At 62.0% G+C, this 67,496-nt stretch overlaps 1 protein-coding gene across 6 annotated transcripts; it reads left to right on the top strand.

The window, feature by feature from the left end:
- Positions 1 to 12,497: 12,497 nt before the first annotated feature.
- On the top strand, positions 12,498 to 56,879 carry KIF21B (kinesin family member 21B). Of its 6 annotated transcripts, XR_005017357.1 has the most exons (36): positions 12,498 to 12,578; positions 24,768 to 24,990; positions 25,259 to 25,441; positions 27,679 to 27,828; positions 27,919 to 28,053; positions 28,304 to 28,471; positions 28,760 to 28,875; positions 29,338 to 29,533; positions 30,609 to 30,807; positions 31,600 to 31,663; positions 31,743 to 31,943; positions 32,289 to 32,370; positions 32,695 to 32,794; positions 33,516 to 33,707; positions 35,388 to 35,587; positions 38,823 to 38,930; positions 39,381 to 39,449; positions 39,820 to 40,052; positions 40,206 to 40,353; positions 40,463 to 40,657; positions 40,744 to 40,845; positions 42,032 to 42,197; positions 42,378 to 42,429; positions 42,600 to 42,657; positions 43,379 to 43,584; positions 43,663 to 43,737; positions 45,317 to 45,430; positions 47,139 to 47,177; positions 48,858 to 48,994; positions 49,780 to 49,960; positions 50,080 to 50,244; positions 50,465 to 50,582; positions 51,203 to 51,373; positions 52,034 to 52,233; positions 53,275 to 53,762; positions 53,991 to 56,879. XR_005017357.1 is itself a non-coding variant. In XM_036832489.1 (35 exons), exons 1-35 carry the CDS (start codon positions 12,538 to 12,540, stop codon positions 53,330 to 53,332), a joined length of 4,836 nt encoding a protein of 1,611 aa, XP_036688384.1. In that variant the 5' UTR covers positions 12,498 to 12,537; the 3' UTR covers positions 53,333 to 56,879. The 6 variants fall into 6 exon arrangements, 5 of the variants coding, with proteins under 5 accessions (XP_036688384.1, XP_036688373.1, XP_036688367.1 ...); XM_036832489.1 differs by having other exon boundaries at positions 30,609 to 30,798; positions 53,275 to 56,879; XM_036832478.1 differs by having other exon boundaries at positions 53,275 to 56,879.
- The last annotated feature ends 10,617 nt before the right edge of the window (positions 56,880 to 67,496 follow it).

The following is a 67,496-nucleotide window of genomic DNA, read 5'->3' as shown; positions in this document are numbered from 1 at the left end:
CCGCCCCCCGCCCCAGCGGGAGCCACTCCTCCTGCAGCCAGCCTCTCGGCCAGCCCAGCCACCGTCCGCCCCTCCTCACGGCCCTCCTACACCTGCACGTCCGTCCTGGCCGTCCCCCTGCCGTCCAGCTACCTGTTGTCTACCTGCCGTCTCTCACCTGTCTACCTGTCTCTCACCTGTCACCTAGTTAGTTCATTCCTGAGGACCACGCCTCTCACCTGGGCCGGCTCCTCCTCCCCTGCGCCCGCCTGGTGCCCCGGTGGGCTGCCTTCTGCCCCGCCCCTGCTCTGAGACCCTGGGAGTCCCAGCTCACCTGGTTTCTAGCCCGCGTGAGGTGCCGTCACCTCTCCCTCCTTCCTGCAAGGCCTGCGGCCTCGGCTCCCCGGAGTTTCCTCCCCTTTCCCGTGCTCCGTCCTGCAGCCTCCCTGTGACCTGTCCCCAGGCCAGCCCCCTCTCCGGGGAAGGCGTCCTCAGGGTTCTGTGTCCTGCATCCTTGCTTCCCGCGGGCTCAGCCCCCCGGACGCTCCCATCACTCTCCTAACACGGTGCTGATAATCCGCACCGCGCAGCTGGCCTATTTCTTCTAAACGCCAATCCTGTGCTGCTTCTCCTTGTCAGCTCTGCGAATGTCCCACTTATGCCAAAAGCACATCGCGTCCAAAGTCGACCTCCTCACCCGTCCCCTCAGCCTGCTGACCTCAGGGCCCTACTCCCTGTTCAACCCGTGAGTCTGAGCGTTGTCTGAACTCCTACCTTCCCCCACTGTGCCCTGGGGACTCCTCCTCCAAGTATTTCTCAAACCTGTCCCCTCCCCATGGTGACTTTCCTGACACTCAGTCCTCGTTTCATGCCTTGTCTATTGTGCCTCAGAACAGCCTCCCAGCACCAACCCCCCTTCCTCCCAGCCTGACCCTGATCCTTCTAAACAGAGAAACCTGCTGTCTTATCCCCCCACTTAAAACCCTTAAAGGCCCGCAAAGCCTCAGAATATGGTGCAGAACCCTTGCCTGGGCTGACAGGCAGCTCCGACCCAGCCCTGGCCCTCATGCCAGGCTGCTCGCCCTCCCAGCCCCCTGCAGCCCAGCCGGGGACAGCTGCCCGCCCCTCTGAGCGCCACATGCTGTTCTGGGGAGAAACTTCCCGAACCCTCAACCCCACGGACCCCTTGGCCATCATCTTCCACATCTCAGCTTCTCTAATACTTCCTGCAGAAAGCATCCCCCAGATGCCCCCAAACGCTCTAGGTGGCACAGTGACGGGGCACGTGTGTTTCCCCATCGCGGCCGGGGTCACCCCTGCTCTGTGACATTTATTTTACACCAGACTGAGGCTGAGTTCCACGAAAGCAGGAGCAGGTCCACCAGGCTGGCCCTTAACCCCAGAGCTGAGCACTTTTCAACACAGGCGAGCGGCTCAATCACTGTCAGATAAATGCAGGGAAATGCTGAGAAGCGTGGCCCTGCCCTGGCTGACAGCCCGCCCGCCCAGGGTCACCTGCTCAGGGCTGCAGCCTCGCGCCCTCACTGCCCAGTCCCCGGGGAGGCGGCGGCAGGAATCCTCCAGAGGTGCAGAGGTGCAAACTGACTCCTCAGTTTCAGCCCCACCCATCCAGCTGCTCAAACTGTCCCCTCCACTGCCTCCTCTTGGTGGGGAGCTGAAATAATCCACCTCGCAGCATGGCTGAAAAACTAAAAAACCTGGGGCACACGTGAAAGGGCTTCGTACGCTGCAAAGGTCTATAGAAGGATGTTTCCATTTACAAGTGGGACCGGAGCATCTTATATCAATACCTAACATGTACAGAGTACCAACAATACAGCAGGCCCTGCTCCAAGCCTTCTGCATAGATTATTTAATCCTCTTGATACGAAGGAAGTATCATCCTCCTTCTGCAAGTATGACACGGAGAGGACAGGTAACGTGCCCAAGGCCCCTCAGCGGGTAGGAGGGCCAAGGCGGGATTCAGCTCAGGCGATGTGGCTCCAGCCCCACAGCCCTAGTGGCTGCGCCATTTGGCACGTCTGTGCCGGGCCTCCCAGCCCACGTGACAGGTGTACACATGCACACAGGCGCTGAGGAACCTTCCAGCTCTCACCCTTTCCGAAAGTTCAGGCAGTTTCCTCTGCAACGTGCAGGACATTCTAATTTGTCAGAACGTACAAAATCTTGCCTCTCCCCAGCTCCCCTTCAAATAATCGCTGGGTTTCTCCATAGAGGGCCGCCAGGCCACTCAGATAAAGTACAAAAGGAACACGGTGTGCAAGGCTGAGGGCCTGGGGCCATGGGGGGAGCAGGCAGGCCCCTCCTGTCAGCCGGGCCATCCAACAGAGCCGGTGTCCAGAGGGGCTGGTGGGCCACCTTCTGTCGCCTGCGGGCACTGGCCAGGGCGCTGTCTGCTGCACGCCTAGCTTCTCCTGGCCGGTTCCCTGCAGACTTGGGATCCCGCTGCTGGGGGGGTGGGGGGGCGGGGGGAATCTGCCAGAGGGGGCGGGGCGCAGCTTGGGGGAGGGGTGGGCACTGAGCCTCATGCCAGGTGCGGGGATCAGGGGAGCCATCCCTGCCTTCTGGAAGGTGCGGAGCTCAGTTGGAGCATATCTCTGGACCAAGGAGGCTGGGCTCGGTTCCAGGCCCTCCTAGGAGCGGGGAGGCACCTCAGCTGTGGTCCCAGTGCGTTTCCAGGCCCGGCTCTGGATGGGGCCGAGAGGTCCCTGAAGCAGGGGTATGGCTGCCCTCTGCAAGGTGAAGGAGCACAGCCTTGGAGCTGGACCCGTGCGGCCCCGAGTCCCTCCACCTGCCTCCATGCTCCGATGTTAGGCGCTCACACACCCTTTCAAGCTTCTGCTCCTCCTTCTGTACAATGGGGATAAACTCCTGCTTGCAGGCTGCTGGAAGGTGTGAAAGTGACCTTGGAAGGGGTGCAGCTGCTGTTTTGGTTCTGTCAGACGCTGACTGCAGGAAAAGCCAGAGGTTACGATGGCAGGAGGCTGAGTGTCTCACAGGAAGCCGGGCAGCTCGGCTCTCAGCCCAGCATCTCAGCGTCGGGCCTGGTCCTCCCACAGGCCCTGCAATTCTCAGCCGTAGCCCTTGGGTGTGGAGGCCGGCTCCACAGGTCACTAGAAAAGGCACTGACAACCCAGCGCTAACCTTGACCCATTTTCTGGCATCTGATCCCAGTAACGCGTCACTCCTGCCTTGGGCCTGACAGCTTATGGTGGCAAGTGACACTCCCCGCTTCACCAAGGTTCCTGCTGCCGTTTTACTGATGAGGCGACTGAGGGGCAGGGCCTCCCAGCTGGAAGGGGCAGGGCTGGATTTGTCCCCAAGCTTTCTAATCCCATTGCTTCTTTTTCCTGTGCCATACTGCCGTCTCCTAAATGGAACGTAAATCCAGTTTAGCAAGCCAGGGAACAGAAGCATTTTAAAAGAAGCCTGCCATAAATACACAGGGCAAAATAATAATTCTGGTGTCGAACACGAATTCAAAACGCTAGGATGTCAGAGCAGCACGTGGAGGGTCAGATGCGGGGATTTGGAGGATTCAGAGGAGGGAGAGCTGAGGGCTGTTTGTTTAAATAAAATGATCAGCAGAGGAGATTCCACCGTGTTATGAAAGGAAACCAAGACCCAGAGGAGGAAAGCGCGTGGAGCCCAGCGTCCGAGTCCGTGCGAGGAGCCCGGTTCCAGAAGGAGGCCAGTGAGACCTGCAGACCCAGCCCAGCCCACTTCTAGTCGTGGGGCCTTTAAAATATCTCCACCAGCAGTGTCCTCATGCAGAGAATGATAATAGCTGACATCATCAAGCCCGGTTCATGCCATGCCTGTCGGATGCAATATTACATTTAGCCTTTGCAACACCGTCCAGGAAGTGGGTATTGCTGTTGAGCCCATTCCGGGAAAAGCCAAGTGAATTACCCACTGAGAAGCAGAAGCCAGGTGTCCAACAGGGGCCTGGACGGTACTCTTGAGCTGCTGGCACCCCATATTATCAGGAGGATCGCAGGACAATCCCTGACCCAAACCCACCTCGTCCTCTACTGATCTGGCCCAAGCCCCTTCCCACATCCTGCCAAGCGCCCGTCCAAGCCCACGCAGCCCAACGCGCCCAGCACCTCTCTGCACCCGGTAGCCCTCCGTCCTCCGTCTCAGCCGGGCCCCTCTGATGGACCCAGGAAACTCTGCCAACTAGAGAAGGCCACTCGCCACCCGGTTCCACAAGAATGAAGTCACTGACACTGCATCGCCGACCTTCGACACCCCCTGACAGGAGGTCAGAGCGATGAGGAATGAGGCTCTCTGTGCTTTGTGAGAAACCGGCAGAACAGGCTTTCAGAGAGTTATATAGTTTCAGATTTGATGAGCCCAATTTCTTGCATCTTCTCATACCTAGAAAAGCACTAAAATCATCATTGGAAACATCCGCTCCTGGTGATGAGTAGCACCTTACCGAGAGGTGTGCTTGAGTGCACGTACCCCTTCTCCAAATCGCGTATATGCTGACTCCCCCCTTACCTCTTTGGAATAGCTCCTCAGAGCTACCGAGAGCCTGTCTCCCGGGCTGTAGTCCTCAGTGAGTCCCCAAACAAAACTGAACTCACAGCTCTCACGTCCTGTGCTTTTTTATTCAGTTGATAACTCCTAGCACTCACTTTTACTGTAGCACTTATTACATTGTGTCATAACTAGGAGGCTACAGCTTGTTTATTCCAAGTATACAGTGTTTCCCAAAGGTAGTAGATTTCTTTATCAACTTTGTATCCCCAGCAGGGAAAAAAGGAAGGAAGGAAGAAAGGAAGAGAGGGGGGGTGGTGGGAAGGGCAAACGCCAGAGACACACTAAGTAAACTGCTAAACAACGGGCATTAGATGGAATCGCTTGAAATTGCCAACATTCTGCCCCTTTTGTCTACAAATCGGCAGTCTGACAATATTTAACCTACTACAATGAGGGTGGGTTTCCCCACTGCCCAGCACCACAAGCCCGCCCCTGCCCCTCTGGGGAGCAGAGCCCCGCCTTTCGTTTGGGGGCTGTTTATATGTGTCCTGATGTCCTCATCACACACATCGGTTGGGAGAGAGTCTCACAAGGTGGGCGCCAGGTCAGGACTGTTCTCGGGCAGCGTGCAGGCCCAAACTGAGGGGGGCGCTCCTGGCACCTGTCGCCACTGAGGGGCCCCCTCTGAGAGGGGACCAGGAGGAGTGTCTGCAGGAGGGCCCAGCGGCTTCTGCACCAGGCACTGTGAGTTCAACTGTCTCTCCGGGAGCCCACCCCCTCCTCTGCCAGACCTAGGCGCGCTCATCAGTCTGGCCTGGGGCTGGGAGGGGGTGGGAGGCAGACCTGGGCGCCCCTCCCCTCCGCATTTGTGCTAGTTCAGGTCCTGACTTAGAACTCCCTCCGCCCAAGGCGGGCCTTCTCCTGGGATCCTCCAACCCAGTTTGGAAGTCAAAGACAGCCTCCCTCCTCCCTAATTCCCTCAAGGCAAAGAGTCCCCACTGTCAACTGGTACCGGAGTCAGGAATGGGGGGGTGGCCCCCCCCCCTCCGGCAGGGACTCAAGAGATAATTTCACCTCAGGCCGATGCAGGCTGTCACGGTCAAAGGGCCTTTGAAATTCCCCTAAAATTGTCCCGTGAGATTGAGCACACACGCCACCTGGGGTGCTGGCACTCAAGACTGTCCACAACATCCTCAATCTGGCTGCATGTTTGCCGAGCTGGCACTTCAGAGGTTAATCCTGCGTGATCTCCCTCCACCACCTCCCTCTCCTCCTATTTTTAACGTGTTAAATGCTCCTTTGCTGGCCACTGGCTCTGCAGCTTTTGGGTGAAGCAAATATCTATTAAAACCCAAGGAAAGGATGCTCCTTCCGGGACAGAAATCAGTAGCTCCCGGGCAGGGTGGGGTTATCTGTTAATTTCACGAGAGGGAGTGGAAGGGGGATGGCTCCTCTGGGGCCCTGGCTAGGGCCGTCTCCCCCTCCTCACCAGGTGGGGTGGGGGGGCTCCACCCCCTCGCCTCCTGTCTCCTGGTCCCCAGGCCTGTGGCGCCACCTCGTCTCTGGCTCCCCCAGCGCGGCTCCTGGCTGGTGTCCACCCTCCTGTGCATCCGCCTTCCCTCTCTGTGCTCCTAATTCCCCATCACTATCCTCCTTCTGGCGGAGGGGGACCCTCAGTGAGCCCACAGGCCACATGGGGCCAGGCAGAGGGCTCAGCTAACCTTCAGGTGGCCAGGACTCCAGGGGACTGTCCTAGTGACCCGGGTAAGTCACCCGCCGCTCTGCACCTCTGTGTGAGCAATGAAGTTAGAGCAAATGACCTCTTTTAAAATCAGTTTGTTGAGTGATAATTAACTTACAATAAACTGAACATAATCAAAGTACACAGCTGGATTGTTTCTGAAAAATGTCTACCCCCATGGAGCTGCCAACACCACCAGGATAAAAGCTATGTCCACCACCCCCATGATTTCTCGGCGCCTGTTGGTGACCCCTCCTCTGCCCCTCCCGACTCTGTTCGAGACCCTCCCCCAACCAGGCACCCGCTGGGCCGCCCGATGGCTCGGGTTGCATTTTCTAGATTTTCACCTCAGTGGACATACAAGGCACGGGTTCTTCTGGGGCTGGTGTCTGCCGCTCAGCAGTTATTCTGCGGTTCATCCGCGCCCTATCGTGTACCGATGGTCCTGTCCCTTTCGTTGCTGAGTAGCGCCCATTGTACGATACTCCACATTTACCCTTTCATCCCAGTCTGGGGCGGCAAAAAGCTGCTAGAACATCCACATCCGAGTCTTTGCAGCAGGCGGCTTCCTAGGACCCTCTCCTCACTGTCCCAGCTCAGCAGCTGCCGAGGCCCCACCATCCTTTTCCTCCACAGGGATCTGACTCAGGAGGAAGCAGGAAACCAGCTTGCTTGGGTTTGAACCCCGCTCTGCCACTTGTGGTGCGACCTTGGGCAACTCTCGGTGTCCTTCGTTTTACGGGGATGATAGCTGCTCCCAGGTCCTCGGGGGCGCCGTGAGCCGTACAGGACAGCCCAGATCTGAAGCACTCTGCACGGCACCAGGCACCACGTTCAGAAATGGCAGCTGTTGGCACGTTGCCTCTGAGAAGTTGGATCTGTCTGGGGTCTCTGGGCAGTTACCCAACCCTCTGCGGCAGCCCTATTTCAGTGAGGGCCGAGGGAAAGAGTGACTTGAGCAGGGCCAGGGTTTGAGCTGGGGGTTAGCGCAGGTGTGTCCCGACACCCACCTCCACGACCGTTCCTCGGCAGGCAATGGGCAGTGGCACTGAAAGGCCCTGGGATTTTTCTAATTGCTTTTCTTAGTCGTCCCTGAGGACCGCTGAGGGAGGCTCAGCACAGCCGGCCAGAGGTGGATGGGAAACCACGCTCCTTTGGTGAGTGCACAGGAGCCAGCAATCTGCAGACATCATGCGGGGTGGAGACAGGTGGAGCAGAGAGGCTGCTACCCCCTTCTACCTGCCCACAAGGCTCCGTGCAGCACGGAGACCAGAAGCCCAAAGCGGCGTCTGTGAGTCCGAGGTGGGCAGCTAGAGTCCTGGGAGGCTCTGGGCCCTCAGGCATCTTTCCAGACCAGAATTCTGGCTCTGCGCCTTACTAAGGACATCAGTTCGGGTAGGGTGGGCTTTGCCAAGGTAACACACAGGCTCGTAATTTCAGTGGCTCAACATAAAGTTCATTCCTCGCGTACACTCTAAACAACATCAACTTGTGTGCGGTGCCAGGGGCGCAGAAAGCTTCCACCTACAAGTGATACATGTGAGTTCAGCTCACATTTCATTGGTCAAAGGAAGTCACAGGGCCACGGCTAACACCAGAGTGAGGACATGCCGGCCTGCCCTGTGCCAGAGGCAGAGGGCCGGAAATATATGGTGGAGGCGCTAATGACCACGACACTAGCCAAGTGACCTCTGAGCCCATTTCCTCTTCTGCAAAATGAGGACAATGACAGTTTTTGCCTCACAGACTGTTGTGAGGATTATAAAAAACACATGTAACACCCTCGGCACAGGGTAGCCCTGGGGCGAGTAAAATGAAATTCAGATGCTCCTCCAGGTGGCCCCCAGGGAGGCTGAGCCCAGGGGCGTCCATGCTCTGCAGGGGTCTCCCACCTCTGCAGACACGTACCTGGCTCCTGGGGCCCCTCCACCGAGCAGCCTGCAGAGGCTGGAAACTCTCCCCCTCCCAGATCAACAAGGACCCCCTTGGGTGGGCAGACCTCACCGCCACACCCCCTGCTCCCAGCCTCACCCACACTCATCTCTGACTTCCCGTCAGTCTTTATGACAAATTCGCCCTCTGTCCAGTCAGAGGACAGGGGCGCATAAAAGAAGGGATGGAGATTCTACGGGAAATGAAGGAAATTCATTTCTATCCTGTGCAGGGCCTTGTGCTGGGTGCTCCCCCCAGGTTACCCCTTTTTGACCTCATAATAGACCACGATGAGGCGGGTGTGACCGTCCTCGTTTTGAGGTTAGGGAACTCGCCCAGGTCACACAGCTTCAAGTGGCAGAGCTGGACCTGAACCCAGATCTCTGTGACTCCGGCTTCCGGGCTGTCTTCTGTTATTTTGTGCAGACTTTACTTTTACACAAATCATGAGCTCACACACAGCCCAGGCTCAGGCGTTCGGCCTTCGTGTCCTATCACGCTGTGGTGGAAACTGCCCCCTCTGGGGCTTTTAGTGCCAGCTCAGAGGCTTCCTGTGTGACTCTGGACAAGTTTCTTCACCTCTCTGGGCCTCAGTTTCCTCACCTCTCTGGGCCTCAGCTTCCTCACCTGAAGATGACGCTGTTGAACTAGATGACCTTAGGGACTCTAGGATTCTGGGACATTGAGGCTGCCCACACCTGCTCCCGCCTTTGGCTCTAACACGGTATTAGAAAGCACTGCAGAGAAGAATGGATGAAGATCCCGTATTTGAGGTTACAGGTGTATTAAACCCTCATCAACATCTGAAACCAAAAATAGTGTGCTGTTGTTGTTTTTTAAAAAGACTGTCGGGTATTTGTAATCCACAGCAGTTCTCTCTTTCTTGCTATTTATAACAAATTCTGGTTTCCTCTATGGCTAAGTCTGTCTCCTTCCATAACAGAGGAAGTCAGGCTGCGCCCTCGCTGAGCAGAGGTCCCCACGTCTGCACCTCAGTAGGCCCTCTCTGGGGTTCGGAGCTCCTGCTGGCGAGCAGGACTGGTCTCTGTCTCCGGCTGGGCCACCTGCCAGCAGGGTGGGCTATGGCCTGATCTCCCAGCAACCCTGCTGGGCAAGGCTGGGGGCTGCAGCTGGAGGCCGGGAGCTCCGTATCCCGCAACCCCAGAACTCCAGGTCAACGCTCAGATACTTCCTCCAAATGCCAGTGCCTGGTGCTAACGCTAAAGAAGAACCACAGAACGGGACTCAAGTTCAGGGCGTAAGGGTATCTCTTAGGCGTTCTGATTTGTTACTGTAGGGTTGCAGTTGAGAACCAGGCCGACCTGAGAGATCTGGGCCAGACGGCTGCCCCCAGGTGCTGCCGGAGTATTGTCACCGCAGTAGCATGGGAGCCTCCTGCCGCGGAGCTCCCCCCACAACTCCCCAGGGTCCCATCTGCCCTGACGCCCACCGCTCCCGTCGGGAGAGATGATGGAGGCCCAAGACGCCGGGGGGACGGCCTCGGCTCGGGACAAGAGCTGAGGCTCAATCTGCAGTCCAGTAGGGGGAAGGATGGGGCCAAACACAGGGTAGCGTGTGTGTGTGTGTGTGTGTGTGTGTGTGTGTGTGTGTGTGTTGCAGAGAAGCCTCAGGGTTTGGGAAGGAGGGAAGGAAAGAGGGGCAGCGGGAGGAGCGGGTAGGGTGAGAACACACCTGAGGAGGAAGCAGGGCTGTGCTGAGGCTGGACACCCACTAAGAGGGCGGGCGCCATCCTAGGCTTTCCCGGACCCTCTAACTAAATCTGCCCAGGCTGTGGTTTAGGCCTCTTTACTACCCCTAGGATCCCCATCTGACCTCCTCGCCTCGGGACAGCAGCTCCAGGAGTCTGGACATCTAGCTGCCCTGTTGGCTCCCTGGTGGCCCAGAAGGGAGCCGCCCTGAGGCCCTGACCTCTAGGAGGCCTGACTTTCCATCCCTTGTGCCTCCCTGCTCCTCCTGGCTCGACACCCTGTGACCTGGAGGGATGGGGGGTAGGGGGGGGAGACAGCGGCTCTGGCGCCATTTCCCAGCAGTGAAGCTGTGAGTCAGAAGGTCACCTACTCTCGGAAGTCAGAGGGGACCTCTGGAGGCAGGAAACCAGAGTCGGGCCCCGGAGAAGCCCAGAGTCTGGTGGGCAGGAGAGCAGCTTTGCAAAATGCAACGTTGTCATCCGAGAGCACAAGCCTGGAACACAAGCTGGGGAGCTGTGCTCCCTGGGCAGCTGCTCGGAGGTGATCTGGGAGCCTGGAACCGGATGCATGAGGTCAGATCCTGGGTCTGTTGCTTATATGCTGGGTGAGACTCAGTGTCCCTGTCGGCAAAACTGAAAAAGAAAAAAGCCTAGCTCACAAGGTGATGAGCACGAAATGAGAACACGCATGTAAAGCACCTCGTTTGTGTAGTTGGCCCCTAAATGTTAGTCTCCTCCCCACCTTATCTTGGTTGGAAGAGAATGTGCAGGATCTCACTCTTCAGCGTTCTGCTGGCCTCCTGCTCTGGCAGGAGTAACCTACTGGCCCCAGAAAGACCTTCCTCTAGGTTCAAATGCTAGTGAAAGGTGCAGGATCCCCCCGGACCTCCCCCATGCCCCTGCCCCTCCTCCACCCTGGGGCACTGCTGGGGGTGCTGCTCTTTTCCATCAGGACTCGGTAGCGAGTAGGGGGTGTTGATTTGCCCTTGAAATGTGCCCTAGAAATTATCTTTATTTTTTGGTTTGACCATAGTAGGTCAAACCAAACTGGGATCTGGGCTACGGGGACGGAGCAGTTATCTGTGGGTTGGGTGGGGGAGGGAAAGAAAGGGGGATGGCACCAAAGATGCATCCTCAGCCCCTAACCCATACCCTTTCCAAAATCTCTGGCATAGTTTCGTCATCTGTGGGTGATGCAAGAGGCTTGGAGTCAGACTCCCCTTCCTCCCCCGCCACCCCCCCGCCCCCCCAGAGCGCTCCTTCCACATCTGGAGCTGCAGCTGGGTCCTCCTCTTGGGCTCTTTCCAGGGAGGGAGCTGGTTGAAGTGGGGGCGGGGGGAGGGCAGCTGGTGAGAGGCCCCGTGAATGGCCCCAATGTTGGGAGCTGGAGGGCAGGGAGAAGGGGTCGGGCTCAGATGGAGGGCAGAGGGACTGGAAAGGCCACTGTGACTTCCCACGGCACTGGCCACCTCCATCACTGCCCCGTGTTTCAAGATCCCAGGGCTCCCCTTGTCCTTTATACCCAAACGAAGGCAGCTGCCCTCCACACCCCCTTCCCACTCACCTCCACACAACCTCTACCCAGGTGCCCGGAGCTGAGTGCCCCCTTTGTTCCCCGTCTCCCTGGGGCAGCTCAGGCCTCCCACATTGACCCTCTGCCCCCATGGCCACAACAAGCAGTGTGAGCTAGGCGGGGAGCGGGGTCATCTGTGGGTCACAAAGGTCACTGGAGCCTCCGTGGTCTCACAGAAGGGAGGGGCCGTCTGGCCGGGGATCAACCCAAAGATGAACTTTAAAACGCTGCAGGGTGTAGGTGGAGGGAATTTTAGTTAGACATTAGCAAGAATCCCCCTCAGTAAAGGTTGGCAAATTCACTGGAATAAATGCAGAAGGGAGGCCTTCCCGGCGCTTTCAGAATACAAACCGCCAGGCGCTGTGGGACCCTCTGCAGAGAAGCGCTGGGCCCAGAGACCCGGGTTCTTACCCTGGCTTAGCCACTAACTCCTGTGTAACCTCGGTAGTTCCCCTCTCTGCGTCCCGGCTTCCGCATTAATGGGCTGGGGTCCCACCGAGGCTGAGGGTCTGCGGCTCCGGGGTCCGAGGCTCCGGTGCGGTCAGCTCCTCGGCCCGCGTCCCTCCGTGACCCCCAGGCCACCCGCCCAGGCCCCCAGCAAACGCGTGGACATGAGGCGAGGGGTTCCTTTAAAGGCTTTCCGCCCCGCCCCTGCTGCCGGCTCGGGCCTTCGATTGGTACAGCAGGCTAAGGGGCGGATCTAGGGGCGGAGCCGGGACTGGTTCGGGGGCGGAGCCTCCGCGGGGCCGGCCCCCGCCCCCTTTGTTCGTGCGGCGGCGGTAGGCGCTGCGGGCTGGAGGTGGGCGCGCGGGAACCGCGCCGTGGGGAGCGGGTCGCGCCCGGGCTGTCAGCTGGCTCCGCGCCGCCGCCCGATGGTTCGAGGGGGCGCGCGGGCCCGGCCCCGGGGGTCCTCCGCCGGCCGCGGGTGAGCCCTCCGCCGGCCGCCCGCGAGCATGTCACCTCCAGCCGCCGCAGCCTCCGTCCGCAGCGCCCGCGCCCCCGCCTCTCGCAGCCGCAGCCGCAGCCGCCGCCCGGGGCATTGGCCCCCAGGCCCCCGCCCCTGATCGACGCGGGACCCGGTGTCGGAGCACCATGGCGGGCCAGGGGGACTGCTGCGTCAAGGTGGCCGTCAGGTAGGACGGGCGGCGGGGCGCGTGCGCGGAGGACTCGGCTTTGTCTCGCGTGGGCGCGGGGCGGGGGTCCGGGGGTCCCGGGGAGCCGCTCGACCCGCAGTCGGCGTCCGCGGAGGTCGGGCTGGCCAGGCTGGAGGGCGCCGCGTGCTGGCCCGGCCCCCGCAGGGATCGGCGGCCCCGCGGGCGGCTGGAGGTGGCTTTGTTTGGGTGGTAATTTCGGGCCCCTCTTGGGAGCCCTTAATGATCAGAAAATCGAATAAACAAGGAAATCCGGTATTTCACACCCAGCCCTGGCCCAGGCCGGAGCGTCTGTGTGTTTCCTCTTCGCCTCCCCACGGGCTGCTGTCTTATGCGGGCACATTGGATGGGGGGAAATTTCCCTGCATCCACCCTAGCCGGCTGGTCCTGCGCTCTTGGTCCAGCTGGGGAGGCAGCACGTCGCCCCCGGGCCGATTCCGCAGACAAAGATCGAGTGCTGCACGAATGGAAGGGCTGGGATGGGGCCTTGGCCCTCCTTGGGGAGTCCGCCGCTTTGGAGAGAACCCTGCCGGCCCTGTCCCAAGAGGGGCTGGGTCTGGGGAGGGAGGATGGGGTGTCTCCGAGGTTCTGCCTCTGAGAGGGCAGGATGCTGTGACGCTGATGTGGGCATCAGCCTCAGGCCTTCAGACAGAGCTGAGCGGGGCGGGGTCGCATGGACTTACCTGGGACTTGAAGGGACACAGAGGCAGAAGTGAGGTGGGCAGAGGACAGGGCACCTGGAGGTGCGGGGCTTTGTGTTGGGTGGGGGCACTTCATGCCACGTCACCCCTCCGGTTTTGATTTGGGCTTTTCTCTTTGAGGGGGTCTGATGGTGGGAGAGTGCCAGTCTGGGACTGGTCCCCAATGAAGGGATGGTGGAGGACATCATTCAGCCCTGTGTGATGGGGGTGGGAGTCTGAGTCCGGGTCTCCGGTGGGTCTGAGCAGGTCTCTGGTTTCCCTGGGTTGTAGATGACCCAGATTCCAGGATTCCAGGGCAGTCACTCAGAGATGACTATGGAAAACACCCCAGGGCAGGTGCCGTCCCCCCCCCCCCCAGCCACCTGGCCAGCCCTCTGCAGCCTGGAGGGGGTCAGGGGATGGCGAATCACAGCTCTGGGGTTGAGGGAGGGAGACCGAGGTGCCCTCCCCCCACGTCCCCGGCTGCACTCAGAGCATCACTGGGCACAGACCTGTTGGCCCCGGACGGCCTGAGACAAAGAGGAGCCCCAAAGGTGCCTGGTGGGCCGGCTGGGCGGGGCCAGGCTGCTGTGTGGCTGACCTTGCAGCAGGACCCTCTGGGGGGCGAGGGCGAGGGCGGGCACGGTGTGGGTGGGCGTGTGGGAGTGGGAAATGTAAATAAGACAGCTGAAGCAGAGTGGGAGAGTCTGGGCGCATCATAAAAGGAAACTGTGAACCAGGGCTGGGAAGGTGGGGACTTGGGGTGCCCCTCCCAGGGGGCTTTCCTTTAGACTCCATCTTACCCGAGAGAGCCAAACAAAGCCCCCCCCCCACCACCACAAGCAGGGCCCCAAAGCTAGACTGGGGCAGGGTAAGATGTGGGAAAGCCCACGGCCTTGGCATCTTGTGCAGGGTGAGGAAGAGCTGGTGTTCCCTTCCCACCACCGCCAGAAGTTCCCGGGACCCTTCCCGCCCAGAGGGCATTGTGCCTGCCCACTGCTCTGGCTTCTGCCCGTGACAGGCGTCATCTCTGCTTCCACGGAGATTGCCCCGGGGGGAGCCGGACGCCCCCACTCCTTGCCTCTGTTGCTGATCTGGATGGAGGGGTGGGGAGATTTGAGCATCAGAAGAGCCGGGCTTTCAGGGCCTCCTGGAAGGTGAAGGCCCCACCCACTCCTCCCCTCCCACCCCAGCCCAAGCGCCCAGCCAGGCACACGCCAGCCTCAACGCGCAGCTGGCCGTGGAGGGCAGACAGTGCCTGGACAGAGCCCAGTTTCTAATCAGAAAGCTGAGGACAGGACCTGGCTTGGGCTGGGGCTGGGACGGGGAGCAGATGGTGCCACTGGGGGGCTGTAGGGGAGAATTCTCCGGGCTTTGGGGTCCCCTTCAACCCCCCCATCCCCACCCTTGGCAATCGCTTGTCCCACTTAAAGGATTGGGTGGTGGGCTGGAGTAGCGTAGAGCATTGCTGGGAAGAGCCAAGGATTTGGAATTGCCAAGAGCCTAGCCCAGCAGCGTGCCGAGCTGTCTTTTTGGAAACCCTTTCTTATATCTAACTGAGAATAACTAAAGGCAAGCCCTGGGTCCCACTCTTGAGACAGGGAGGCCGGGAAAGAGACAGACTTGGTCTGGGGGCGGGTGTGTGTGTAGGTGTAAGGGTGGAGGTCCGGGAGCTGCTAGACTAGGTAAGAAGTGCCAGGCCCAGGGCTCTTGGCCCTGTAATCTCTGCAGATGAGGATCACAGCTGGCTTGTCTGCGGAGCCACGGGGAAGGCCAAGGGGGTGCAGAGCCAGAGGAGGCGACTTTCAGGACCTGGGGCTGTGGGATAAGGGGAGAAGGTGTACGTGTGAGCAGACCCCAAAGCCCCACCCCAGGCCACCCTGGAGTCTGGCCCATCTGCCCCTGAACTCTGCCCCGGGACTCCCAGGCCAGCCCCTCCAGCCTGCCCCGTGATACGTTTATCCATAAATCCCCTCGTACGATAAGGACCCTCTCAGCTCCTCAGCTCCGAGGCTGGCCTAGGGGCCCGCTTCTACCTGGGGCCAGGGTTTGGAGGGGATGCTGGGGAGAGCTGACCTGCCCCAGGCTGCAGAAATACAGGCCTGACTAGTGGGGGGGAGAAGGGGAAGGGGTGGCTGTTAAGAAATGCCAGTTGGCAAAGTTGAGATTGGGGAAGGAAGCCAAGTCACGTGGTGCATTTATTTAAGACCCTTTCAAGCCCCCAGCTCTGAGCCCCCAGCCCGAGGGGAGCCCTCAGTGTGGCCTAACCTCCTTCCCCCTTATCTTTGCCTGGTTTCCTTAAGCTTCCTTCCTTAGTCTGCTAGGGTGGGGATGGGGGCTCTGCCGGTTCCACATCCATCCCTGGACACTGCAGGGTCAGGCAGGGGCTGGAAAGGGGATGGGGAGCACCAGCCAGGGGCCCAGGGACAGTCAGATGGCACCCCTGCTCTCTCCTTCGGGTTGTCTAGCTGCAGTTATTCCCCTGGATCCAGGCTCCTCTGAAGTCTTAAGTCAGTGTCTGTCTAAATTTTGAATCAAGAGAATTGGTGGTTTGGGACAAAGACACTGAAAACAGAAAAAACTGAGTGAGTGTGGGGATGCCGTGCCTTCAGAGCCCCCCTTCCCCGCCCCCTGCCCCCACTCTGGCGGAGTCCAAGGCCAGTCAAGGCCAACCAGTGCCCTCTGTGGCCCCGGCTGTCCAGTTCACAGACCTGGGAAACTGAGGCCCAGGCAGGGCCTCCTGTGGCCAGTGGAGACCTGAGAGTCTTGGTGGCGGGCTTCTGCTGCAGAAATAGGGCTTATGTCATCACCAGGAAGTGCAGTGTAGTAACCGCAGGCCCCGGAAGTGTGCCCCCCGCCCCGCCCCAGCCAGCCTGCCTGATCGGCTCTCAGCTTTTGAAGACCTCATAGAGGGGGGTGGGGCGGGGGCTGAGGAAGTGGCTGAGGTGACATGTGCCTGGCACCCTTATTCCTACAGCTCTGGGGGCAGAGGGCAGGGCTGGGGCCCACGAAGTCGGTTACTGGCTGGGTCATGGGGCCCCATTTCTGTTTCTCCTTCTGGGCCTCAGTTTTACCCACTGTAGAACGGGATCAGCGCTTTGTTCTGGTTTGTCCATTTGTGAAGAGGAGCGGTTTGGATGCAGTAGAAGGTGGCCGGTCCTTAAAGGGTGACTCTTGAGAAGCTAAGTGTGAATAAAATGTTTTAAAAATAAGCCCTTAAAGTGTACCTAAGCGGTGTCTCTCTGGGTTAAGCCACAGTGACTGGTAGGTAAAAAGAGGAATTCACCTCGAGCCCTTGGATCGATTGATTGATGATTGATTGCAGGAAGCTCGCTGTGATGGAAGGACTGAGCAGGGGGGGGTGCTGGGCGCTGCCATTTCCTGCATGCTCACTGAGCGCCAGGTGTCACGCCTGCGTTGTCCCACGGGAGCCCGCGAGGTGACGGATGTCATGCCCATCGTAGAGATGGGCGCAGGCTCACAGCAGTAAATGGAGGCGTCTGAATTTGAGCCCAGGGCACCCTTGCTTCCAAGCACGTGCTTCTCACACTGCTCCACGTGGCCTCCTCGTCCGGCTGCTAATTAGCTCTTTCTGGGCACCTCTGTGCCTCCGTTTCCTCCAGCCCTTTCCGCACGTCATGGCCGTGACCGTGAACATGGGAAGGTACTCGGGGAGGCACACAGGGCTGTGCAGATGTGACGGGTGAGGCCGGCTGGGCCTTCTTTGTGGGCTGCCTGTCCCCACGTGCTCCTAGTTTGGGGGAGTTTCTCCCCCACCACCACTGGGTGGGAGCCGCCCTTCTCCCTTTCCTGAGATACACGCAGCTGCCCCTGGAATTTGTTTTCCTGCCTGAGTGCCACCTCGCCACCCTCTAGGGAAGTTCCAGGACAGCCAAGTCTCCTCTTGCTCCCTCTACACCCACCCCCACCCCAAGTGTCCTTGGGCTCCTGTCTCTCTCCTTTAACCTCTAGACAAGCAGCTCCTTAGGAGGAGGCGGGGGCCCTGAGAGGCTGCTGGGCTCTGGAGGGGAGGAGGCCTCCTGCTGGGGTGGGGCGTGGGCTGGGATGGTCGGCCTTGACCCCGGGGGCTAATTCTCTGTCCCAGGGGGACGGGGCGGTGGAGCTCAGTGGCAGGGGCCACGGAGCCCACAGCAGGTGGCAGCACTGTTGGCGGCAGTGTCCTGTCCTCTGGAGCACTCCCTCTCTCCCCTCGGCTGCTCTGGGAGTGGAAGGGATGGAGGGCCACGGTTCCCCATCCCCAGACCCCCAGATGCCTGAGCCCCTGTCCCTCTGCCATCCTCGGCGGAAGCCCGCCATCAGAGTGGTGGCAGAGGCCACCAGTCCTTTCTCTAGGCCAGACTGGTCCTTCCTGAGGCTGGAGTTAAGGCGCCCCGAGGAGAGCCTGGCAGGGCGGCTGGGGACCAGGGCCAGCGGGGTGGGGAGAGGCTCAGGCCAGGCGCCTGTTGCTGTGCATTCCTCAGCAGGGGAGTGTCCCCAGGGCCCAGTCCCCACTGAGCTGTCCCCCACCAGATGCAGATGCCGGCACAGCTCTGGGCTCTGCCGCGTCTCCTGGGAGGTCATGGGAAACCTCTGCCAGATGCCCCGGGATGCCGGAGCACAGCTGAGCGGGCTTCCCTGAGCTGGGAACGCCCTCTTGCCAGGCCCTGAGCTGCTGCTCAGAGGCTCACAGGCCTGCAGCCTCGCGTGGCCAACAGCAGGCAGGGGCCTCTGAAGCTCAGGATCGGGACTGGCCGCCCTCGGCCCCTCCTCGCTCCAGCTCCTGCCTTCCCAGCCCCTCTGCCCGCCTGCTTCCTCCCCCGTGCCTGCTTCGGCCATTCTGGGGGTGCCTGGGCTCAGCTGAGATCCCGATGCCCTGGGGGGTTGTGGATAAGACTCCCCGCGCCCTCCCCCATTGGATGGCCCGTCCGGGCATTCCTCAGAAGTCAGTGGCCAGAACCCTGGGATGAACAGAGAGAGAGAGAGAGAGAGAGAGAGAGGTTAAGGGCATCCTCAGGAGGGAGTAGGGTCGGTGTGCTGAACCCCAGGTCTCCTGTAGGTTCCCTCTGAGTGTCTGCACCGCTCCCTGTGCTCCCGGGAAGATGTGTGAGGGCAGAAGTAGGCAGAGGGGGCTGACAGACCCCTTTCACCAGGCTGAGCCCTGTAAACCCATGCCCTTTGACCCCGCCGTACAAAGCCTTCTTGTTTGGGGGTTCAGAGCCAGTCTTTTCCCTGCGGCAGCCTCAGGAAGGCTGGGCTGGGGAGGGTCTGGGAGGCCAGGAGAAGGGCCGGTGGGAGGACACCTGGGCCCTCTGGCTGTCACGGGGCTCCCCACACTGCACCCCTGCAGCTGAAAGGGCCGGCACCCCAGGCTGGACCTGCCACCCTGCTTCAGAGAGGACTGGCCCCCACGGGAAGACGCTTTCTCTGCGCTAAGTCGGCTAAAGCCCCCCGGGTGTCTGGGAGCCAGACTCCCCTGAGAGAGCAGGGATTTTGCTTCCAGCCGCCTTCCCGGAGCTGGCAGGCTGCCACGGTGGGAGGAGGAGGGGGAGGAGAGGACGCCTGGTAAAGTGGGTGCGGGCGTCCTCTTCTGCCGCGGAGGGAGGTGGGCGCCGTGCCCATGCAGGGAAGCAGCCTTCTGCGTCCTCGGCCCCCTGCTCCCCCTGCCCAGGCCTCGGCTTCCTTCACTACAAAATGGGGAAATGCTTCCCCAGCAGACAGCTCTCAGCCCTGCTGGCAGCTGTCAGCAGGATCATCTTTCTCCAGCCCACCTCTCTCCGCGCCAGGGCTGCTTAGAGGGTGAGGCCAGACTGGGCACAGTCAGGCTTGGTTTGAATTTCACCTCCACCATTAGGAGTGTGTGACTTCGGGCTTGTTCAGATTCTCCTTTCTGAGCCTCAGTAAAGAGGGGTCTTTACACGTGACATGTGTTCATGCATGTAAAGGAGCTCCACACGTAGGTTCTCAAAAGATATTAGGTACTGTCCTTATCCGATGAGGCTTGGGTGGTATCAGTGACCATGATTCCAGAGGAGGAAGATTACACAGCCTCCCAGGCTCGCCTTCCCAGGGCTCCACAGCCTTTGCAGGCAGGAAGTTCCTTCTGCCAGCTTACCTGAATCCCTCCCGCTGTAGCTGGTTTCCCCTTTGGTCTGGCTCTGTCACTGATGGGGACGAGCTGATCCCTGGCAGGTCACGGCATGGCTGAGTGATTTGGTGTGCCAGGCAGACAGGAGGCCCTGGGGCTCCTCTTGGTGTCCCCTGCCACACACACACACACTCACACACACACACACACACACACTTCCACGACGGAGGCCACGACAGCCCAGCCCCAGATGAAGCCAGGCTCACCGACTGTGGGCTGGCCTGAGGAGGGGAGGCCGTGAAATCTGGGCAACCTTGGGAGCAGCACACCCCGAGACGGGGCGCTGGGCGTCCTTACTTCTCTGGGCCTCCCTGGGCTGTCCCGCTTGCCCAGGGGCTCCTATTCAGGGTTCCAGAAAGGCGTTAGGGGGTCCTGAAGGAGAGAAGAGCAGATAGGCTTATATCCTTGGGGCTTTTTCCAAAGGGACTAGTTACATGGGCGACCGTGGCCATCTGAGGGGAGATTCTAGTTCGGGTCTGTGGTTCTTCTCAAAGACTTAAAGGTGAGGCCTGAGAGGGTGTCTCCCAGCCTGGAAGTCCCCAGAGTGACATTAGTCACAGGTGGGCAGCTGCATGCAGGCTGGTGGTTCTCCCTCCTTCTGCACTGAATCTTCAGGCCCACAGCCAGGAAAGGTGGTCTTCCTAGAAGACGTTGTTACTAATTAGCTATGTGATCTTGAGCTGCATTAATTTCTCTCTGAGCCCTCGTTTGTAAATTGGGGCGGGGGGGGGCGATACCCCCCTTAGAACGTGTGCAAAGTGTGGTAGGTACAGCGACCAGCAAAGAGGCATCTTGCTCCCTAAGTGCCGAGTTATTACCTACTGGGGAATTGAGTCAGCAGAGATGTAACGGGGTTCCAGGTACCAGCAAAAAAGGGTGTCAGGAATCAGACCATACACCACAGCTGTAAGAATTTTCTAGGATTCTGCAACAGTTCTTGGTTATTTTAATATCACAGCCTGTTACCTCTTGGAGAAAAGTAAGACTTCTTCGAGGGGAAAGAGCCTGGCGGCCTCATCCCTAGGAATTTTGGGCAAAGATTTGGGGGCAGGTCAATGAGGGATCAAAGGAGGGACCGGAGGCAGCTGATTGGGCAGGACGGATTTCACCTGAGAAGCTGAGCTACACCCACCGCCCCTCCCCCAGCCCAAGGTTACTGGGCGGAGCCCTGGGCGATGATTGGCCGGCTTTGTGTGATGTCACCGAGGACGGGGTGGGGTGTGGGGCTCCGGCCGGCTACCCTTTGAGGGAGGGACTTTTCCTCCTGGTCGGTATCAGCATCACCCGGGCTTGCCTGTCTCCTCTGTCGGCCCCTTCCGCCCTGTGCCGGCCTCCCGAAGAGCCCAGGGACCGCTGAGCTCGGCGGCTGCCGCAGGCCTGGGCTCGGGCTGGCGGCCTCTGTCCCCCGCCTGGAGCACCAGCCCGTGTGGGGGCGGCCCCGAGCGCCCGCAGTCCCTCTGCCCCAGCGTGCGTGGACAGATACTAAAATCACCAGCCACAGCACCCCAGCTCCCGCCCCTTTGCGCACCGAGGACCCTGAGCCAGATCCCGCCTCCGAAGAGCTAGCGCCGGCCCTTCCTCCGCGCTCCCGTCCCACCCCCTCCCCCTCCCACCGCCCTCTCTGCGGGTTGCCAAGTGGCGAATAGACCGGGCTCTGTTCTGGGAGATTCCGGGCCTTTCTTAGTGGGGCCGTCCGCCCGCCCTCCCCCTGCAGGACCTGGAGAAGGGATGGGGGAGGTTTGGGGGGGATGGGGCTTGGGGTGAGGTGCCCGTGGGTGACATTCAGGGGGGTCTCTGGACAGAAATGATACTGGACGTGGGGTCCACAAAACTTTGACAAAACAGGCAGCACGGTTTGCCAATTTGAGTTTCCAAATATTGCATTAAATCATGGTTAATCTTGATTACTGAGTTTTTTCATGCTCCCTTAAATTTTGCACTTGAGGCGAATACCTCAGTCACCTCACCCCGGCCCTGCATCTGGTCCACAGCACCCAGCGTCCATGGTTTACTGGCAAGACCCTGGAACCTGGTTCCCACCCCTGACCTCCCGCCCGTGCCCCAAGGGAGGAACAGGGCTGGGAGTGGTGCCATCCTGCCATCCTGCCAACCTGCATAGCCGGAAGCTGCCTCCTTCCCCTCATCTGGGGCGGTGATGCTGGCGGAGGGCCACTAGCTCTAAGGGCAGCCCACAGAAGTGACCTCACCCCAGGCGGGGCCGGGACAGGAGCTGCCGGAGGGGAGGGCGATGGAGTTCTTAGAAAGTTAAAGCTGGGAAGAGGTCGTCCAGATGACACAGGAGGAAGCGGGGGCTCCTGGACCACAGGAGGATGGGGCAGGGGCTTGTCCAGGGCCCGTCTTTGTCTCCCGCCTGCAGGGCCTGGGTTCAGATTCTCCACTGGGCAGGGTGTGGTGGGCAGGAGCCCCAGGACGCTCGCCCCTGCTGGACTGTGCCTTGAAGGCTGGGCGCCGGAGCCCAGCCTGGCGCATGTGTGAGGCTGTGGTCGGACTCCCCCCAGCTGCCTCCTGCCCCTGATGGTGATGCGTGGAGGGAGTTTATATATCCATCTAGACATTGAGTTTCCCGGGCAGGAGGCAGCTGGACAAGTGGAGAAGCCGCAGGCTTCAGACTCCCAGCTTCCCTGTATTTTACTGTGTGTGACTCAACTGCTTCAAGCCTCGACTTTCCTCTCTGGACAGTGGGCATTGAAATCCCTAGCTCATCACCTCCCTTAAGTGAGGTGGTCCGTGGCAGGTGCCTGGCCCAGCACCTGCCCGTGGAAGGCATCCATGCAATCTTCATTCTCTCTGCTGCCATCTCCAGTTACTCATTCAAGGCCCATTCCTGGGACTAACACGCCCCCCTCCTCGTCCTGGTCAGTGGCTTTGGGAACTAGTGACTCATCCTGGGCCCGTGTCCTCTGTCTCCCAGCTGGTACCCCATTCTCTGGGTAACAGTACTCACCCATGATGCCTGCCAAGCACACTGGTGCGTAGAATGGGCCCGTGTGGGGCTGTAATCTCTGTAATCTCTCAGTAATCTCTGACCCCAGAGGACCCCACAGCAGGATGTGCCAGGCTCTGGAGGGTCCCTCCTCTACGCCCTGTCTCCTAGACTGCTCTTCTGGCCACCCTCTTGGTCTGGGGGCTGGTGGGCGGAGCAGAAGCTGGCCCCTTGTCGACTGGCTCTGCCCAGCAGGGCTGCTGCCCCCCTCCCCTGCTCCCACTGTCTCCCGGGACCCTGATTCGATTTCCTCCAATCACCAGCATTGCCATCTGCCTGTGGTAATTAAATGGTGTTTGAACTGGATCCAGAAATCCCATCACAAGCAGCCCACGTGGCAGGGAGGGCGTCTTTGGGAGCTGGTGCCGGCCAGCAGAGCTGGAGGGGCCTCAGAGGCTGCCCCCCGCCAGGCCCCCGGTCCCCCTGGGAGCCCTGGACACCCTGGGCCCCCCGGGCCCGAGCTCCTGATTTCCCGCCCGATGCCCGGTCCCCCCTGAGGTCACTGCCTGGCACGCTGGGCCCTGCCCCTCAGCCACATGAAGGACAGGAGCATCAAAGCAGCAGAGCACGCACCGCCCGGGCTCAGACCCTGCTGCTACTGCTGCCTGTGGCTGGCCGGGCACCAGCTATTTCCTCATCCACGGTGGGGACCGCAGCGTCCCCCTCGGTGTGGTCGTGCGTGTCGGCTGCCACCACCGGCGGTCCAGGTGGGAGCGCTGCAGCCTGGGCGTCTTACTGGCAGGTCAGGTTTCTGGTCTGCAGGTGCAGAAAGGATGGGTGGAATCCACAGCTCCCTTCCCAGCCAGAAACCAGTCTGGGGGGGACTGAGAAGCTGGATTCTCACTACAGCCTGTCCCGGAACGGCTGGATGGGGGGAGGGGGTGGTAGCCTCCTTGGACGTCCGGACCTGGCAACCTCCATGGTGTAAGGACCTGTCCACACCTCAGGGGAAAGGCTGCTGAAGGAAGGCCACCATCCATGGGTGTGAACTGGGCCTGGGGTTCTAACCACCTGCTCCCCCGGCCTCTTTAACCCCCTCGCAGCAAAGTGCAGGTAGCAGGCCCAGGTGAGCACCTCACCTGGCCTGCAGCTCTGAGGGGCCTCGGGGGCTGGACAGCCGGGGACAGGGGCAGGATGGCGGCTTGGAGGGCCCGGCTCTGCAGCGAGGCGCCCCGAGGTCCTGGACGCCTGCCGGCCTGGCCCTCGCACTCTTTTCTTCTCCTGGTAAACGTTGGCTTAGGGAGAGGAACGCTGACAAGCAGCTCATTGTGAGAGCCCGGCAGAGGGGCTGGCTTTGTGAGCCCACGAGCCGCGGAGCCTACCCCCCGCCTCACTTTAGGCATCAGGAGGTGCTCCCTGCCAATCCCGACACACGCATGCTCACTGACTCACACTTGGTTGCCATGGGGACCTCCTCCGGCAGTGGCTGCTTGGAAGAGGGGAAGGGGCGGCGCATGGAGACGGCCCTGTCCAAGGCTGCGCGCCGCCCCCCCTTAGCCCTGATGCCGCTTCCCTTCCTCTTTACCGGGGAGCCCCCAGGGTCTGGGATGTGGCCCCTCCTGTGGCTGGTGCCCCTGCTGGAGGTCCCTGCCTTTCTCCAACTTTTGCCTGGACCTGCTCTGCAGGGCTGTGCCTGGTCCGGCCCCCTTGGCTCCCTGAGAGGAAAGAGCTTGTGCCTGAGACTGTTCCCCCGGCATCTGGTAGAGGGGGGCGGGTCCTGAGCTGGGGGATCCCTGCAGCTCCCGCAGGCCTGGGCAGAGGCGCTGGTCTCCTGCGGAACACAGACCCGGGGTGGGCAGCCAGGCCTCGCCCTTCCTTCCCCTCCCTGGTCTTGGGCTTTGCCTGCCCAGAAGGGGGCCAGCTGCCTTCTCTCCCCCGCTCTGTGGGACGGACTCACAGGCTCCAATTGGGAGCGTGTGCTTTAATGTCACTCAGACCTGTCACGATCCGTTACACGACCTTGGACCTTGGGCGAGTCATTTAAACTCTCCCAGCCTCTGTTTTCTCGTCTGTAAAATCAGGCAAATAATACATACCTCGCCGGTTTATGGTAAAGGATACATGAATTCATTTAGGTAAAATACCTTTAACATAGATTCGATACAGAGAGTGCTCGTAAAATGTTAGCAGCTGCTGCTTTGGGGGGTGTTGCTATTGCTGTTACTGTTACTGTTAGCGTAGTATTACAAAGCTGCCCTCGCCCTAGGTTTCCTTCCTTCTCCTCCCGCTTGTGGGGCAGGAGGGGCCTGGGGGAGTGGATGCTTGGCGGCAGGACGGCCAGGAGGGTGGCTGCAGTCCCCCCGCAGCTGGGTCTGACCCAGGACTCCCCCCACCCCGGGCAGGATCCGGCCCCAGCTGTCAAAAGAGAAGATTGAGGGCTGCCACATCTGCACCTCGGTCACCCCGGGGGAGCCCCAGGTCCTCCTGGGGAAGGACAAGGCCTTCACCTATGACTTCGTCTTCGACCTGGACACCTGGCAGGAGCAGATTTACTCTACCTGCGTGAGCAAGCTCGTGGAGGGCTGCTTTGAGGGCTACAATGCCACGGTGCTGGCCTACGGGCAGGTAAGCTATACCTCCCCCCGCCTACAGCCACTGCAGCCCCGGGCTCCCTGTCTGACGGGAGAGAGAGCCGCCCTCGGAGCAGCTGAGACGCGGCTGCAGTTTCGTCTGTGGTCCGAGGGTGCTGCCGCGTTGCTGGCTGTGGCTTTGGGTCCAGGCCGGGCAGGGACCCAGGCTGGGAGGTAAATGAGGGGGACGCAGCCAGGGTCCGGGGCTCGCTGGCGCCCCCAGGGTGCTGGATAACACCCTCCTTCCGTCTTTGCCAACGCAGACGGGGGCCGGGAAGACATACACTATGGGCACCGGTTTCGACGTGGCGATGGCGGAGGAGGAGCAGGGCATCATCCCGAGGGCCATCGCGCACCTCTTTGGGGGCATCGCTGAGCGCAAGCGGCGGGCACAGGAGCAGGGTGTGGCTGGGCCCGAGTTCAAAGTCAGCGCCCAGTTCCTGGAGGTACCGTGGCCTTGTGGGTGGGCTGGAGGGAGACGGGGGCAGCAAGACCTGGAAGCTGGGCTCCCCGCCAGGGCCGCGGGAAGAGCCTGGGAAGCCAGGGAGGCATCTGCATGTGATGAGCTTCCCGCTGCTGGAAGTATCCCAGCCGGAGCCGGAGGACCACCGGGTGGGACACTGAAGGGTCTCCCTGCCTCAGACGGAGCTTGAGTCAGTGAGAACCTGTAGGAGCTCTTCCAACCCTGACTGATTACAGCCCCGACACGTACCAGATGTGTGACCTTGGGCAAGTCATTTCACCACTCTGCAAAATGGGGGTGATGACGCCTGTTTCCTAGGGGTTTCAGGGGATGATGAGGAAGCACGTGCCCAGCACACAGTGAGACTCTAGTTGTCGCCCCTTCTGGCCTCTGCTGGGTCCTCCCCAGCCTCAGAGCGGCCTGTCCTGTCCCTTTCTGGCTGAGGTCCTTCCTGACCCTCTGAGCCTTCTCTAACCCCAGGGCAGGAATGTCCTCCTGAGGGGCCTTTCTGGCATCTGGCCCTGCCTCTCCCTGGGAGGATGTCCGGGTGCCGAGCCCAGGGACCGTGGCAGCTAGGGGCTTTGGGGGTGGGGAGGGGACCTCTGGCCTCCCAAGGGGCCTCTCAGAAGCGTCTCCAGGAAGGCCGGTGGGCCTGGGTACTTCTCATGAGGCCCGGTGTCACCAGGCTCCTGCTCTAGCACAGCTGGACCGGGCAGCTCCAGTTCCCAGTGTCCAAACTCCAGCCCACGGACCCCCGGCCCTGGGACGTTTGCTGGGTGTGGAGCCACCCTGGGCTCAGACTGCACCCAGGTTGTCCTCGGGGGGAGAGATGTGGCCGCAGCCCTCCCCAGGTCTCGTGTCCCCCCCCCCCGCGCCCCCTGACCCCGGCCCCAGCGTGGCTCCCTCCTGGGCCTGCAGCGTGCTGCTTTCCCCTTAGGGGGCCTGTACTGCAGACGTGAGAGTTTCTCTTTGCTCTTCTGGACTTTTGCTTCTGATGAAGAGTCTGCCTCTGTGTGTGTGTATGTGTGTGTGTGCATATATGTGTATGTGTGTGTGTGTAGGCATGTGCGTGTGTCTGTGTGTCTGTGTTTGTGTGTATATGTATGTGTAGATGTGTGTAGGTGCATGTTTGTGTATGTGTGTGCACATGTGTATATGTGTGCGTCTGTGTATGTCTGCATGTGTTCGTGCGTATGTGTATGTGTGTAGGTATGTGTGTGCGTATATGTGTATGTGTTTGTGTGTATGCGTGTTCTATGCTGTGTATTTCTATAAGCTTCCTCATCTCTTTGTTTTTTCCTTTCTCCATCCTTTTGCCATAGAGAGCCCCAAAGAGCAGTTCAGTACCTAGAAAACCCATGCCAAAGGGCGACCCACAAGGGGTTAAACGATGCCGTGCGTCTGTCCCAACAGACAGACAGACACCAAGGCCCCCACGTCTGCACCGGTCCCTTCCGTTTCCTCTTCCCCTTCCTGTGGGGTATTTCTGTCCCTTTAAGGCCATCAAAGCCTCGGATGTCCGAGGGCTGTGGCCTGCCCCCTCCCCCCACGGGATTCTGTTGGCTGCTGACCAGCTGCCCCGTCCCTCCTGCTCCCCGGCCCCAGCTCCCTGCAGGGTGAAAATTCCAGCAGGTGAAACTTTCCCTGCCAGCAACTCCAAACACAAGAGTCTGCAAGCCTGAGACCATCTGAAATGGGGTGATGCTTCTGGCCAGGCCACCTCCCATGGTGGCGTCCCCAGGCTGCCCTCCATCCCACATTCCTCAGCCCCCAGGGACCATGGGGATCGCATAGGGCGCTGCTCAGCTCTCCACTGAGTCCCACCTCCCCTCCCTCCTGGAGCCACACCCCCACCCCCCCTTCCCGCCCTGTAACATCCCAGGCTCCGCCCCAACCACGTCACATGCTGTTTGTCCACGTGAGGACTCGAGTCCCCTTGTCCCCCCCAGGTCCTTAGCCCCCCACCAGGGCTGAGCGCTGGGTGCCACTTCCTTGGGGAGTGGAAGGGCTCTCAGGATAGCTCTCCCCGGGGCCCAGCTGCCCTGCCCTGTCCAGGGGAAAGATCCCAGAGCCGGAGCCCAGAGAGGGCCAGGGGTGGCCAGGTAGCCTCCCAGAGCCTGGTTTCCACACCTGCAAAGCAGAGCTGGCCTGTGACACGAGAGAGCCCCGGGGGCCCCTCCGCACCCACCTGCACCCAGCGGCTGTCTTCCGCCCGCACAGCTCTACAACGAAGAGATCCTCGACCTCTTCGACAGCGCCCGCGACCCCGACGCCCGCCACCGCAGGTCCAACATCAAGATCCACGAGGACGCCAACGGCGGCATCTACACCACGGGCGTCACCTCCCGCCTCATCAGCTCCCAGGAGGAGGTGAGCATCTGAGGAGCCGCCCGGGGGCTGGGAGCTGGGGGCTGGGGCCGGGCTTTGCAGCCAGCTGGTCCTCACGTCTGCCCTCCGCAGCTGATCCAGTGCCTGAAGCAGGGCGCCCTGTCGCGCACCACGGCCAGCACCCAGATGAACGTGCAGAGCTCCCGCTCCCACGCCATCTTCACCATCCACGTGTGCCAGATGCGCCTGTGCACCCGGCCCGACCTGGTGAGCAGCCCGTGGCGTGCCGGAGGGCGGGGTGGGGACGGAGCCCGGGCTCTGGGGGTTCGGGTCACCCTGCCGGCTTGCGGACCTTTCTTTTTCTCAGGGGGGGAGAACCGGCACGTGCACGCAGTCAGATGCGCTGTGTGTGTGAGCCCCCCAGCCACGCTGCACCCCGAATCCCGAGGGCAGGGGCTGAGAGCAGAGGAGCCCAAGGTGGGCGGGGGCCGGGAGTCACACGCCCACTTCCCTGCAGGTGAACGAGGCCGTGACCGGGCTTCCCGACGGCGCCGCTCCCTCGGGCGAGTATGAGACGCTCACCGCCAAGTTTCACTTTGTGGACCTGGCCGGCTCAGAGCGGCTGAAGCGGACGGGCGCCACGGGCGAGCGGGCCAAGGAGGGCATCTCCATCAACTGTGGCCTGGTAGGCACGCGGCAGCCAGCAGGGCTCAGCCTCAGACCCTCCCCAGGCCCCCCCTGGGCCGGCTACTGGCCAGAGCCCCATATGTCACTACTGTTGGGCCTCTGGGCCTTCCCCCTCCTCTTGTCCCCGACTGCCTGACGTCACCAACCATCACATCTGCCTTTAAACCCTCAGGGAGCCTGAGGGCTGCTGGGGTCAGGGGGGCAGGTCCTGCGGCTCACGAGTCGCTGGTCCCCGCTCCCCTCCCTCCCTGAGTGCTCTCGAGCGAGCGCGGCCTGTCTCCCGCAGCTGGCCTTGGGCAATGTGATCAGCGCCTTGGGGGACCAGAGCAAGAAAGTGGTGCACGTGCCCTACAGGGACTCCAAGCTCACCCGGCTCCTCCAGGACTCGCTGGGCGGCAACAGGTACCCGCCCACCACCCCAGAGAGGGGCAGGGGTGAAGGCGCAGGGGCACACTGGTGGGAGGGTTGGAGCTAGAAGGCCCAGTGGACAGGGGGCCCTCCCGCCCCTGTGGGCCGCAGGCCTCGAGGTGCCCGTCGGCCACTACGGTCGGACCCAGCTTTCTCGTCTGCACAGCAGGGAGGAATAGTCCTAAAGGAGGTGCTAGAGCCCAAAGGGGAAATAGACGGGGACGCTAAGGACACACAGGGCCATGATTTCGGCGATGACACATCACGGCCTCCCTCGCTGTGGTCACCACTGTTGGGAGTGGAAACCTGGGCTAGGTAGTCCGGATCCCCACGTCCCAGGTTCTGCCCAGGTCCTTAGGGCTTCCAGGCGGGAGCGGGATCTGCTCTGAAGTGATGCTCCTGGGCCGGCCATGCCCTCGTCCCTCACTCCCCACCCCACCGCCCCATGCTCCCCAGCCAGACCATCATGATCGCCTGCGTGAGCCCCTCTGACCGGGACTTCATGGAGACGCTCAACACGCTCAAATACGCCAACCGAGCCCGCAACATCAAGAACAAGGTGGTGGTGAACCAGGACAAGACCAGCCAGCAGATCAGCGCGCTGCGGGCCGAGATTGCGCGCCTGCAGATGGAGCTGATGGAGTACAAGGCGGTGAGCGGGCCCCCCCACACACACCGGGCCTCCCTGCGCCCTGGGCATCGCCATGTGCCAGCCACGGCGCCCAGTGCCGGGCTCACCTGGTGGGTGACCTGTGCATACGAAGTCAGAGCCCTCAGGGCTTAGAATATAAGAGAAGGAAGAGCACACCCCTGGTTGCATAGATCTCATGTGTAGGGCAGACGCTCTGCTGGGGTTTCCCGCCTGCTGAATATGCCGTGTTGGACCAGATAAGACTCTAAGCTGCGGCACAGGATGAGGAGAGTTGATGGGGACCACGTGAGTGGTCCAGCGTGCCTGGGGGATGCTGCAGGGGAGAGGGTTGGCCCTCCTTGCTCAGGTGGTCAGGGAGGGCCTCATGGAGGAGGGGACCTTTTATAGGATCTTGAGGAATGAATGAGATACCAGCAAAAGAAAGTGGAGCAGGTGTCCTAGGATGCCAACAAGCCACGTGCAAAGGAACAGAGACAGGAAAAACGAGTGCCTTTGGGGGAGCGTCCCATTCTATGTGACTGAGGCAAAAGTCACCAGCCGTGGCCCCTGGCCCGAACCTAGCACACAAGTGGGTTTTGGTTTGACTCGCCCTTTGCTTTAAAAGAATGCAACGTAGTTGTGCTTTCTGAAAATCAGGGAGTTTCCGTTTTTCTTTAAAAATTTGAAGATGTAACAATCTGGTGCCGAGCTGGCTGGAGTGGCCCAAGTGGCTTCCCCTTTTAGACTGAGTGCGGCTCTGTGCTCCGATGCCCACCCCTCCCTGTAGTCTCACACCCAGACTGCCTTCCTCCTTCGTGCCAACCACCGGGGCCCTTCGGGTCCGACCCTCGGGTTCATGTCTGGGGAGACAGGAAGGTGCGCAGTGGAGAGGGAGGTGGAGTGAGAACGCCGTGGCCTGGAGTGGCTGGTCACAAAGTGTGGACTTTTTGTTGTCACTGGGGCCACGGCAGGTTTCTGAGCGCTGGGAGGTTGGCAGGGCCGCCACGCCGAGGGAGGGGCCGGGACGGGGGTGGCAGGGAAGAGTATCATCCCCCCCTCCCCGCCCCTGACCCCTCCCCCCCGCCCCTCCTCCCAGGGCAAGAGGGTGATCGGGGAGGATGGCGCCGAGGGCTACAGTGACCTGTTCCGGGAGAACGCGATGCTGCAGAAGGAGAACGGGGCGCTGCGCCTGCGGGTCAAGGCCATGCAGGAGGCCATCGACGCCATCAACAACCGCGTCACCCAGCTCATGAGCCAGGAGGCCAACCTGCTCCTGGCCAAGGCCGGTGAGTCAGGTGCGCCAGGCTGGCTCCGGGCGCGGGTGGGCTGGGCCCTCCGACCCTCACCCAGCCCGGGATGTGGGGCGTGCAGGGCGGCGTTTTCTTTCTCTGAAAATGCGATCATATGTATTGGCCTGTGACTCCTTTTCCACTTAGCATTATGCCATAGGGATCTTTCTGTATTTTTTTAAAATTATTGTTATTTTTGGCTGCGTTGGGTCTTCGTTGCTGCGCGTGGGCTTTCTCTAGTTGCAGCGAGCGGGGGCTACTCTTCGTTGCAGTGCTTCTCTCTGCGGCGGCTTCTCCTGTTGCGGAGCACGGGCTCTAGGTGCATGGGCTTCAGTAGTTGTGGCTCGCGGGCTCTAGAGCGCAGGCTCCGTAGTTGTGGTTGCACGGGCTTAGTTGCTCCGTGGCATGTGGGATCTTCCCAGACCAGGGCTCGAACCCGTGTCCCCTGCATTGGCAGGCGGATTCTTAACCACTGCGCCGCCAGGGAAGTCCCGGGATCTTTCCGTATTAAAAACACACAAGCCTACTTAATTCTCTTCAGCCACAGTGCTCCATACGTGATGGCGACGAATAATTTATCATAACAGCCTCTATTGATGGATGTTTGCTTGTTTCCAGTCTCGCTGTTACCAGCTGCGCCTGTGTGCCTCTGCGCCCACAGACAAGTCCCTCTTTGATAGATTCCTGCTTGAAAAAGGCCCTGTTGGAGGCACTGATACAAGACCACCAGCTTGGAGCTAAGGTCCTCGCTGTACTTACTATCTTCTTAACTGTTCTTCCTCCCTGCCACCCCCTCAGGAGACGGCAACGAGGCCATCGGTGCTCTGATCCAGAACTACATCCGGGAGATTGAGGAGCTGCGGTGAGTGAGCCCCTGCACACCTGGGAGCCCGGGGGCCGAGGCAGTGCCGCTCACCTGCCCCCCACCCTCCCTTCCGCAGGACCAAGCTCCTGGAGAGCGAGGCCATGAACGAGTCCCTGCGTCGCAGCCTCTCTCGGGCCTCGACCCGGGGTCCCTACTCCCTGGGCGCGTCCCCGGTCGTCCTGACCAGCTCCATGGAGGACGCCTCTGAGGTCATCCGCCGAGCCAAGCAGGACCTGGAGAGGCTCAAGAAGAAGGAGGTCAGGCAGCGGAGAAAGAGGTGAGGGGAGGCTCCCCACAGGCGGCCCCCAGGACCCCGTGCCCAGCAGGGGCTGTGCGTACCCCGGGTGACCTGGGGACTCAGTGGGCGGGTCTGGTTTGTGGGCAGAAGCCTCCCACCTTCCTCTGACGCTGGGCTTTCCCCGAGGAGAGGGAGGGTGGAGTCCACCCAGGGTTCATTCTGAGTTGGGGGCCAGGGGAGAGCAGTGGATCCCTGCAGAACCGGAGCCCAGCCCCCTACAGGGCCCTAGAGACGAGGCGCTCTTGCCCCCCCATCCCCCCCGCCCCACCCACACACTGAAGGCAGGTTAGTCCCCTAACCGGTCCACCCTTCACTCCTGGGCAGCCCAGAGAAGGAAGCCTTCAAAAAGAGGGCAAAACTCCAACAGGAGAACAGTGAGGAGACGGATGACAATGAGGCCGAGGAGGTGAGGGTGCCCCGCCCACCTGGGGCTACGCCCATGTCCCTGCCGGGGTGAGGGTCCCCATGACGTCCTGGTGCCGGGGAGGGGCTGGGGTCAGCCTCCAGTTGGTCCTTATGCCTCCGGGTAGCTGACTGGTCACCATGGTGATGTCCATCCTTCAGCCCCTCCTCCCAGGTGGGTGATGGGGGCGGGAGGCTTCTACAGAGGAGCTCTGCCCAGGCTTTGGGAGGAGTGGGTGGGACTCTCCCAGGAGGGAGGGTGAGCCGAGGTCCCCCCAGCACCGTGACCCACCCACTCCCCACCCTCCTGACGGTGCCTGGTGCCCAGGAGGACGAGGAGCCGGAGGAGAGCGGCTGTGAGGAGGAGGATGAGGACTCGGGCAGCGAGGAGAGCCTGGTGGACTCGGACTCCGACCCCGAGGAGAAGGGTGCGTGCTCCGGGGCGGGGGTGCTCCTGGGCGGGGTGTCCGGGGCGGGGCTGCCTGCCACGCAGGCCCAGAGAAACTGCTCAGGGCAGTGTGTGTCCTGGCCAAACTCAGGCGTGAAACCAGTAGTAGCAGAAACAACAGGGATGCGATGCCAGCAGCAAACTCTCACTGAGCACCCACTGGTGCCGGGCACTGAGGTGAGCTCTGCCCATCACGTGCCTGGCCTCTGCATCCTCACAACCACCCTGGACGGAGGTGTTAGCACTCCTCCCAAGCTCACGAGGGTTGGTGGCCTGCCCCAGTGTGGGAGATGCAGAGCTGGGCCTTGGACCTAGGTCTGGCTGGTCTGAAGCCCACGCCTCTAAACGGGACGTGTGTCCCTCAGCTCTGCTCTGACCCAGAGTCCTGCTGGCTGCTGTGGGTCCTCTCCCTCCTCCAGCCCTGCTGGCTCCCAGGTCGTCCACGGCGAGTGGGCATCAGCCTCTGGGGCACAGCAGGGGTGGGTGGGACGCCTGGTCCCCCCCACCCCCAGCTCCCTGGCCCAGGCCTGCACTTCCCGAGCAGCTCTTTAAGGGTGTTGCCACCTGGCAGCACCTTCCCACCATGGGATGTGTCACTTCCTCTCGCCACTGGTCACTGAGTGGTCACAGCTGGCTAGGGGAAGGCCCGTCCCCTCCACCACGCCCCTGGCCCCCGGTCCAGCCTGTCTCTGCCCCCACAGAGGTGAACTACCAGGCTGACCTGGCCGACCTGACGTGCGAGATCGAAATCAAGCAGAAGCTGATTGACGAGCTGGAGAACAGCCAGCGGCGGCTCCAGACGCTCAAGCACCAGTACGAGGAGAAGCTGATCCTGCTGCAGAACAAGATTCGGGACACGCAGCTGGAGCGGGACCGCGTGCTGCAGAACCTCAGTGAGGCCCTGCCCCACGAGGCCCCGCCCCCACGAAGCCCCGCCCCGTACCCGCCACACACCCCGTCCCCGGGCCCCTCCCCGTCAGAAGGGCACCACCGGGTTACCTGGGCCTCTGGGCGGGGCATTCTGACCTTGGACTGTGCACTTAGACCCACAGAAAGTTCTTGTGTCCAACTCCGGTCCCTTTGCTACGTTCTCAGTTTATCATTTCTATTATTTTTACCATCGCCTTAAGTATTAGAATCCTGTCTCCAGGCCCATGAAGGTGAAATCCCTCAGCCTTTCTTCTTGAATTTGCTCCTTGGGTGTTTCCTTTGATCGCATTTACAAGTCTGCTTCTCACCATGTATCTTCCTTACATGGCTCTCAGCCCCTTCATCCCATGACTCACTCACTCATCCACTCATTCGTTCACTTAGCAAACATGCATTGAGTGCGTCTTGCAGAGCGGTCCTTGTTCTAGATGCTAGAGTTTTGGAGCGCACATTCTAGTGGGGAGAGACCGACGTAAAGAAGATAAGTGGCAGATCCTATAGCATGTCAGGGGGTGATAAGTGTCGTGGAAGAATGCAGCAGGGAAGGGGGCACGGTGTGCTGGGGAGGGGGTGGGCGTGTTGAGAAGGATGGTCGTGGGAGACTTTGCTGAGAAGCTGGCATCTGAGCAAAGACTGGAAGGAGGTGAGATAGTGCTGGAGAGAATGAGTGAGGGGAAGAGCATTGCAGGCAGAGGGAAGAGAAGATACCAAGGCCCCGAGGCAGACGTGCACCGGGCGTGTTGGTGGCATGACGAGGGCCCCGATGGCTGGAGCACGGTGTGAGGGGACACTAGCAGTCAAGGAGATCAGAGGAGAAGTGTCGGACCAGGTGTATCCGTCATTTTAGGATTTTTGTCTTATTCTCTGAGAGACATGGGAAGTGTGGGGTTTTAAGGGGCGTGATGTAAATTTTGAAAGCATTCTGGCAAGATCGCTTTGGCTGCTGTGCAGGGAAGCAAAAGTGGAAGCTTGAGACCAGTTAGGAAACTCTTATAAAGGTCCTGGTGAGAGATGGTTTGGACAGGAGGAAGTGAGAAGTGGTCGTATTCTGGATCCATTTTGAAGATGGAAATGAAAGGCTTTGTTGATTGGTTGGTGGGGGATTAAGAGAAGGGAGCCAAAGATACCTCCAGGGAGGGAGCTTCTGGAAGGACGTGGTGAGATACTGAGATGGGGAAGACTGCTGGGTGAGGGGGTGGAGGGTGAGGAGGTGGGCTTGCACCTGCCAGTTTGCCATGTCTGTTAGACGTTGGCAGTTCAGGTAGGAAAGGTTAAAGGTGGAGAACCAGGTCGCTCCTTCTCCCCAAGCCCACTCACTCTGTCTTCTCTTGCTAACTCTTCCCCTTCCCACTGGTCCCGGCCCTTTCCTCCAATCACGGGTCAGAACCGAGCCAGCGGGAGTGGTCCTCAGGCCCCTCATGGCAAGCTGACGAGCAGGGGCTCAGAGATCTCTGGATGAAATCACCCCTTCGAGGTCCCTAGAATGCCCTTGGGCGTCTCCTAGTCCGAGCCCCTCCTTGTTCACACGAAGGAACGGGTGGAGGAGGGTGTGACTCGCCCACGTCACGCCCCGACACTGGAGCCCAGGCTGCCCGGGCACTGGGGCCCAGGGACCTGCGCAGACCCTGCCCCGCTGCACGCAGGTACCATGGAGTGCTACACGGAGGAGAAGGCCAACAAGATCAAGGCGGACTATGAGAAGAGGCTGCGGGAGATGAACCGGGACCTGCAGAAGCTGCAGGCCGCGCAGAAGGAGCACGCGCGGCTGCTCAAGAACCAGTCTCGCTACGAGAGGGAGCTCAAGAAGCTGCAGGCCGAGGTGGCCGAGATGAAGAAGGCCAAGGTGGGGGCCGGGGCCGGGGCCGGGGCGGGCCGGAGCCAAGGTCGGAGCGGGGGCGTGGCCAAGGTGGGGGCCGGGGGCGGGGCGGGGGCGTGGCCAAGGTGGGAGCGGGGGCGGGGCCGAGATGAAGAACGCCTAGGTAGGGGCGGGGCTGGGGTGACGCCAAATTGGGGGCGGGGCCGAGATGAAGGCGGCAAAAGGGGGCTGGGGGGCAGGGGTGTAGTTTCAGACCCACTTACCGTGTTAAAAATTATCACCGCTGTCAGCGTGGCTGCTTGTCTTGACACACGACATTGCCTGTTTCAGCCCCATCCTGGTCCTGGACCCGGTCCTCTTAGTGCGTTGTCCAGGGTCAAAGCACCTTTCCCCCTGGAGGGGCAGGAGAGGGTCCCCAGGGGTCCCGCCCCACCATCGTGGCCTCCAGTCCACACGCAGTGCACGTGAGGCCTCCCACCTGTGCCACGTTTGCCTATACTCATGATAATAATAATTATGTAGTGACGATTGGATGTGGCTCTCCGCCAGTCCTCCAACACCACAACCGCATTTGGTCCTGAGGAGGAGCTGGAGAAAGCAGCCCAGGTGTCACTGCCACTCCTCAGAGGGTGACTCCCGCCTCCTGGGGCAGCGCTGGGATTCAGACTCAGTGCTCTGCCGCCACCCTTTTCCAGTTGCCGTCGTCCAGGGCGCTCAAGCCTGGCTTCTGGCTCTTCTGCCTCCCCGTCCGGCTGGGTCCTCATTCCCGCCTGGGCCCGCAGATCCGTGCTGCCCTTATGTCCTCCGTCCCCTTGGCTGCCTGCTGCGCGTTCCTGCCCTGGCCCCAGCCCCCTGTGTACCCCAGCTCCCCACAGCCCTGCGCCAGGCCCTGGGACAGGACCCCAGCGAGCTGCAGACAGCTGGCCGTGGGAACAGGTCCCACAGAGGGGAGCACCCGGTGCCATGGTAACTGCGTACTCACCGCCCAACTGGGCTGGCACTGACCAGTGTGCAGCGGAGAGAGGTGATGCTGTGATGATGCAGATTCTGCCAGGTGGACCCTCAGCCATCAGGCTAGCCACCTCCCCTGGGCAGGCTCTGTCCCCAGCCACGCCTGGGCCACACATCCAGGGCCCGTCAGCCTGTCCAGGGTGGAGAAGGGCCAGTCTCGCTCTGCTCAGACTGTCCGTCCTGCACTGGCCCCAGGGAGCCGGTTTGCCCCTGGACCTCCACCAGCCGATGCTGCCCCGGCTGCAGGAGGAAGAGGGGGACTTGGGTCAGCGGGCGCCCTCTGGTGGTAGGAGGGAGGGACCAGGGCCTTGGTTGTCCCCATTCGGGGGCTGCACTGCACACTCTGCAGCTCCTGGAGCGTTCTGGGGGCTCTGCCTGCGTCCTAACTCTGTCTCCCTGGAGGCTCCGTGGCTAACACCTCTCGAGGCGGTCCTGGCTGGTGCCGGCCGGCCGTCATCTCAGCGGGAGGTGACCCTACTGTAGATCCCTATGAGGCAGGACCCTTCTATGGCTCTGAAGCCTGGAAAAATAATATAATAATGCCCAGGATGTGTGTGAAGGACAGAGGGTCCCTGCGTGTTCCCGGGTTTCAATCTCAGCTTGCTCAGCCCTTCAGCCGGGGGCCCCGCTCTGCCCGGGTAACTGTGCCCTTGTGAGCCTAGGAAAGAGGCTGAACAGAGCACCCTTGGGCTGTCCCAGGGTGCCCAGGAGGGGCCCAGGGTTTCTGTCAGAAGGACCGAGGGCAGCAGTCAAGGATTCTAACCAGTTGCCGTGAGAGCCAGTGCCCAAGACCCTCCCAGCGCAGTTCAGGGGCAGGCCCTGCGGTTTACAGAGGTGGCCTAAGCAGAGGAGACACTCAGAACAGTGCTGGCCTCAGGTGCTGTGCTGTCACATGCCTGGAATGTTCCCACCCGTTCTGAGACCACCACCCCTGTGATGACCTCCCTGGGACTCGGCCACACAGGCAGAGCTGGACAGATGGACCTTTGTCCAGAAAGACACGTTCCTCCCCAGGAAGGCTCTGGCCCCGGCTCCATGTGAGGGCCGCTGTCTCAGTGTGCGTGCAGCTCCCTGTGGGCGGGGTTTGGGTCCGCTTCCCGCCCAGGCTTGGCTTCTCTTGTCAGCCCCAGCCCTTTGGGGGAGCATTTGTTCTGGACCCCAAAGGCCCGGCAGCAGGGAGCCCTCCTCCTCTCTGTAGCTTCCCCCCCCAACAGCCTGCCTTCTGAGGGAGAAGCCAGCGCAGTCCTTCCAGCCTCCCTCCCGGGCCATTTCCTCTCTTAACTGCCCTCAGGGCAGGCTGGTGACATTCCTGGGGTGTCTGAGGCCTCAGTGGCAGAGGAGGGACAGCGCGCACCTGATTCTCATGGCGCCGTCCCATGGAAGGAGTCTGACCCCTGTGCACTTCGCACTCTGTGCTCTGGGGCCAGGGGGGTGGACGCTACAAGGGCCCAGCGCACGGCTCCCCATTGTGCCGGCTCACCTCTGGCCTCCCGGGTGATGCTCTCTGAGCCTTTGGCCGGCCCTCCGAGAGCTCGGCTCCAGGCTCTGTGTTTGGTCGCCAGCTCCGCTCTGACCTGCCCTGGTGCCATCCCCACGGCCGTGGTAAGAGCTGGATTTTGAAGCAAAGCGACCTGGGCCAGAAGTCTGGCCACCCATTACTGATTTTATGACTTTAAGTCATTTTGTCTCTCTGAGGCTCCTTTCTTATTTGTAAAATAGGAGTGAGAACGCCTGTCGCGTATGATTATCGTGAGGACGGGGCTGGGCATATAGCGTGGGCTCAGTAAATGATGCTGGTTTTTATTGTCGTCACCGTGAGAACCTGGCCTGGGAACGCGCCCCGCCGGCAGCTCAGCTGCGGGTGGGGGAGAGAACGCTGCTTCATCCAGGCAGGACCCCTTGCCTCCAGCAGCTTAGGCTGGTCCCAGAGTGGCTGGGCACCGGCAGTGGCTCTGCGTGAGGACCACCAGGGGCTGTGAGCAGAGCACTGGGGGCCTTGGCTGGACCCTGCACAGTGGTCTCACCTGCACGGCTGGGCTGGCAGTAAGGCCGCTCCTTTCGGTAGGTTGCCCAGGTGGTGGGACACCTTCACTCCTGTGGACAAGGTGGGGCCAGAGCCCCTGAGGCACTGCCACCTGGTGGCTTCCACCCCTGCCCCGCATCCTCCGGGCCAGCCCCTCCACGCAGGCCTCGGGCCTCCGCTCAACCCCACCATCAGGCCCGGCCTCACCCCCGCCCCACCCCGTCGCAGGTGGCCCTGATGAAGCAGATGCGGGAGGAGCAACAGCGGAGGCGGCTGGCGGAGACCAAGAGGAACCGGGAGATCGCTCAGCTCAAGAAGGAGCAGCGGCGGCAGGAGGTGAGGGCAGCCTTGAGGGTCCCTGGGCCCCCCGCCTCCCCGCGTGCCTGGCCGCCCCTCCTGACCACGCGGGCCTGAGCGGTGACGGTGGTGCTGGGAGGAGAGGCGCGGCCCTACGCGGGAGGGCAGGACGGCTGCGGGAGCCCAGCCCGGTCCTCGTGGGCTTCCGAGCCAGGCCTCGAGCCCACCGCCGGGTAGGACCCTGCCCAGGTCACCAGCAGCTTCCAGCCCTGTGGAGAGGCCTGGTGGGCCCAGCCCTCTGCTCCAGGCTCCTTGCCCGCGGCGGGGAGAAGAGGCCGAGAGATGTGTCCTCGTGGAGAAAGGGACCCAAACGCTGGGTCCCCTTTACCGGCGAGTTTTGGCTGCACAAGGCGCTCACCTCCAGGGCCGGCCCGGGTGGAACGGGCTTAGGGCCCGAGTGTAGACCCCACCCTCTCCTCTCACCCACAGTTTCAGATCCGGGCTCTGGAGTCCCAGAAGCGGCAGCAGGAAATGGTCCTGAGGAGGAAAACCCAGGAGGTGAGCCCGGCCCCTCCCCCGTGGCCCCTGCCCTGCCCCCCTGTCCTGAGAGCAGCCCCCCTGTGGCCCCGGCTCCCCCTGGCCACGTGCTGACTTGGGGTGGCCCCCGTGGGAGGGCCTTTCTCAGCTGGAGTGCTGAGGCTGGTGGGCTGCAGGCTGCGGTCCAGATGCCGCAGTGGTTAACTTTTAAAAAGGACGGGGAGCCTCTTTTGTGTCCATTTCACATTGGAGACCCATTGGACCTTTCTCAGTCCCAAACCCAGGCCAGGACGGAGCGGCCCTGTATTCTCCCTGCCCCGCGCCCCAACCTGGGCCTTTCCGTGGGCTGGGGGCACCCTGTCCACTGGGTCCCGCTCCTCTGGGCCCCCAGGTTTCTGCACTGAGGCGTCTGGCCAAGCCCATGTCTGAGCGGGTGGCGGGCCGCGTGGGACCGAAGCCACCCATGCTGGACTCGGGCACCGAGGTGTCGGCCAGCACGACCTCGTCCGAGGCCGAGTCGGGGGCCCGCTCTGTCTCCAGCATCGTGCGCCAGTGGGACCGCAAGACCAGCCACTTCTTGGGGAGCCACCCCGCGCCCACCCTGTCTGGCGCCCGCCCTGCCAGGTGAGGCGGCCTGGGGCACCTGGCCGGTGCGGGCGGGGCCTGGGAGGGGCAAGCGCCGGGGTCCCCTCGGCCGTCGGCTCTGGGTCGGAGTCTCCACGCAGCTGCAGAGGCTGAGGGTGGTCCTTCCCCTGCCTCTTTGTCTCTGCCCCCCAGAAAGAAGTTCCAGAAGAAGGGGGCCAGCCAGAGCTTCAGTAAGGCCGCCAGGCTCAAGTGGCAGTCGCTGGAGCGGAGGATCGTCGACATCGTCATGCAGAGGATGACCATCGTCAACCTGGAGGCTGACATGGAGCGGCTCATCAAGGTGGGCCCCCCCCCCCCACCGCCCGGCTCTGTCCCCGCCGCCCTCCACCCTCCTCCCTGCGGGCCGGGCCTGGCCGGGCAGCAGCCTGAGGCCTCCTCCCTCCCCCCAGAAAAGGGAGGAGCTATCCCTCCTGCAGGAGGCGTTGAGGAGGAAGCGGGAGCGGCTGCAGGCCGAGAGCCCGGAGGAGGAGAGGGGGCTGCAGGAGCTGGCAGAGGAGGTCGAGGTGCTGGCGGCCAACGTCGACTACATCAACGACAGCATCGGCGACTGCCAGGCCACCATTGTGCAGCTGGAGGAGACCAAGGTGCCCGCGGGGCGGGGGAGCGGGAGGGCGCCTGGGCCCGGGGGGAGGCGGCCCTGGTGACGCGGGCCCTCCGCCTCCCGGTCCAGGAGGAGCTGGACTCCACAGACACGTCGGTGGTCATCAGCTCCTGCTCCCTGGCCGAAGCTCGCCTCCTGCTGGACAACTTCCTCAAGGCGTCCATCGACAAGGTAGGCCGGGGCTCGCCTCCTGCCGGGCCCAGCGGGCAGGCACCCCCGAGACCAAGCACGGGGCCCGGCCGCCCGGCAGCGGCCCTCACAGGCGCGGGCAAACGGGCAAGCGCTGAGGCTGTAAAGCGGGGGACGGCTTGCTGCGCGCGCGGCTTTAACGAGATGACGGGGCCAGAGGCTTGGCGTGGCGCCTGGCACACAGCAGGGCCTCCGTCGGGGGCGACCCTAGCGTCTGGTGCGAGCCCATCCAGAGCAGGGCCGGGCCTGGGCCCGCGGAGGTGGAGGGAGCCGCGTGCGCGCGCGCGCGCGCGTGTGTGTGTGTGTGTGTGTGTGTGTGTGTGTGTGTGTGCGCGCTTCCGGTGGGGCAACAGGACCGGACAGACATGCTCCGCCCAGGGGTGGGGTCAGGGGCCTCGTGCAGGAGCAGACGGCATCCCTTGGCCTGTGGCGGTCCCCTGTCCCCTCTGCCCGACGGAGCGCTGGCCGTGGGGACTTCCTTCCCCAGGGTCTGTGCCTGCGGGGCAACTCAGGGTAGGGGCAGGGGCTTGGCCTCCTTGACCCCTCACCCGCCCCAGGGAGCTCTCTCAGCTCTGCTTGGCGGCTCGGGAGCGTGTTCCTCTGCCGGGGCCGCCGTGACCAGCCCCGCGGCCGGGGGACCTAAACAGCAGACAGCAGACGTTTACTGCTCCCCGTCCTGGAGGCTGGGGGTCAGAGATCGAGGTGTGGGCGGGTCCCTCTGAGTCTCTCTCCTGGGCCTGTAGACTCGGCGTCTCCCTTCCTGAGGTCCTCCCTCTGTGTGTGTTTGTGTCCTGATTTCCTCCTCTTGTAAGGACACCGGTCATAGGGATGAGGGCCCCCTCTAGAGACTTCATTTTAACTTAATCATCTCCTGAAGACCCCATCTCCAAACACAGTCACGTTCTGAGCTCCTGGAGGCTACAGCATCTACATATGCGTTCTGGGGACACGATTCAGCCCATGACAGGGAGTGTGCCCCACTGCGTGGATGTGGGGGAGGTTAAGGGGGCTGGGGTGCATCGCAGGTCTGTGATGGGCACAGGCTGGGGCCTGGGAGCTAGCGGGGAGGCGTCTGGTTGGGAGCAGATTCTGGGAGGGCAGTGACGGCGGTCCCCACAGCCCCAGGCCGGGAGAGGTAACCCCAGGCCTCCTCGCTCCCCACCCTCAGGGGCTGCAGGTGGCCCAGAAAGAGGCCCAGATCCGGCTGCTGGAGGGACGGCTGAGGCAGACAGACATAGCGGTCCCCTCCCAGAACCACCTGCTGCTCGACGCCCTGCGCGAGAAGGCCGAGGCCCATCCGGAGCTGCAGGCCCTCATCCACAACGTGCAGCAGGGTACAGGGCGGGGGGCAGGCCTCGCGGCCCCCATGGACCCCCAGGGCTCCCTGCCTCCCGCCTCAGAGACCCTCCCTCCCCCAGGCTCCCCGGAAGCCACGGTCGGATCCCAGAGGGTGAGGGGCGGGAGGGCGGGTGAGGGGTCGGGGCCTCACCCCTCGGCTCCCTCGTCCCCGGCAGAGAACGGCTACGCCAGCACAGATGAGGAGGTGTCTGAGGTCTCGGAGGGGAGGTGAGTTTCCAGGTTGGGAGCGAGCATGTGCCTGGGGCTGGGTTGGGGGGTTGCCGGAGGGTCGAGGGCTCAGCCTGGGCTTGGGGGCTCTTTGGGACCCATGAACCTAAGCCCCAGGGAACCGGGACATCAGCTGTCGCCATCCTGACCCTCCTCTGCTTTTTCCTTAGCTTCTCCCAGTCGTTCACCATGAAAGGCTCCACCAGCCATGACGACTTCAAGTTCAAGGTGAGCCCCACCAGCAGGCGGCCGGGGGGCTCCCCGCAGCCTGGTCCCCACCTTCCTGGGGCTCTACCCCTACCCTCAGCCCGAACCCAGTATTGCCTCCAGCTGGGGATGCGGCGGCCAAGAAGGGTCTATCTAACCTGGAAAGGGTCAGGGTGCCCAGATGTGTGACCCGTTACAGCCCATTCCTTTTGAAATGGGTGGAGTGACATCATCACAGCCCGGGGCCTCGCTTTCAGAACTCACCCTCTTCCCCACCAAGACTCTGCCTCCTGCTCTGGGTCAAAGACCAGCTAACCCTGGATGTCTAGTTACTGCACGCGGATTACTGACTCAGCAGGGGGGGAGTCTGTCTGACACTGAGGGAGCAATTACTAGACTAGACGGAGCCACGAAACAGGACTCACTAAAGAGAGAAGGGAAGACCCTGCAGACTGGGAGCAGTGACCTGTGCACAGCCTCTGAGTAACTGATTAGCGGTGAGCAGCAGAGGTCAGCCTGGCATTCTGTTTGCAAAGTCTAAAGAAGGGCAGCAGAGGCATTTCCTGTTGGTTTGGCTTCTCCAGAAGCCTCGGGAGACGTGTCTGGGTCGTGTCTGCCGGGGCCGTTCCATCACCTCCTCTGCCTCAGGCCGGCGGCACGTCTCCCCGCTGGAACTCCCCCAGCTCCCCGTTCTGTGCCGTCGTGTTTGGGCAGTGGGTCCACCCAGCCCTTCCTGTCTCAGGGTGAGCCCAAGCTGTCCGCCCAGATGAAGGCCGTGTCTGCCGAGTGCCTGGGCCCCCCGCTGGACGTGTCCACCAAGAACATCACTAAGTCCCTGGCCTCCCTCGTGGAGATCAAAGAGGACGGAGTGGGCTTCTCCATCCGAGACCCCTACTACCGGGACAAGGTCTCTCGGACCATCAGCCTGCCCACCAGAGGGAGCACTTTGTAAGGAGGGAGCCGAGGGGTGGGGGGGTGGGTGGGACCGGGAAGTGGGCCTGGGCCTCACTGGACCCTGCATTCCAGCCCCCGGCAGTCTCGAGGAGCGGAGACGTCCCCTCTGACCCGGAGGAAGTCATACGACCGAGGGCAGCCCATCAGGTGAGGACATGTTCTAGACCCCGGGGGCGGGAATCGCTGGGAGGCCCACTGTAGACGGTCGTGTACGCTTTCATCCGGCCCCGCTCGGCTCCCCGCACGGCCCCTTCCTCACTTTGTCAGCTGCGGCTCAGGAAACAATCTCTCCATAAGCACCTGAGCTGGTGGCCAAGGCCGCTGCTAAAAACTGCCGGCTGCCGTGAGCTCAGCGTGGGCGGATTTGCAGTGGCCTGGACTGGTCGCGGGACCAGTGGGCTTCAGCCCCGTTCATGGCCAGGGGTCCTTGGAAGGCCTCAACCCCTTTCAAGGTCTTGTCCTGTGGGCGGAGTGTAGGTGAGTAAGGACAGTCCTGGGAGGGGATGCAGGACCGAGGACAGTCCCCAGCCGGCCAGCCACTCATGGGGCCCCACGGGCTTCTTCGGGTCTCCCGATGCCTCTCAGGGTCACCTTAATTTTCAGAGATGTTTGGTGGCCTCCCCAGGTCACACAGCGAAGTAGTAGAAGGGCAGGGGCTCAGGATGACCTCATGCACCTGCCTTGTCGGGAGGGGGACATGCTCCTGTCCCTCCCTCCGGTCCAGCCGCCCATGCCCGTGGCTGCAGATGGGCCTTTGGTGGGAGGAGTTGCAAGGGCATCTGTGCACCCGGGGCCCCACAGACCGTCCCGCCCCCCGTGACAGAGAGAACACACTGAATTGCAATTGGGGGGAATGTAGGCTGGACTCGTGATGACCCTCCAAAGGGAGGGAGGATGGGCTGAACCTGAGGACCACCTTCCAAAGAGCAGGGTCATGGGTGCTGGAAGGGGTGGCGCCATGAGGCCTTGGACTCTTCCCTGGAGATCAGGTCACGCTGTTTGTGGCAGTTGTGTTGTCAAGTCACCGTGAACACGACTTAGCGAATCCTGAGCTGTTGTTCCCGGGAAACACAGGGCTGGGCTCCTGGGGGCCTCTGGTCCCAGCGTTTGCATCAACCCGTCATGTGAGTTTCTGTTTCAAGACACCTAATCCAATATGTACCGTTGACTCATTAACATTGAACTCAGGGCCAACAGCCCTAGAACTCACCCCTGAACGAAGCTCATCTAACACGTATTTTCTTTGTAAATCACGTCCCAGCTTCTTTGAGCTCAGGACACCAGGTGGCCCTGCAGCACCATCTTCGGGGCCATTTTAAACACTGAAATCACCAACCAAAAGCACAAAAATATGAAAAGCATGACACTAAATAGACTGGAAAGGGCGCTGTGTACACTGTGAGGGAGGTAGGGCCACCTCTTTTGACCTCAGCTGGGAAGATGTGCGCTTGGGTCCTCATGCCTGCAAATGGCCAGGAAAGCCCTGGGGGCATTGTTTGGGGCTGACAGATAGGCTTTGATGAGCAGGTGAATTAATTCCCAAATGCGGAACCCACGGATCACGAGGACCAGCCCCCGGGGGCTAAGCAGGAGCTGGGCCGTAGGACCCCCTGCCCTGCAGGCCTTACAACCAGACGGAAGGTGGTGCAGGTGACCCCGCGTGTGCCTGCCCGCGGGCAGAGGTGCGGTTACTAACGGATGCTGCTCTGTCCTGCTCACCTGCCAGGTCCACAGACGTGGGGTTCACGCCCCCCTCGTCCCCTCCCACTCGGCCCCGGAACGACCGAAACGTCTTCTCTCGTCTCACCAGTAACCAGAGCCAAGGGTCAGCGCTGGACAAGTAAGAGCCGGGCGCCGGGGGGCGGGGGACGCAGAGGGGACAGGGAGGCTGTGGGCGGGTCCTCGCCGCAGGCAGGTGGGCAGCGGGGAGACCCTAGGCATGCTGTGCTGGCCCCTCTCCTGGCACCTCCGCCCTTTCTGTGCTGACCGTGGACCCCTCCCGTCCCCTGAGCGTGTGGGGACCGCAGGAGAGGGCACGAAGGAAGCCACGGGGCCAGGCCCGGGCAGTCGGGCACCCTGAGGGCCTACCCAGAGCTGCCCCCGCCTCCTCTACTGATTCTGATTCTTCTCTGGAGCCCCTTCCTTCAGCTTCAGTCACGCATCCCCCCCCCGCCCCCGCTAAAGCTCAGGCCACGCCCCAGCACCCTTGTGAAGGGTCCCTGCAGAAGGAGACCCCGTTTCGGTCACATGGTGGGGTCAGCTCACCCCTACTGACCGCTCCCGCTGGACACTTACCTTACAGTGTGGTGGGCATCGCCCCCCAACGCCGCCCCAGGCTTGCACACACGGCATTCCGCTGGAAGTATATAAACCAGCCGTGAGGACTGCCTTCCCTGCTTTACAAAGAGGAGAGAGGCTCAGAGGCCCCGGGACACCTAGAAAGCAGTCGAGTTGGGCCCAAACCTGGGATCTCTGACTTGTGGGGCTCTGCGTTGGCGAAGGGGGAGGCCCCGCCCTCCTGTGCTCCCCTCCGGGCCCCCCACACTGCTGGGCACCCCCGACACCCAACTTTCTGCAGCCCCCGGAGGGCTCCTCTTGGCTCTAATAGCTCCTCTGTCCTTTGGCGGAGCCCAGGCTACGAAGTGCTAGTCTTTGCCTACATCACCTCTCCTCACAGAGACAGACCATTGCTCCTGCCCCAAACCTGCCGTGGCCCCCCTTGCGGGAGGACAGCAGCGAGCCCGGCCCACGCCATCCAGGGGACCCCCATGCCAGCCAGGGGACCCCCATGCCATCCAGGGGACCCCAATGCCAGCCAGGGGACCCCCATGCCAGCCAGGGTGCCCCCCATGCCAGCCAGGGGCCCTTCACACCAGCCAGGGGCCCTTCACACCAGTCAGGGGCCCTTTACCCCAGCCAGGGTGCCCCCCATGCCAGCCAGGGGACCCGCATGCCAGCCAGGGGCCCTTCACACCAGCCAGGGGCCTTCACACCAGCCAGGGTGCCCCCCACACCTTGACAGTCACAGGTCCCTCTCAGCAGCTCTGGGTGGGACCCTGGCATCCCAGCCCCAGGGGCTTCCAGACCCCGGTCCTGCCCGGTGGCCCGGGTGTTGGGCCCATGTGTGTGCAGAGCCAGCTCCCGGGCACCGTCCAGCGGCTCCTGGGGCCAGTGCTTGGGGTTCAGCAGGCCCTCGAAGCACTGCTGGGAGAGGCCTGCCCCTGGGAGGGGTGGGAGCAGGCACAGCGTCGCTCAGGGGGCAGGGGGCCCCCAGCTGGTGCAGTGAGGCAGCCGGGATCCTGGGACCAGCAAGGCCCGTCTCCCCTCCGCCCCTCCCCGCCCCCATCCCCGCCCTGTTGTCCGAGGGGCGTCCCCAGCTCCCCGGCCTGCCCCACCTCCTCTCCGCTGCCCTCAGGCCCTCCCTCCTCTCCTCTCTCCGCTCCCCCTGCAGAGAATAACCACCCTCTGACCTCCCCACGCTGCTGCCGCCTCCACTCCCTCGTGTGTGTCCCTCTCTCCCCCTAATCCAGCTAATTTTCTGCCCCCAGGTCTGATGACAGCGACTCCTCTTTGTCGGAGGTCCTGAGGTACACAGAATGGCTCGCTGCTCCCTCTCTGTCCCCCTTCCCCCGCACCCTGCCCTCAGCATGCGGCCCCTCCTCTCCGTGGCTCCCCCAGACCCCCTCCGGCCCTTCTCACCCCTGGTTCCTCTCTCGTGGGTGCTTCGTGGCCTCTGACTGCGCCAGGCTGGAGCTGGGGGCTCGGGGGGGCATATGGCTGCTGGTGGCTTGTCACTGGGTGGGAGGGGCGGGCAGGGAGCCTGGGGGGCCGGACCCCTGGAGAGAGGCTGCTGGCGGGTCGTGCTGCTCAGTGTCGGGGGCTCCCTCACCGACCTGGGCTCTGAACGAGAAGTGGCCCTGCCCACGTCTCCTGGCCCGAAGACCAGGAGTACCAGGAGACCTCTCTCCCCTCAGCCAGCCCCGCGCACACGCACACACGCACACACGCGCGCACCACACACGCACACCCCTCCCGCTGCCCGTAACACGGAGCAAGTCCCAGGACCTGGTGGGCCTGAGCCCCGGCTGGGAAAGGGCCACCCTGGGCTGAGGGCTCCGCCTGCTCTTCCGGGGCGACCGCCACTCACTGTCCCTGCCCCCGGGGGTGACGCCTCTGTAACCGTCCCCTGGCTGCAAGGCTGCCAGCTACCCCCCCACCCCCTGGCCCCTCCCATGGGCGGAGGGTTATCCTTTAACTCGGGGTCTTGCCACTGCTGTCTTGGGCTCCTTCCCCGGCTCCTTCCCCTGGGCCCAAGCCAGCGTCAGAAGCGGGGAGCTGGGGGGTGGGGCTCTTCGTGTGCCTGCGACACCGGGGACAGCTGGGCCTGTCCGACCGCCGCCCTTGGGGGTGCCGGTGGAGTCCGGGGGCTCTTGAGCAGCTGCGGGCAGGGCAGGACATCGGGCACGTCAGACGCTCTCGGCCACAGGGGCGGCGCTGTCTTTGGAAAGAATAGGCCACGTTTCAGACGTGCACGTGACTTGGCCGGGGGCTCGTTCCCAAAGACCCTCAGTGGGAGAAAAATCCTCATCCTCAGGCCCTGCAGGAGGCTGGTGTGTAGCGAAGTCCTCAGGCCCGCCCAGGACAGGCCTCCTTCGTCTCTGAGTGTTCGCGGGGAGGAGGGGCCATACCCTGCACAGAGCCTCACTCCCCACGGGGGCCTGCACGTTCTTCCCACAGAGCTGAGCAGGGCTCCCCAGAGGGACTTAGCCCTTTGCAAATGGCAGTCACGGATCTGACCTCACTGGTCCAAGAGGGCCCAGGTGGGCGCGACGTGCACGCCTGCATGCGCGCGTCTCTGCATGGGCGTGGCGGCCTGGGCGCCCTCCCTCTCTGCACTCCTCGACCCTCCCTGGGGTCACCGAGGTGCCGGAGGAGCCCATCCAGCTCTGGGGCCTCTGCCCTGCCCGGCTGGGGCCTGGGGGCGTGTGTGTCTTGGGTTCTGGGTCAGGCAGGCGTCGGAGGGGACGCCCGCGTGTTCTGGCCCCCTGGCCGTGCCTGGCTGGGCTTGCTCCCCAGAAGTGCTCAGGATGGCGACTGAGAGGCTGCACCGCAGGCCCCCGTCTGCGCGGCTCTCGGACCTGGGGGGCTGTGGCTGGAGCCCCTGCCACAGCCCGAGTGCCCCTCCGCCCGTCCCTCACCCGGGCGCCTCGCTCAGCCTGGCCGCGGTCCCAGGCTGACGGGCGCCTCTCTCCCTCTCTCCCGGGAAGGGGCATTATCACCCCGGTCGGAGGAGCCAAGGGCGCGCGGACGGCCCCGCTGCAGTGCGTCTCCATGGCCGAGGGCCACACCAAGCCCATCCTCTGCCTGGACGCCACGGACGAGCTGCTTTTCACAGGGTCCAAAGGTGGGCGGAACCCGGACCGGCCGGGTGGGGTCAGGGCCTCCCTCCCTCGCGCTCCCTCTGCCAGAGTGGGCTGCCCAGGAGACGGGATCACCGCCGCCAGGCTGAGGAGGTGGGGTCTCCTGCCGGGGCTCAGGGCTCCCCACCCCGGGCCTCCCCTCCTAGCTGGCCCTGGGGTCTCCATCCAGTACCTCCTTCCAGACCTGCCTCCCGAACTCCAGGAAGCATGCCAGGTGCCCCGCCTTTGCTCATCTCAGCCCCTCCCCGACCCCAGCACTTAGGGCTGCGCACTTCCTACGATTCCTTAATCCCAACAACCGTCAGAAAACGTTACCTTCCGGCAGGAAGAGCAGCTGTGCAGGAGACAGCTAATAGAAAAACGGGAAATATGTATACACCTACCTGCGTGGCAGGAGGGAGAAGGTTGTGAATCTAGGCGAGGTTGATTGGTTCCAAGTTTTCCCCGAGACTTGTTTGCCATCGTTCGTTAATTTGGTCAGTGATTGGCAGGCGCGGGAGCTTTATTCTAGCCCCGGCACCCCGGCGATGCTCCGTGAACCTGGTGTTGGTGGGCGTTTGCCCGAGAAGCCCTGGTGGGAAGTGCCGGGCTCGTCCGTGCACCACGGGAGCAGGCGGGAGCACGTGTTCGCCCCTGGACCCGGAGCCCGTCCCCTGGGCAACCCTGGACCACCTCCCCTGGCCTTGGCGGCCCCGGTGGCTGTGGGGACGGGAGTTCCCCGGGCCCCGGCCATAACGGCTGTGTCCCGCTCATGCCCACTTTCTCGCAGACCGCAGCTGTAAGATGTGGAACTTGGTGACAGGGCAGGAGATCGCAGCTCTGAAGGGCCACCCCAGCAACGTGGTCTCCATCAAGTACTGCAGCCTCTCTGGGCTCGTGTTCTCCGTGTCCACCTCCTACATCAAGGTGTGGGACATCCGAGACTCGGCCAAGTGCGTCCGGACCCTCACGTAAGTCGTCCCGCCCGGCTCGCACTGGTGGCGGGGCAGGAGCCAGGACCCAGCCCAGGAGGCCCGCGAGGGACAGCCCAGCCCTTACCCCTGACCCTGCCTCTCTCCCTCACGGGCAGGTCCTCAGGCCAGGTGGTCTCAGGGGACGCCTGTGCGGCTGCGTCCACCCGCACCATCACCAGCGCTCAGGGAGAGCACCAGATCAACCAGATCGCCCTCAGCCCCTCGGGCAGCATGCTGTATGCCGCCTCGGGCAACGCCGTCCGCATCTGGGAGCTCAGCAGGTCGGGGAGGGGCCCGGGCAGGGCGGGGGACCCCCGGGGCGGTGGGACCTCGGCCGCTCCTCCGAGCCCCAGGTTGCAGGCAGCTTGTGCCTGCGTCTCGATCTTGCTCTGCGGGGGGCGAGTCCCCTGGCCAGCGTGTTCACTCCAGGGTGGACCCCCAACCCCACCCCAGGGTTCCCCCGATCCACCCCCCCAACACTGGGCCTCTTCTCCCCTGCAGGCTCCAGCCCGTCGGCAAGCTGACTGGCCACATCGGCCCCGTGATGTGCCTGACGGTCGCCCAGACCGCCAGCCAGCACGACCTGGTAGTGACCGGCTCCAAGGACCACTACGTTAAGGTACGGAGAAGCCCTCGACCTTGACCTTGAGGCCGGGCTCGGGGGCGGCTCTGTGCTCCTCCTGCTCTCCTTGCCTCGGCCCTCTCCCTCCACTGCCTTGGGACTCATGGAAAATAGTGAGACCCCTGGGGATTTATGCTGAAAAATCACCCCCAAGGAGCCAGGTCTGTGCAGAAAGTCAAGATTGCAGCGTGATTTTGTACATGCTGAAAAATCAGAAAGAACCTAAATGTCTACGGGTAGGATAACAGTCAGGTAAATTAGGGAAAACCCACAGGACAGGAAGCAGTGCAACTGATTACACGATAAATATGAAAAAAACCCACAAAGAGCACAAGTCAGCACTGATGCTGTTTGCTCCCTGGTCGTGTCATTGCAAACGTAGGTACAAGGTCGGAAACTGGGATGCAGTGGATAAAAAGGGAAAAGAGGGTGGTGGGGTTATGATGAATGTTTTTATTTAAAGTACAAGTAGTGCTATATTTATTTATTAAAAAATAAGAAAATTTTAATAGGAAGCTCACACCCCAAACCCACCTTGAGTCAGCCTCCCTGCCCCCAGTTCCTGTCCCCCGGGAAGCCCATCTCCACCCGGCCTCCCTCCCACCCCTCCTCCGCAGATGTTTGAGCTGGGTGAGTGTGTGACGGGCACCGTCGGCCCCACCCACAACTTCGAGCCCCCGCACTACGATGGCATCGAGTGTCTGGCCATCCAGGGGGACGTCCTGTTCAGTGGCTCCCGGGATAATGGCATCAAGAAGTGGGACCTGGAGCAGCAGGAGCTCATGCAGGTGCAGTGGGGGCGGGAGGGCTGGGCTGCGGAGAGGCGGTCCCCCGGGCAGGGCTTGGGGACCCTGTGTCCTGGGCCAGAGCCCCCCAGGCTGCCAGTTCTGCAGCCTCTTCCCCACCTGTGTTTACCCCCCCGGCGGGCACCCTCTTCCCCCCAGTGCCCCCTCCCCGGCCGGCGCCCTCTTCCCCCCTGTGCCCCCCCGCCAACCAGCACCCTCTTCCCCCCTGTGCCCCCCCACCCCCGGCAGGCACCCTCTTCCCCCCTGTGCCCCCCCTGCCCCCTGGCGGGCACTCTCTTCCCCCCTGTGCCCCCGCTGCCAGCACCCTCTTCCCCCCAGTGCCCCCCCCCCACCGGCTGGCACCCTCTACCCCCCTGTCCCCCACCCCCGGCCAGCACCCTCTTCCCCCCAGTGCCCCCTGCCGGCCAGCACCCTCTCCTGCCTCCACCATCTACCTTCAGGCAGCAGCTCTCAGGAAGGGTCTGCTCTCGGCCCCCGGTCTGACCAGTCGCCCCCTTCCCTTCCGACCCCTCTGAGGGCTAAAGGGCTCTCTATCGGTGCAGGGCCTCAGGGCCGAGCATGGGAGCAGGAATGAAGGACTCATCTCTGGAGCCTGGGGCAGGGTCCCCCGCTTCCCGCCCTCACGGCTCGCTCCTCCCGCAGCAAATCCCCACGGCGCACAAGGACTGGGTGTGCGCCCTGGCCTTCGTCCCGGGCCGCCCCATGCTGCTGAGCGCCTGCCGCGCAGGCGTCATCAAGGTCTGGAACGTGGACAACTTCACGCCCATTGGCGAGATCAAGGGCCACGACAGCCCCATCAACGCCGTCTGCACCAACGCCAAGCACATCTTCACCGCCTCCAGGTGGGTGCCGGGCAGAGAGCTCTGCTTCCGCTCCCCGCCCTCCCCCGGGCGCTGTCCCCGCGGGCCGGGGCATGGAGCAGACCCCACGGCGCCCCTGGCCTGAGCCCGCCTTCGCGGAGCGCCCGCGGGGGATGCTGGGCCCCAGGCTGGGACCACCCCCCGTCTCCCAGCCCTCCCTGCCCCTGACACAGCAGCCTTGACCCCTGTGCAGGTATCCCAGACCACAGAGCTGCCCACCTCCCTCAGCCCCAGCTCTGGTCCCATCCAGGGACGCCCAGGCCCTCTGTCCCAGGGGCAGCTGCTCAGACGGCCTCTTCTTTTTCCTTCTTGTTCCGACCACGTTCCTTCTCTCCGCCTCCCCCTTCCCGCCTCCTCCTGCCTCTCCCCCCACAGTGACTGCCGGGTAAAGTTGTGGAATTACGTCCCTGGACTCACCCCCTGCCTTCCTCGCCGAGTCCTGGCCATAAAGGGCCGAGCCACCACCCTGCCCTGACCTCCGCGCCCCCTCCGCTCTCCTCTCCCCCTCCCCCTCCTCTCTCCCCCCCCATCCTCCCTGCTCCCATCTCCTCTCTCATCCTCCCCCTCTTTCCTTTCCCCTCTTTCTCCACTTCGATCTGAGCTGCTTCTTAACGGTACGACATTATTTTACTCCTCTTCCCTTCTCTCCCCGCATATCCTGCCTGCCCCGAGATTGCCCCGCCTGCCCCTCTTCTTTCCGAGCATGGACGGGGGACAGACCCCCCAGGAGGGGGGTGCCAGGTGGCAGAGAGCAGACGGGGAGCATTCAGGCCTGGACAAGACAAAACAAAATAGCAACAACGGAGAGAACCCGTGCTAAGAATCCTGTGGGGCCTTGGTGACCACAGGCCCCTCCCTCTGCCCAGCACCCCTCCACCCCTGCAGCCGCCCTCGGCCTAAGCAACGCTTGCCCCTGGGCCCCAGCCCCGCCTGGCACGTTGGGGAATCTGGCCCATGCTTCATTCGGGGGTGGCCAGCCGTGCCCTCTTCAGGAATTGACCAGGCCTCTCTTGCTCCACCCAGTGACCTGACAGTGAAGTTCTGGAGTGCCCGGCGCCTGGTACCCAGCGGCCCCCACTAGGAGTGAGCTCAGAGGACAGCCTGACCCTCGGCCCAGCAGCCGGGATGCACAGAGGGGAAGCTGGGGCCCAGCGGGGCGGCGCCCGGGGGACAGAGGCTGTGGCCCTCCTGCCCGCCTTCCTCTCCCTGACCTTCCCACGGGATACTGCCCCCTCCCTCCCCCGCCTCCTGGGGACAGGGAGGTCCGGGAGTTAATTAAGCTGTGAAGCCAAAGGGCGTTTCCCCTCATTTCTCTCCCTGCAGCCTGCCCCCCCCAACCTGTCCCCGTGTTCCCTTGCCGAGCTGGCCACGCCCTTCCTCCAGCCTTGGCCCGGGGGGTCTGTCCGGGAGGTGGGGCAGCCCTCGCCGTGCCCCTCCGGCCAGCAGGCCTCCCCTACATCCTCTGGCCCAGCCACTGCACCTGCCTCTGAGCCCAGAAAGATAGCCCTCAGGTAACCATGGAAACCAGGTGTAGGCAGCTGGCCCTGCAGCTGACCTTAGCCCCCCGGCCACCAGTGGCCACTCCCCGTGGACCCCAGCAATTCCTTGGGTCCCTTTCTGACGGGGCCACGGTGGAGCTGCTAGAAAGATTCCTTTGGGGAGATGGTCGGCGTACTTCAGTTATTTAATTTATTTTTTATTTTTATTTTTGCTGTTGCCTCCTGGAAACTGACTTGAAGTTTCTTCCCACAAGCTTGTTCCTTCAGCTCTTAGGGGCCAGGAGTCCCAGAGGGGACCCGCTCCCCGCCCTCCAGGGCCGCCCCCCACTTGCTTCGCGGAGGAGGGCGGCGCCCCTTAGACTCTGCAGCCTGGGCTCGCCCCCGCCCTCACCCGGGGGCCGCTCTAGTGCCCCCGCCTCCGGCCGCTTGGCGCGTCAGTGCCTTCCTACGCCGGGGCCTGGCACCCGCCCCGGGCAGCCTTACACCAGCCATGCCCGCAGAGCCACATGTGTCTTCTCACCCGCGGGGTCTCCTGCCCACTGTCCCCACTCCCAGAGCCCCAAGTGGGCCACGTAGGAAGCAGCTCGGAAGACTGTCCACCATGAAGGGGCTTGGACGGCACGCCCGGCCTGGCCCCTCCCCAGTCCCCCTGCATCTCACCCCGGCCAGGCGGAGCCCCCGGCGTCTTTCCCTGGTTATTCAGGAGACTTGCGTTCAAGCCTTAACTGGCACGGGCCAGGGTCTCTCCCTGTAGGGCCAGCGGTGAGGATGGACTCCACTGAGTTTCTCCTTTCCTTGGGGCCGTGGACTCCCCGCTCCCGGGATGTTGTTAAATCCACATTCTTTTTCTTTTTCTTTTTACACTTTCTCTGACACTTAACTGGTCTTGTGCTTCCTGGCCTCACTCAGTCTGAGGGCCGGGAGCCCCAGCTCTGTTCAGAGGACGCAGTGACTTTTGGATCTTCCGGAGGTGGCCCTCCCCACGTGGCCAGGGCCGAACTCGCCCTGTCCCCACTGCTCCGAGCTGCCCCCCAGCTCAGAAAGCCGTCCTGCTGTGAGGGCCCCCTGCTGGACTTGGGGTCGACATCGGGGGAGCAGACGTGCAGCAGGGACACGCCCAGAGCCGGGACAGTGTCTTCAGGACTGGAAATCCCTCCTGCTGGGCCATCCCAGGGGTGCCGGGAGCCCCCTCAGCCGCTCAGAAGGGGGTACAATTCTCTTCTCGGGCCCCAGCCCTCCCCCCACCTCAACAGAAAGCTTCAACCTTGCCTCCTGTAAGAAAGAATCTGCATGACTGTTTACAAACTGTAGAAACACAAAAGACCGGAGGCCTCAGCCTGGGGCCACTGGGCAGCGGCTGCAGGCCTGTCCTTGCACGAGACGGGCCCTTTGGCCCGCGAGAGGTGCTCAGCGTCCCTGCCCGTTTTCTGCTGTTTCTTCTGGGTCAGCTACCTCATGGCAGGCTGGCTCTGCTGTCCTGGCGGGAAGCACTGACTCTGAACTTGAGGTCTCGGGAGCCTTTCCCAGCTGTGCTCCAGAGCACTGAAGTCTGCCCGCTCCTTCGGGGATGGGTTGGGTACATGGTTGGGGGGGCCCCAGCGCCCTTCGATGCACAAGCATCCTCAATGTGGAAGCACAAAATGGTTGTGATTTGAGCACAAGGCAGGACTGGTGGCAGGCGGCCTGGGCAAACCCGGCCAGGAGGCTCTGCCCATGGGGAGACCGAGGATGCCCACTTCAGGGGCTGCCCTCGCTCCGACGGGGCTTGGCCCGCAGCCTGTCCTAATTCCGGGACTCATCCTACTACTTCTGCCCTGCTGTGCCCACCCGAAGGCTTGAGGCTGGCCCTGCAGGCAGGCCACATTGGAGGGCTGGGGGCCCCAGAGTGGCACCCTTTTTCCCCCGACATCCCGAAATGTTGAATGCTCGATCCCAGGTCCATCCCAGCCCCACTGAGCCTATTGGGCCTGGACCCATGTCCTGTTCCGGGGCTGAGCCCCGGGAAAGCTCTCCAAGCTGGCTGGCAAGCTCCCCTGACGGGACCATCTTCCGGCCACTGCCCATGGCCTTCTCAGCGCGGTCCTGGGCCAGGCCTCTGCTCTCAGCATTGACCAGGCCAGTGTTTGCCTCCACCTGCAGGGCTGGCTCCTCCGAGGCAGCTGGAGTTGAGTCTGGAGCTTGCCAAGGAGAGAGAAAGGCTGAGAGAGGCCAGCACGCCCGAGCCTCTGAGGCGGTCAGGGTGCCGCCTTCCACCCCTTGGGGGGCCATCTGTGGGTCCAGGCATGGTCCGGCCCTGCTGCCCGCCAGGGGCCGGGTGGCTTGGGCAGAGGGAGTTTAAAGCACAAACCACCGGAAGGAGGACTGTCACCAGGACCTGCTCACGCCACCCGGTGTGGCGGCGACGCTGGCAGGGCTGCTGTGCGGTTGGGGATTCCTGGCGTCTCCCACCGTTGCGGGGCCCGGCTCCCGGGCACCCTCTGGAGCGGTCTGGGCTGGGTGCGGGCACACCCCCTGGTCGCTCATCCCCACGTCGCCCGGTGTGCTCAGCACCGAGTTGTGTGGCCAGGGCCTGCCCTGCCAGAGCGCTGAGCTCCTTCCCACCAAGTGGCCCAAACCCAGCGCATCTGTCCCTTTGCACCCCGAGCAGCCAGGGCTTGGCTGCTGGCCACCACGGTCCCTCCTCTTTTGGCTCCCAAACCCTTCCCAACCCTCTGATGTGCAAAGATAGAGTTGACAGGGAAAGTTCTGATTCTTCTAAGGCATCTTTGTTCTCCTCCCCCTTCCCCAGTGCTCAGAGGAGCTCCCAGCTGCACCACACCGCAGTCCAGCCCTTTGAACTCCTGTCCCGAGGGCCTTGCAGGGAAGCAGGGACAGTTCCGGGAAGAGCCGAGGGTCAGAGAAGACCCCTGCCGTGAAGCCCTGCCCTGCCCACCAGCTCTTTTCTAGCTATCCCCTGCCCGGGCGCAGGGTTGCATTTGGTTCAGCTCCTCCGCTGGGTGGTAGCACAGGTGTATATATGTTTTGTACGTCCGCCAATGGCTGTACATAGTGTATGAAAGTTATTTAAGCCTCATGCTGTACATTTCCGTTCCCGGACCAGATGTGAGTGTTCTAAGAAGCTGTCATAAATAAAACGCGAATGACCCTTGTCTGTGGTGTGTGGTGTGACCCTGAGGGCTGTGGATGTTGGGCTGGTGGTCCTTCCCTGGGGCAGGGGCTGGTGGCGGACGGGGGCAGGCATCTGGGCCAGGCCCAGCATGAGGGTCAATACGCAGGCCGTGAGTTGGGAGCAGGCTTACTCACTGAGGGAGTCGAGTTCCCCCCAGCCTCCCTGTGCCCCCTCCTGGGACAGGTGCACAGCTGGAGGCAAGGGCACCAGTGTTTCCTGAGCGCCTGCTCCGTTCCAGACACTGTTCCAGGCGTCGTCCGTCGGGTTTTCACTGCCTGTGTGACAGGCGGTGTTTGCATTTTCTGAAATGAGAAACATCTCAGAGGAAGCGGCTTGCCGGCATCTCAGCTGCTAAGGGCGGAGTCATGGCTGACACCCGTTCCTGCCACTCCATCGGGCGGGAGGCGCCGTGCAGGTTGCCCCCCAGATGCGGTTCCGTTCCTCGTGGCTTAGGAGGAGGGGACAGAAACACAAACGGTCACACGTGCCAACGGCTCCACTGAAGGCGTGATGTTTGCTTCCAGATCACGGCTTCTCAGTCTTAGAAACTCGTATTCCCTTTTCTTTTTCCCACTGCCTTAAAAATCCTCTGTGCTCTGCCCAGACGTCCCATTATTTTGAACATAAAAGCCCCACTTTTGACATAAAAACGTCTATGAGATGCCGAGCAACCCTGTAATGTGCTCTTCACCCCGGAAGACACAGAGTTGTTACTGTAAAACGGAGCTGCTCTCATGCTTGTAACTCACTAGATCCTGTTCGTTACCACGGTTTTCCAGGCATCGGTGATGCTCATATAACTTAAGATTGTATGCACTTCAGGGTCCATAGTGTCCCGACGCCCTGCACTAGCTCTGTGTGCAAATCTCTACTTTGTCAGGTTTAGCTCTAGCAAAGAAAACATTTTCATAACAGTCTTATTGAGATGTAATTCCGATACCATAAAATTTACCCTCTTTTGCTGGGGTGGGGGGTGGGTACTGACTTCATTTTGTTTCTTTCTGTATTCCCTCAGTGCCTCGTGGCCACAGATGCTGAGCAAACATTTAAAGAGGGAGAGTGGGAGTGAGTGAAGAGAGAAAGAACAGCAATCCTGACGGTCCAGCAATGAGCTGTCAGCAACTATCTAAACCTACGTTTTCCTTTTGAAAACCACACATCGCCACCCCTCCCCCACCCCCACCCCGCACCACCACCTCCGGGGCCTGTCTGCACCTTCTTCCCTCCCCCGACCACTTTGAAGCTCTCCTTTCTGATGTCTGTATTAAGAAGACAATTGGGTCTCTCTTTGCTTTGTTTTCCAAATACAAAAGCAAGCTGCTTCGTCAGCCTGCACAGGCCCTGCTGCAGAGCTGGACCCACGGCTGGTGACAGGTGATGGCGCCGATGGGGTCGCCATGGGCGGAGGAAGGTTCCTCCCCAGAGGGTCCTGGTCCTCACGAGGAAGGGGCTTGGCAAGTTGGGGGACCCTGAGCCAGTGACGGAGATGCATCCCCACAGCCCCGCGGTGGGCACGGGAGCCCGGTGGCTCCTGAGCCCGGTTGTTTTGGGCTGGTTGGCCGAGCTCCACCCACGCCACCTCCCACCCGGTCTCACCCCACCCTTGCTCCCCACAGGCCATCTTTCACACAGGATTCTGCCCTGTCGGGGCAGAGGCTACTGTCGACTGCGGGAAGTGACAACGGGGCATCGCCAGCTGTGGACCAGTGGGGAGGGGTGTGGATGAAACCAGAAGACGGAGGGCCTGGAGCTGACTGCACTCAGCGGACTCCCCCTCGGCCCCCAGACTTTGGCCACAAAATGTGGTTTTTCCAAATTCAAGTCTTGAAAAAGCCAAGGCACTTAGGGGTGGGGAGGCAGGAATGGTGAGTTAAGGGACATTGCTTTTTATTCTTTTAATGTGGGATTTTTCTCTCCAGATTATAAGAGTAATAACTGCTTATTATGGCCTCTTCTTTTTTAATTTTTGGCTGCACCCCATGGCATGTGAGACCTTAGTTCCCCGACCAGGGATCGAACACACGCCCCCTACCCTGGAAGGCAGAGTCTTAACCACTGGACCGCCGCCGAAGTCCAATAGCTGTTTATTATAGAACACTTGGAAGACAAACAAGGATGAAGAAGAGAAATTCTGTTTAGGATATAAGTTCCCAGGCGGCTTTCCCAGGCAAGGAATTTGCACTTCTCAGAATCTGACACGAGCCATTCATTGCCAGGGCTGGGTGGCATCTTAAAAGATAGTTTTTTCCAAACCTCTCAATTTACAGATGAAAGGAACTGAGGCCCAGAAGCCAACAGATGTGGCCGAGATCATCCCAGGACAAGAGGGCCCTAGAATCCATTTCCTGGGCTGGTCTCTGCCCATTGAGTCCCTTAACTTGGCTTGACCAAGGCAAGGAGCGTGATTGTCTCTGAAGCGGGTCCTATACCGATGCACTTGACCTGCTGATAGGTTTTAATACGATCCATCCTTTGTCATTGCTTGCAGCAAAGCAGGATTGCGCTTTGGAGGGCAAGGCAGGGACCGTGAGTGTGTACTGAGTCCTGTGACTTTCCCCAAGTACCTCCACCTATAACAGTGCGGCCGGAAAGGCCCCTAGTGCCAGCTGGTGACAAAGGCGGTGGGTGGAAGAGGCTTCTGGCCAGTGCCGAGGTTAGCGTGAGCTTTAACGCTGCCTCTGAGGTCTGTTTGCAACCATGACAGTGACTCCCGCTACTCCCCAGGCCCAGATAACTCGAGGAGCATGGCCACTGCTGAGAGGGAGGCGTGGAAGGTGGAGACGGCCACTGAGGGGGAGCTCCACACGTCCCCGGGGGCTCGGGTACAGGTGACAGAGGCCAGGCGCTGCAGGGCCAGAGCCAGAGCCAGAGCCAGGCCGGGTGTCCGCCTCGCTGTGGCCAGAGTTTGGGCCGTGGGACCCCTGCTCTGTAGGACATGGGGTCCACTGTCCCTGTACCCAGATCTCTGCCCGGGGCCCGGCTGACTGAGGTCGGGGGTAACAGGTGACACCCCGGCTCCGGGGCGGGGGTGGGGTGGCGATGGGAACAGCCAGTGGCCCTGCGTGGACGAAGAGCCGCCCCGGGACGGTGGGACGGCCCCAGGCAGGGCCGGTTCCAGCAGGAGCAGTGGAGACGGTAGGTGCTCACCCAGCTGACCCCTCGGCGTGGCAGGAGGGACAGCGGCCAAGTTTTCCATGCCCAGGCCTGAACGCTGTCACCTGGGCCGGGGTGTGCTGAGCCCAGGGACAGCCCCAGTGGTGCCCTGCGGAGTCGCCTTGTGCCTGGAGCGCGGTATCCAAACGCTGACCTCCCAGGAGCTGACTGATGCCCTTTAATAAGCCGCTTTCCGGCGTAAACCAGCCAGAGTGCACTCTGTTGCCTACGGCCAGGAACCCTGCCCACACCCCCTGTATCCCCAGAGTCCCTGCACTCTGGCCTCAGGGCCCTGGCTGAGTGAGGGTGGGGCTGGGAGGGGCCTGGACCCAGAGGTTCGCTGCAGAGAAGGCAGCTCTACCCCATGGGCGGGAATGGGCTCCAGGGGAAAGACAAGGAAACACCTCTTGCTCGCACGTTCCCTCTTTCTCCTTTTATTTTATTTTTAATTTAAAAAAAAATTTTTGGGGCTTCCCTGGTGGCGCAGTGGTTGAGAATCTGCCTGCCAATGCAGGGGACACGGGTTCGAGCCCTGGTCTGGGAAGATCCCACATGCCGCGGAGCAACTGGGCCCGTGAGCCACGATTACTGAGCCTGCGCGTCTGGAGCCTGTGCTCCGCAACAAGAGAGGCCGCGATGGTGAGAGGCCCGCGCACCGCGATGAAGAGTGGCCCCCGCTTGCCACAACTAGAGAAAGCCCTCGCACAGAAACGAAGACCCAACACAGCCATAAATAAATAAAAATAAAAATAAAAATAAAAATACAAAAAATTTTTTTTTTTGACCGTGCTGCACGGCTTATGGGATCTCAGTTCCCCAACCAGGGATTGAACCCAGGTCATGGCAGTGAGAGCCCGGAATCCTAGCCACTAGGTCACCAGTGGTCCCTCTCCTTTTATTATAGAGGCTTTGCAGGGACGCCCCCCCAGGTCTAGAGCAGGGCTCAGAAGCCCAGCCGCAGTCACTGCTGACACCATCTTGTCTGCCCTGGACGCAGGCTCAGAAACGGGCCTTTCTCGGCTTCCTGCAACAGAAGCAGGAGCTGGGGGTGGTGACTTTCATCTTCTCCTTGGCTTCCAGGACGTAGGAGGTCTGTGCGGCCAGGCAGCTGACGGCGGGGTCGGGGTCTTCCTGCATGTGCTTCAGGGCTGTAACGCAGACACAGCGGTGCTGAGCACGAGGGCCTGGGCCTGGGGGTCGGGGGCTCGTGGGCAGGGGGGCGGTGCTGAGCAGCAAGGGGCAGGACAGCTTGTAGAACGTAAGCAAGAGTTCCTCCTGGGGGTGCACACACCCCGGTCACAAGCAGGACCACACCTGCCGGGCTCCAGGAGACGCGTCTGAGGTCCAGGACCAGCCCTGGAGGTCCTGCCCACTTTCCCCTCCCCGGCTCTGCCCTGCTCTCCCCAGAGCACAGCTGTGAGCGAGGACTCGGCCAGCAACCGGGAGGCCCGCCAGGCAGGGATGCGGTGCTTGGGAGAGGGGAGGGCGGGAGGGAGGGGTGTCTCCAAGGATGGGCGGGGGACACAGGGCGGTGACCCGGGCAGAAGGGAGGCGCTGGGAGCCCCCGTGTGCCCCCAAGTGAGAAGAGGCCGGCGTCCCTCCTGCAAAGAGGTCTAGGAACCGTCCCGGCCAATGAACGGCTGGAGCTCAGCGGGGCGAGGGGCGGTGAGTGACTTGGGGGGTGGGAGGGCCCCAACCAGAGCCCCGAAGCTAATGCCTGGGAGGCAAGCTCCTCCCTCACTCCTCCCCAGGGCTGATTTTCGTGAGCCCGCCTGCCCACTTCCCTTCACTTCTGAGCCTACCCCGCCAACCCCGGTGCCGCATCCGACAGCCACGGGCGGTGTGCCGCGGGCTTGCACTGACCTGCGTGGGTCTCCTCCACCTCCCTGGCCTCCTCCTCGCTCAGGGTCTGGATGACCTGGCCTGCGGGGGGCACACAGGACCAGTGGGGCCCCGGCTGCACCTGCTCTGTGCCTCCGCCCCAAACCGCCGCCATTCCCGCCTTCGGTCTGTCTGTCCCTCCCACGACTGGCCTCGGGTCCAGACTTTGCCCCTGAAGTCGAAGCGACCTCGTCCCTGCTTCTCTGAAGGGTCCCAAGCAGATGGGGCTGGGGAGGGGGAGGGTAGCCTCTGCCTTGAAGATGCTTTTCCTCGGGTGATCGAGCTGACCCCTCCAGTCTCTGGGCCTCCCTGCCCAGCCACCAGTACGTGGCTTAGCCCAGGCAGGAGCTTCCTACGGGGGGTGGGGGTCAGGGGCAGACAGTCCTCCGCCCTCCAAGGTCACGACCCCAGGCCCTATCTGCCCGCTGTCCCGGCTCCTCGGGCTGTTTGAAGGAGCCCAGGACAGGGACACGGTGGCTCCAGGAAGAGGGAAGGCCCACCATACCTGCAAACCACACGGCTGCCTGGCGGATGGGGGCCTGCGGGCTCTTGAAAAGCATCACACTCTGCTTCAGGAACCACAGGGCTTTGCCTTCCTCCCATTTCAGCTGTAGGAAGAGGTGCCGGCGTGGGCAAGGTGCCCACTGCTGGTTCTGTGGCCCCGCCCCCAACCCCCCCGCCACCCAACAGTCTTGAGAGTACACTGAAGTCACCCCCTCAGTGCCACATCTGTGACAACATTCTAACCTGCATCCCCTCCGCCCAGCTCCTAAGGGTTTATCTACTCTGTGAAGGCGTCCCGGACGGATGGAGCCCCGGCGACCACTTTCCCTGGAGGAGGCGTGAAACTCACACAGAATCACCCCAATCTCTGGCTCACACATTTCCCTCTCCAATCCCATTGTTTCTATATCGTTTATTTACATCTCGGCTTAAAATCTTCAATCTCCAGGTCACCTGCCTCCGGCGGCAAGAGAACCCATGGTGTCTACACGACTGTTTAAACAGGGCCCCGCGGTGCCGTGTGCAGTTAAGTGTTTTACTACCTTCCTTCCACGCCTGGGAAGGCACCCACCTCTGTGTTTATCCGTGCCCCTCCCTTAAAGGTTCCGAGGATGAGGCGTCTTCCCTTTGCAAAGACCACCAGCCCCGACCCCGTCTCCTGCTTTTCCTTCCTGGCTACACCCGACTCTCTTTTTCACTCTGCATCCAAGTTCTTAAACAAGGAGGCTACATCCATGGTTTTTCAGATTTTTTTGGCAGTAGAACCTTTTCTTCAAATAAAAATCCTAACTGGAAACCCTACATCCCAAACCGACAGAGGTGGGACCGCACCGGTTGAAGGTGTGGTGAGGCTGAGCCGGCCCATTGGCTCATCCGCATCTTTTGAAGCCGCCCCAAGAAACCCTTGGGTTCCTGCTCCCTGGGCCCCTCCCTCCACCGCGCCCCCCACTGACCCTGCTCCTGCGAAGGTCACAGCATCCCCTGTGGTCCAAACCCAACGGGCCCCCCCAGTGTCTCTCTTCCTACACTCATGCTACATCACTTCCTGAGGCTTCTCCCCTTGGGTGACCGTGACGCTCCTCTCTTCTCGTCCCTCTTCTGGAGGATCCTCCTCTGCCGGATTTTCTTTCCTAGACTCTCGCTGGGTCCTGGAATCCCGATGCTGACTACATGCCCGTCCCGCTGTGCAAGTCCAGGTTCAGGGCTGCAGCTTCCACCTGCCGTTCAAGTGCACGTCCCCGCCCACGGCCCAGCCCGCTCTCCCTGCGCCAGTGCCCCGTGTCTGACGTCCAGTGGGACAGACCCCACAAGCCTTACTGACTCCACGTGTACGAGCCGAGCCACTGGCGTCCCCTCCACACCCGCTGCTCCCTCTGGATTCTCCCCTCAGCCCCCGACGCCGGCACTCACCTGTGCTAGGAGCCCGGGAGTCCACCCTTACCTGAACGCTCCGCATCTAATCAGCCTCCAAGGCTGGCTAACCCCCCATGTCTTCGTCTCCATGACCCCATCACCTCTCCCTGGCCCCCGGCCCAGACCCAGTCCTGTCCTGGGAACTTATCCTCCGACCTGCCGCCAGGCGATCACGCGGCCATTCGACCACGTGACCCCCTTGCTTAGTGCTTAGATGGCTCCCCGTTTCCTACAGCATCAAGTCCTGCTCTTGCGTCCCAACCTCCAGCAAACGGTACGACCCAGCCTCCTGCTTCCTGCTCTGTGGTCCTGTACCAGGACGGCGCCCCGGCAGCCATGAGCCAAACCAGCCCGCAGATGTTTCCGTCTTCTCCGCACAGTGTTTCAAACATTCTAAATTAGTTGCCAATATAAACGTGGGAAATTGCACCTAAAATCAGGATTTCCACTTCCTACAGCGAAGTGGAAGATGTAGCGGCCCTGAGCCCACGTTCTCTCATAGACACAATCAGCGGGTCTCAGCCTTCTCGGCTGGGGACTCTGCCGTCCCCAGAGGGATGGATGGAACTGTTGAGAGGATGAGGGGAAGGACACAGTTCCTCATGTCCCATTGATACCTGTGCAATCAAAACCTTATTTCTAATCGTCTGTGCCCAGAACTTGACTCTGTCTTTTACAGAAACACAGAGTACTTTTTATGGTTCAGATACACACTGGATTTTCTAGGGACGTGGCTACAACATAGATCAAAGCAAGACTGTAATTCACATTTTCAGAACTTCGCCAAAAATCGTCCATCACTTTGCAAGTCACATCACCAGCGGCAACACTTGTGGGGTCACTATTTGCATCCCCAACACACGACCTGCATTTGTAGCAGGTCCATCCGCGGGCAGGAGGCCCCACGTCATGTCTCCTAGAGGCGCTGGGCCGGGCACGGCCATGCTTATATCACGGTCACATCCTGCCATGTTATCACGTCATGTTATGTTACATTCTATGAAAAAGTGCTTTCACTTCTCCTCTGGAGCTAGGGTTTTATATCTCTTTACTTTGGGAGTCTGTATAGGCAGTGATATTACCCACACAGGTCACTTCAGGATAGTAAGGGGCTGTTATCCAACACGTGCTCTAACGAGGCCGAGAAGCACGGCCGGAGCTGGACCACGACCCTCAGCCCTCCAGACCCACCTGGCCTGCTTCTCTGGTTGATGTTCCCTGTGTGGCCCGGAGGCATCTGAGTTTTCTGCTCCTGCTTTAATGATTCCAAGCCACTTGTAGCTCCCCACATGCTGGGCTCTCCTGCCCTTATTTCCCATGATCAAATCCTATCAGATGAGGTGGACCAGGTCCCCGGGACAGAGTGAGAGCCCTGCCCCACTGCTCCACACCCCCCTGTAGGGCAGCACCTCACCTGCACTCCTGAGCCCAGCCCTTTGCCGAAGTGTTACCTCACCTTCCACTCCTCCCCGCTCCCCCCAGATGACACCTCTGCAGGAAGCCGTCCTTCAACTCCCAGACTGGGCTGAGCGCCCCTCCCTTGCACTACGAAGTACATTCCTCTCTTTCAGCCTTTACTTGACTATTCCGAAATGATCCACTTGTGTGCCTGGTTCCCCAACTCAGACAGGAAGCATTGGGAGCGGGATGGGGCAGGAGCCACATGTAGGTGCTGAACGCAGAGCGGATGGTCAGTGGGCATCTCATCACCGTACCACTGCAAACCCAGAAGCCGCAGGAAGAAGACCCACACGGCTGGGTCCCCCGGCCTCCCTGCCCAGCAGCAGGCGCTGCGCGAGCCGCGACTTACCAGGGCTCTGAGGATGGTCCAGACGTCTTTCTCGGCAAATATCGCTTTGAGCTTTGACCAGCCCATCAAGGTGGCCGTACGGCAGAGGGCGGGCCGGGCAATCTGCAGAGACAGGGAGGCTCAGTGCAAGGAGTTACAGGGCAGGGCAAGGAGGAGACCCCGAGGGGCACGGAGAGAGGAGACAGACGGCGGTGAGGTCAGCCCTGGGGGGGACGGGACTCAGCAAACCCCGAGGGACCCAGGGTGGGAGGAAAGCTGGGCCGTCCTTTGGCTGTACCTGCACCCTTTCTCCTACCAATAAGAAGTTGAAAAATCAGGGTGGTAATGATTTTCCCAGTTGCTATGTTACTGTACGGAGACCCACCCAGCCCCCAAAACAGCTTCTCAGAGAAGAGATTTCCCTGAAGTCTGGATCCTCCAAGCGGGTGGTCACTCCTCTCATCAGGGTCGGCTCTGCCAGAAACGTCCACGCCGAGTTCCCTGGGAGGGAGCCCCCCCCCGCTGCACAAAGATAACGTCCCAGCTCAGCTGCTGGTTCAGCGCACCCTCACACGCGCCCGTCACAGCCTCGCCGGGCAAAGGAGCCGGGCGTGTGCAAGCCGGCGCCAGCACTTCTCAGCTGCAGTTCACGCACCCAGGTTCCCGGGCTCAGAGCCAGGCCATCCACTGCAGAACATGGACCGGTTCCGGGCCCTCTCTGTTCTGGACGCCGTGCTGCCTCCAATGGGGGCCTCCCCGCCCTGGGAGCCTGTCTCTGGTCAGTGGCAAAGGGCAGAGAGAGGCTTGGAGAGGAGGCCAGTGATGCCCGGGGCCGGGAACCACGGGGGCACTGCTGGGAAAGGAAGTGTCACACCCACAGCTTTCCACTGTGCGCTGGCGGCCGGCCGCGGAGCCGGGGCTGCAGAAAAGCCCGGGGCAAGCGTGGGGTCACCCTGAGCCTCTAAGTGCTGCCCTCCAAGGTCAGAGACGGGAGCGTCCTTCCGCCCCTCCCCCAGTGCCCGCTCACATCCTGTCAGCATCCCCCCAGCCCCTGCCCCGCGGCCTCTCACCTGAGCCACGCTGACGTTTGCATCCTGCAGGTGGAGCACCAGGAGGACCAGCAAGTTGAGGACCTGGTGCCTCAGCGGGAAGACGAGGAGCCGCCTGCTGACCTTGGCCAGGAGAGCCCCATAGATCTCAAAGGCCGTCAAGCGCAGACTCTCCGCCTCCTGCGTGAGAACGCACGCACACTCACGCACACGCACGCACACGCGTGGGCACGCAGCTGTGCACCCCGCCTCCCAGGGCGGCAGCCCCGAGCCCCCCACCATCCGCAGGTCCCCCACGATGTGCCCCGGCCCTGTGGCGTCACGACTCTGCCAGTGCCCCCTGCACCATCCCCGGGCCAGGGGTCGCGGCCGGCAGCCCCACAGCAGGTTCCACCTTCCAGCTGGAGGGCCCTGGAGACCGTTCTGGCAGCTCCCTTACTTGCCCGACACCCCAGAAGGGAGACGGGCCCTCAGGGGACTCACCTCCTCCAGGAAGGGCCCGAGCGTGAAGGCAAGCTGGGTGAGGAAGGCGGCAGCGTGCTGCCAGCTCAGCTGCTCTACCAGGCCCCGCAGCACCTGGAGGGTCTCGGCCACGATGCCGCCGTCCGCGGAGTAGCAGCAGTTGAGCACGTAGGGCTGCAGGGCCCGGAGCTGCTTCCCCTGCGGGGCCGGGCAACAGGGGGACAGTCCTACCGCCGGCTTCCACCCCGCGCATGACGGCGGTGCCGGCACACCCCCTGCTGCCCTGGACCTGGGGCAGCGGCGGAGGTGGTGCCGGCAGAGGGGCC

Source organism: Balaenoptera musculus, chromosome 1, assembly GCF_009873245.2.
Source record: "Balaenoptera musculus isolate JJ_BM4_2016_0621 chromosome 1, mBalMus1.pri.v3, whole genome shotgun sequence".
Taxonomy (NCBI): domain Eukaryota; kingdom Metazoa; phylum Chordata; class Mammalia; order Artiodactyla; family Balaenopteridae; genus Balaenoptera; species Balaenoptera musculus.
The sequence above is the reverse complement of the archived record's forward strand: the minus strand, read 5'-3'. Positions and strand labels throughout refer to the sequence as shown.

What these genes read in the sequence shown, in the direction of transcription:
- KIF21B (XM_036832462.1), top strand. Translation starts at nt 12,538, where the DNA reads ATGGCGGGCCAGGGGGACTGCTGCGTCAAGGTGGCCGTCAG. An exon ending in GGCCAAGGCCGGTGAGTCAG is followed by an intron (nt 30,808 to 31,599) that starts GTGCGCCAGGCT and finishes CCACCCCCTCAG; the next exon opens with GAGACGGCAACGAGGCCATC. An exon ending in CCAAGGACCACTACGTTAAG is followed by an intron (nt 50,583 to 51,202) that starts GTACGGAGAAGC and finishes CCTCCTCCGCAG; the next exon opens with ATGTTTGAGCTGGGTGAGTG.